The 71,254-nt window shown below is 46.0% G+C and overlaps 1 protein-coding gene across 4 annotated transcripts; it reads left to right on the top strand.

Moving 5' to 3' along the window:
• Positions 1–15,133: 15,133 nt before the first annotated feature.
• Positions 15,134–52,913, top strand: SFXN1 (sideroflexin 1). 4 transcript variants are annotated; one of them, XM_044229309.1, is made up of 12 exons: positions 15,134–15,223; positions 27,841–28,015; positions 33,596–33,766; positions 34,450–34,548; positions 35,899–35,974; positions 36,549–36,634; positions 37,743–37,870; positions 39,784–39,833; positions 40,415–40,519; positions 46,804–46,853; positions 47,248–47,295; positions 50,775–52,913. In XM_044229309.1, the coding sequence occupies exons 2-12, from the start codon at positions 27,852–27,854 to the stop codon at positions 50,869–50,871; spliced, it is 1,074 nt and encodes a 357-aa protein (XP_044085244.1). In that variant the 5' UTR covers positions 15,134–15,223; positions 27,841–27,851; the 3' UTR covers positions 50,872–52,913. The 4 variants fall into 4 exon arrangements, with proteins under 4 accessions (XP_044085244.1, XP_044085253.1, XP_044085226.1 ...); XM_044229318.1 differs by lacking the exon at positions 40,415–40,519; XM_044229291.1 differs by lacking the exons at positions 46,804–46,853; positions 47,248–47,295; positions 50,775–52,913 and adding an exon at positions 45,863–46,711 and having other exon boundaries at positions 15,140–15,223.
• Positions 52,914–71,254: the final 18,341 nt, after the last annotated feature.

Here is a 71,254-nt window from a genome sequence, read left to right as displayed (position 1 = left end):
GTCCACTGGATTCCACCTGTGTTCCCCTTCCCTGCACCATGGCCTGGAACTCCTCTTGAGTCAGCAAGCTAAGGTGGTCGTAAGGCTCGCCTCATTTGTGTCCCATCTCTCCAGGATCACTGTCCTTGGTTGCCTGATGTCTGGTATCTTGAAAACCGTTGTTTTGTGTGTTCTCTCCCTGTTACTAGTTGTTCCAGGTGGGAGGATCCATCTATGCCCTGTTACTCCCTCTCATGTGGAAATAGACATATTGACAGTTTAGATTTCAAACCTAAAAAAAACAAGGAATGTAAGAAGACAAGGGAAATTGAGATTGGAGGAGGAGATTTGTTAAACAATGCTGATTTTCTTCTGCTTTTTTCTTTGTTTTTTGCACCCCAAAACTGTTACTGACCCATGGCTCTGGGCTGCCATAAGCACTAAATCTAGCCCAGGCCACTTGTTAGTATGGCTCCAGAATTTTCCCTTCCTTTCTCCTGAATCCCTCAGTCTTGAGAGGTATATGGAATCAGTCTGGCCCAGCATGGCCTTCTGGGGCTATGGACAGAGTCAACTCTGAGAAAAGTTAGAGCGCTTAGAAACTCCATCACACATCCCATAAATATTTATTGAGTGCCTACTATTGGCCAAGTACTTTTCTAGATGCTGGGAAGACAGCAGCAAACAAAACAAATATCCCTGGCCCCACAGACTTTGTTGTTTTTACGGTAAATGATAGATCTATTTCACACAACACAGTATCAATTTGCTATGAGTTTCAATTTTGTTGAGAAAAAAATTAATGCTCCTACTAGCAAAATCATAAACTAAGCCAAGATGAAAGACAGGCTAATTCAAGAAAATTGTTTATACTGAGTAAATATAGAGTCTATTTAAGTCACCTTAAAGAGTCTTCTTTAGGCCATTTACAGAAAACCCAAAGCCCAGGGGAGATACTTTGCATAGAAAATGCCTCAGCAGGCTCTTGAGGCTTAAAACTAATGCTCTGTACAAAAATAAAAGCTGCTGATTTGTCCATTGGCCCATGAGACCATATATGAGTAGAGAGCCTCAGAGGATCCTTCACAACAAATTCATGAGCTGAGGCCCTTCTCCCAGCCTAACTCTACTTCTACAACTACTCTTCTAATCTGGTCTCAACATCTCTTACTCGGTTATCCCAGCCAGCCTCTCAGTCATCGTCCCAACAGATGTTAAGCCATGGGTTCTGTAGCCTTAATTATCAGAGATACCTCGTATAGTGGGATTAGCAGAGATGAGCAAAACCGTTCACTGATCCCCCCACGCTGCTACCTGAAGCTACCAGATATTGTAGCAAATACTATTCACCACTTGTCCCTTTGTGGGAAAAAAAAAAAAAAATCTGTTACTTCCTTACAAATTCTTTTATTAGGCCTTCTATTTCTTTAGGCGTCACCCTGTTGGATTTAATTCTAAGAAAAGAAATTTTATCTGCAGCCTTGCAAAGGAATCCCTCCTAATTAAAGGTAAAGGAACAATGACAACTAAAAGCCTGGCACAGCTGTACTCAGGGGAAAAAAAAAACTAAACAAGACAGCCTTTTGGGAAACAAGTTTAAATATAGGTAGAGGCGGGAAATATTTACAAGATTCTAACTCAGCTTTCTGTTTAATAACCATGCAAGGGACCCCCAAGTATCTGTAAAATCTCTTTGGAGGTGCCTGGGCTCTGGGTCTTCCCAGTGTAATGTGTCTTTAGTTACACAAGGCCTTTTGTAATGATTGGCCATCAAAGGGAACACTATTCAAATTGGCATCTATAATTCCTGGAAGGTTTATAAGCTGCATTTTTCTTTGCCAGATGTCCCTTTTTTAAAAAGCAGAGTTAGCAGGTTAACTACAGAATAGGAGACCCAGGGGTAGAGCTTAGATCTCTAAGATCCACTTGGGTCAAATTTTTGCAAAGCACAGCCAATGCCAAATCAGTGAGCTTTCTGAATCGAAGCAGTAGAAACATGTTATCTTGTATTTGCTGCAGTACAGTATGGGTTATGTTAATGCTTCTGGTGCTAAAATGAAACACATGGGAAGAATGACAGCTACTAAAGCAACAAAGTAGGAAAGAAACTGATGTCTTTAGCGCCATCTATGGGCCATCTCTGGTCGAAGTTTTATTGTCCTTATTTTATCTTATTTTAAAGATTTTATTTATTTTGACACAGAGAGAGAGAGAGAGAGATCACAAGTAGACAGGCAGGCAGAGAGAGAGGGGGGAAGCACGCTCCCCACTGAGCAGAGAGGCCGATAATGGGGCTCAATCCCAGGACCCTGATATCTTGACCTGAGCCAAAGGCAGAGGTTTAACCCACTGAGCCAACCAGGCGCCCCTGTCCTTATTTTAAGTAGGAAACAAGCTCAGTAATATTTGTCAATTTGTCTGACATTGCATACTAATAAGAGAGAGGTCTGAACTTCATGCCCAATTCTATCTGATTGAAAAGACTGGACTCTTTGCAGTTTCTTCACATTCATGTGTTTATTCATTCTGTAATGGTTTATCAAAAACCTACCCTGGGTCAGGCCTCCATCACATACGTGCACACACACACACACACACACAGAGAGTTTTAAAATAAGTGTGGATTTATTTATAATTTACAACTATATGGCGTATGGTTGGCTCAGTTGGTTAAGCATCTGCCTTTGTTTCAGGTCATGATCCCAGGGTCCTGGGATCAAGTCCCACATCTAGCTCCCCTTGCTCAATGGGGAGCCTGCTTCTCCCTCTCCCTTTGCCTGCTGCTCCCTTTGCTTGTGCTTGCTCTCTCTCTCTCTGCCAAATAAATAAATAAAATCTTTTTTTAAAATTTACAACTATAAGTTGTTATGAAAGAAAGAGAAAAGAGGAAATAATGTAGTATAGGGATGATATTTTTGGTAGATTATATTATCATTCAAAATATTTGCTGTCCTTCCCTGGGAAAATATTATACTTCCCCAGCTCATTGACTTCAGGTTTGGCCATAGGACTCATGGTGCCCTCCAATGGATGCATTAAGCATCCACACTCTGTTGCAGGAGTATCCGTGTGACTTATTTTGGCCAACAGAATGTAGCTGGAAGTGATATGCATTTTTGTCAGACAGATACCTTAAAACTAGCTCACAGTTTACCATCTCTCTTCTCTCTGCCCTAAGTCCACAATGTCCCGGTAGAGGCTGCCCATCAGCCTGTCCTAGAGTGAAGCAATTTTGGATCAGGCTGACCTTTGATGGACAAGCTGTTGCTATAAGCCATCGAGACCTGGTGGTCATTTGTTAGCGTGGCATAACACAACCTATCCTGACATGTGCACCTTCTTAACTGAGGGCTGGTCTGTGAAGAGTTATTTGTGGAAGTAACATAGGAGCTGAGACCTGAATGAAGGGTCCATCTAGTAAAGAGCAGGAGAGAACGTCCCAGAAAGGACAAAGCAGCCAGTGCACACAACTTAAGATGAGAAAGAACTTGGCACATTTGAGGAAACAAGATCTGGATGTCTGGAGTGGACAAGAGTAGTGAGAGATGAAGCTGGGGAGCTGTCTGGGCTTGAGCATAGGGAACTCCAGAGCTAAGCTGAAGGCTGGATTTCATTCTATGTAGGATAGGAAGCCACTGAAGGATTCCAAGCGGGGGGATAAAATGATCAGATTCAAGCATTCATAGATTTATATATATTTTTATATTTAATAAATATTTATATAGAGAGATTTATATATATTTATATATAATAAATATGTATAATAAATATTTATATAGAGATTTATATATAATAAATATTTATATATAGATAGATTTATATATAAATGTAAATGGAATATAATATATATGGATAGGTTTTTTATTTTTAAAGATTTTATTTATTTATTTGTCAGAGAGAGAGAGAGAGTATGTGTGCATAAGTAGGCAGAATGGCAGGCAGAAGCAGAGAGAGAAGCAAGCTCCCTGCCGAGCAAGGAGTGTCATGCGGGACTCATTCCCAGGACCCTGGGATTGTGACCTAAGCTGAAGGCAGCGGCTTAACCAACTGAGCCACCCAGGCATCCCTATATGGATAGGTTTATTGTAAATATACTGATACAAAGGATGTATAAAACAAAATTTATAAATGATAATAAATTACATAATATTTTTATAAGTTTTGTAGAGGCAACTGAGTTTTACATTGATTTCATTGATTTTTCATGATTCATTGCTTCATTGATTTTTGCCAAACTCTTGTATTCTTACCCAAATTATGATTATAATCAAACAAGTTTAGTTCTGAAATAGAAGTTGATATGATAAAATAAAAGAGAAATAATTAAGATATATGTTTGAACTTCACTCAGCCAAGAACATGAGCAACTTCCATAATTGAATTAAATCTCTATTTCAAGCTCCCATTTCAGTGAGGTGGTTGAACGTTTATCTTCATCAAAGTTTTACCTACCTTCCCATTTTCTTGGGGTTGCCTCTAAGTTCCAGGGCCCATTGAGGGGAAGCACCTGTTGAGCCTTTGTTATTTCAAAGAGGTCATTATTTACACATTTATATGCCCCAGAGAAAATGTCAACATTTACATATCCCTCATTCCTATCTCCAGGACTCTTCAGGTCTGCAAGAGCTCTTCCTACCACTCAGCCTTAAGAATCTGACAACCTCTACAAAGCTAAGATTCTGTCCCACTATATTCATTATAGAGTCAACCAGGGAAGCAGAAGACAAGGTTCCCTCTCCCTGGAACATATTAATATCTGGATTTTTCAATACTTTCCCTCTTCTTTCCTCCACTTTCATCCTGAGGAAATCATTCCCAGTCTTGGGGAGAAGTAAATCCCTACACTCCATAAATATTCCAACCCACAGTTTAGTACATAGTATAGTAAAAACTGGCTCACTCTTTGGAGAAAAATAAAGTTGAATCCCTACCTCACACCATATACAAAAGTAGATTCTGGATGGATTCAGGACCTGAAGGTAAAGCATAAAACTACACACTAAAGAATACGTGAGGAATATCTTTATGACTTAGTATCTGGGGAGACTTTCTAGATCAAGACCTCAAAAGCTGAGAACATCAGGCAACAAGTCGTTGGGTTTGATTACACTGATGTTACCACAAGTACTCCTCCAGCCAAGGGAACGAGCTAGACTCCAGCACAGGGTCTTCTTAGGAGCCAGATGACCTGGGGTGGCTTTAGTCACAGGTAGGAGTGGCTTTTTGTAACTCACTTGCCAGAGAGGGTGACCAGAAAGACACTGTATGTGTGTGCCAGCTGGAGTCCCAACCCCGTCTCATTGATATTCTTCTCAGAAACTCCCATATGACTCAAAGGTTTCTTTGCAGCCTCTGCTTTCGGTTTAGTCCTGAGGCTATTCCACTCGTCTTTTTGTTCTGCCTGGCATGCTCTTCCCCTGATCTCTGCATGGCTCCTTCCCTCCCTTCATTCGGGTGTCGTTGCTCAAACATCACCGCCAAAGACAGACCTTCCCTGAACGCCCGCTCTGAGTTATCACCCTCATCCTCTCCTTGCTCCATCTGTGCTCCGTCCTCTTAACCAGCTTTCTTCACTCCGCTTTTCACTCCCTGAAACCCCATATGTTTTGGTTCACTGTCATCTCCCCCATGGCAACGTAAGCTCCACAAAGGGAGGGACTCGACCTCGTTGGTGCCTGTCTAGTGTGGGCACAGAGTAGGTGCTCAGTAAATGTGTAGGGGTGAATGAAAGGATTGGATCTAAAGAGCAAGCAGGATATGGAATTCTTCTCAGAAGACGGAACAGCGAGTACTTGACCAGAGCAAAAAGAAATGTGAAGTATTCTTTCTCCCTCATTTCTGCCTTATTATGTTAAGATTAATTTGACTAAAGAACCAGTTCCTTAAAACTCATAATGGAATGAGTCAGTTTTCTCAGAATAATCAACATTGTGTTTAGCCTCCAGGACCTATTTAAAGACCTAATTGGCTTCCAAGTGATATTTAGTGTTGTTTTATTTTTAAACAAAGAGCCAATTCATGATGTGTTTTTCAGATGCATTGTGTGTGAGACACGCTGGGCTTTCCCTCCCAAACAGGAACGCTTTTAGGATTATGTCTGCATATTTGAGGAACAGAAGTCTAAGGCCTTTCTACCTGCTGACTGCAGTCCAGCCCCACCACCGGGCGGACAGCTGGTCAACTCTGCAGTTAGGGCTTCGATCCTGAGGCAAACCCCCTGTGTCTCAAGCATGGACAGGCCCCTTGGAATCAACTGGAAGATGATTTTGTAGCTTCTTTGGTGTTTGGTCCATCCTGTTACAGCGGCAGTTTCCATCCCTGGCCGCATATTGAAGCTTTACAAATCCAGATTTCATGTCCCACCTTTGAGGATTCTGATTTAACTTTTCTGGGGAATAGAGGAAAAATAAAATGGGAATTTTCAAAAGCTCCCAGGTGCTCCTAAGCCAGTACTAGTGTTGACTCATTGTTTTAAAAGATCCTTCATAGGACTTGAAATCTCGCTGCCGCCTATCCTCTGCCTGGATAAGTACCCTTATTTTCCCCTTCATTCACTCTGCTACTTGGGCCTCTCTGCTTTGTCGGCCCTTCCTGGTCCCTGACCTCTGATCCTGACCCCATTCTCTCCCTAACCTCTTCGGTGAAGGATCTCATGAGGATGCTCCCTCCAGCTTTGACATCAGCCCTGGGTCCCAGGCAGAATTCCTGCATGTCCCCCAGCTACACAGCCCCCATGTGGGTGGGAGAAGGTTACCCCTGCCCCTTCTTCACTCACCCCTGCCCTTCGCGATCTACCAGCAGGCTGACCCCACGTACCACATTCCCCACATGAGCCACAGCTCTCCCATCCACACCCAACTGGTTGGGCCTCTATCCTATGACACATACTATGTCTTCTGCAAAGAATGTCCTTTCAGTCCTCTTCAGATCCCTTTCTCTGACTTGTCCTTTGAGCCCTGGTTCATCTATCACCTTTGCCAGGAGCCATTTCCTGACATGCACGTAGAACGGACTGGTTGTTTCTCCCTCTGGACTCGGTGTCTGCTGCTTGGACCACCTGGCCCCAGCCTGGGTCATGCTTGCTGCCTCAATGGACCCTGAGCCTTGCCTCACCAGCAAGACCATGTCTGACTCACCTCGGTGCCCAGAGTGCCCCTCTGAGCACTAACCCAACACAGTAGCATCGGAGAGCCTGGGAGTGAGCCACTAAGTAAAAGGGGCATCAGGGAGCACGGGGAGGTCTGGCTTGGCTTACAGGTGAGTCTGTGTTGGAACTGCAAGCAGTAATCTATCAGTTTAATTTTTAACCTTCTAAAGGTTAGAATTATCAGGATGCAGACCTAATGCAATACAGCTTTGTGTGCAAGGAGCAAATTAGTGAACAGGGGCTTGATGCAGCCCACAGATGTCTTTTGATGATCTTACCTGGTGTTTAAAATCATAACTTAGTTGTCAACATTCAAAAATTAGGAAATTCTTCAGATTTTATAAATTGTAGGCTCCTCAGAAAAGGAGGCCCCGCAGAGCCCCTATTCCCAGGGTAATAATCTGCTGGGCGGGGCGGTCTCCGCCCCATCTGGCGGGTGTGCCCTGCTTGCTTGGCTCAGCGCTGTGCGCTGGGCTGCTCTCCTGACCATGACCCAGCTAACCCTGGAGGACCTTGGAGCTTGAGTCCCTGGTCTACATCAGCCTGGTGTATGGTTATTGGCGCGCCCTCCACTGTGCGCCGTGAAGTTAACAGCACCTAACCTAGAGTCACAGAAGCTGTGTGGCATAGGTAGATGAGTTCACAGCTCTGAGCCCCTTCTCTGCCTTCCAGCGGCTCACCGATGAGAAAAGGAGACAGACAATGATCACAAAAAGATACACGATGAAATAAGCACTTTAACAATATTAACACCAAAGCATGATTTATTTCCATTTACACCAACGGAAAGTACAATAAAACACCTGGCAAACTGAAGGGCAGCTTCCTGGAGGAGGTGTCTTTCGAGCTGGCCTTTGAAGGATGGGTATCGGTTTGTCCAAGAATCAAGACTCTCTGGGAGAAAGGCGTTCCAGGCAAAGTGTGTGTGGAAGCAGGAGGAGGACAACAGCCTGGCGCATTCTGGAAACAGTGAACCGGTAGATGTATCTGCTGCAGGTGTAAGGCAGGAAGTGAAACTTAATCAAGTTTGAGGTCAGTATCAAAAAGCCTTGAATGCCATACCAAGGAGGTTGGACTTTATCTGGAGGGCAAAAACAGGCTTCCAGTTGCAGAGTAACAAGAGCTTCATATCTTGGAAAAATCACTCTGGAGGCAGAGTTCATGGGTCAAAGCATATCCACCAAACATTGAGAACGAAATGCAGAAAAAAAAAAAAATCAAAATCTGCCCTCGTATCTGTAAGAAGTTTGTATATGAATGTTCTTGGCAGCTTTATTCATAACCCTAAACTAGAAACCTTGTAAATTCTAAAAACAGAGTTCTACACCATGAGAAAAAACAAGCTACCACTAAATCCAACAACAAAGATAAATCTCAAAAACACACCCAGTGAGGGACGCCTGGGGGGCTCAGTCCCTTAAGCATCTGCCTTCAGCTCAGGTCATGATCCTGACGTCCTAGGATTGAGTCCTGCATGAGGGGAAAAAAAAATCCCAGCTTCTCTCTCTGCCTGCCGCTCCCCCTGCTTGTGCTTTCTCCCTCTCTGTCAAATAAATAAATCAAATCTTTAAAAAAAAAAAAAATAGTGAGTAAAAGAAGCCAGACACACACACCCAAGCATATACTGTACAGTTCCATTTAGATGAAGTTTCAGAACAGACAACCCTAATTAGAAACAAGTGATAGATAGAAATCAGAAGAGAGTGGGTATCAGGATAGTGTTACATCTGGAGTGGGAGTGTAGGGTTAAGGTTAGGTTTAGGGAAATAGGACAAAACAGAGAAGGCGGGGCCATAGGCCATGGTGACGAGTTTTATTGTCAGTAAAACACACAAAACAGATTTTCTTGTCAGCAAAATTGGGAGATAGTGAGGATTTAAAAATAAGAGACAACATGATCTGATTCACCTTTTCAAACCATCAGGCAATGGATTTTTAGAATCAAGAGTGGAAGTGGAGATGGAAAATGGGGCGAAGAGGAGCATGATTTTTAGTTTTCTGTGTCAACCAGGCTAGGCTAGCAACCCAGCTGCTCGATGAAACACCAGCCTGGGTACCGCGGCGAGGATACTTTGTAGATGTGGCTCACACCTACGATCCGCTGACTTTACAGAGAGAAAACTAGCCTTCCTAAGTGAGGGTCTGCCGTGTCCAGTCAACTGGAAGGGCTTGGGAGCAAAACCTTATTTTCCCAGAGAAGTTCAACCTCTCAAGACCGCAGCATCAATTTCTGCCTGGGCTTCTAGCCTGCTGTCCTGTCCCACTAATGTCACCCTTGCCAGCCCCACCCCATCCACATCAAGTAAGCTAATTTCTTATCAGAAATTTCTCCATATAGGGCCCGGGTGGCTCAGTTGTTAAGTGTTTGCCTTTGGCTCAGGTCATGATCCCGGGGTTCTGGGATCGAGCCCTGCATCGGGCTCCCTGCTCAGCGGCAAGCCTGCTTCTCCCTCTCCCTCTGCCCCTGCTGGTGTTCCCTCTCTCGCTGTACCTCTGTCAAATAAATAAAATCTTTAAAAAAAAATCCTCCATAAATGGATATAAAGAACTAGAGATATATCCTATTGGTTCTAATTCTCTCAGGAACTGACTGATATAGGCAGTTCACCCCTCAGGGTTCTGGTGCCGACCAGAGAAGAGGATTGTGAAAAGGACTTCCCTGCACTCCACTCAAAGTGGGCACACAAATGCTGTTACTGCCAAAACCCCACAAAAGCAAATGCACCTGAGTGGGTAGTGTATAAGAGAGACCCCTCACTGGCTAGAGTGCATGATGATACACATCCGCTCCATTCCACGGTCATTCCAACAACTAAGGACCCTTTCCTCAGAGGTCTGTCTTGAGGACACTCCCTGCCACCTCTCCCTGCTAAATGTAGCCTTAGCATGTTCTACCACTCTATACTGGTACCCATTCACTGTGTTTATTGTCTGTCTCCTCCTTCTAGAATGCCAATGGCCTGAGGGCAGGGGGTTAAATTTATTCTTTTCAATGTAGACTCCTGAGCCCCTGGAACAATTACTAATAAATAATTGGTGTTCAATAAGCATCGATTGAATAAAAGCAGGAATGAATGAACAACAAAGATTATAATGCAATCTGAGAAAAATATTTATGAACTCTAACTTTATTTTATTTTATTTTTATTGAATGATAGTAAAGCAAAGTTTATGGAGCAATGGTACAAAGCTCCTAAAGAGGGAGAGGATTGGATTGCCCTGAACTCTGACTTTAAATGAAGACCATAGATCATAAAATAGGCACATCACGATCTAACCACATATTCAGCCAACACGTACTAAATCCACCACGTGCCCTGGACTGTGCTAGACACAGATGGAACTTGAGTGAGATCATGGGTTGTTGCTGTTTTTTGTTTTGTTTTAATTTTAAAGGGGTTTTTGGTCTAGAGAGAAGACAGGTCTCTAACACCATAGTGGAAGAGTATGAGGTAAGTGCCCACACAAAATTTATGAAGTGCTCACAGGGCCATGAAGCTGGGACTCTGGCGACAACAGTTCTCAAACATTGAGCCTCTAACATTGAGCTTCTGTGGCCAGGCACCCTGATACGGTCTGCATATATGTCTTCTCTGGTCATCTTCACAACAGCACCATAGAAACTTCAGAGACAGAGAAGCTAAGGCACAGAGGTGTTAAGGAGCTCGTCAGTTTAGGGTCTCAAAGTCAATCAGGGCAGAGATGGACTCCGAAGCCAAGCTGGCCTGCTTCCAGATCCTGTGTTCTTAGCCCTGGGCCGCGTGCTTCCATCATATGGATGGGAAGTGGGAACTCAAGCACAGAATGAACAGAAGTTTGATGGGTCAGAAAAGAAAAGAAAATGCTAGAAGAAAACTTAGCTTAAAAATAGAGCATGGAGTGTGTGCATGAACTTTTCCAACCTTTTCAAATTCATGTGACTGTGTATTTATGCTAGCATCATAAATGCCTAACATAATCTGGAACTTAAAGTTTTCACTAGAAGCCTAATATTAAAAAAAAAAAAAATGATCTCGCTAAATTCCCCATTCTATTTGTGAGGGAAAATTCATCTGGTGATATACTCAGCAAGATCTTTCTTCAGCTCACTGAACTTTTAGTATGCTCAGAAATGCATCCCCTTCTTTGCTGACTTAAGCACTGTTTTCTTTTCACCGTGCCCCAAATGGTTCAAAGTCCACATTAAAATACAAGCGTTTTGCAACCTTTGCCAGTTGCAAGCCTAGCATGAATTCCCCAGCACTCTGTCCCCTCATCAACAAAGCTGGAAAACACCATCTTAGCTTCCATACTATCTGAGTTTCCAAAAGGCTGTTTATTTGAAACAATGGTAGGAACACATGTGGACACTTACTTTTCATTCTCACATCCTCGGTTCTTTTCCACTTCTTCCCTCTGTCTCCTTTTCCAACTTTTTCCAATTTAGTGGCACACAGCTCAGATGTCACCCATTCTATGAACCCCACCCCAAGTCAATCAGGAATAAAAATCTAACTGGAAAGAGTTTTGTGATTTAAAAAAAAAAAAAGTGTACGTGGGTGGCTTTGTTGGCTCCCATAACTGGAGGCCCAGGAGCCCAGGTTGGCTGAGCCAGGGCCTGAAATGATGTCATCTGAACTTTGCCTCTTTCGTCTTTCAACTTAGTTTCTCTTCTGCAGAGTAGCAGAAGGTCTGCCCCAGCAGACAGGCCCTGATCTACATTCTCCCAGCTCAGTAACCCCCATAGGGGCAGGGGAGGGGCACGAGACCACCTATAAATTCAGGACAGCGTTCTGTTTGTTCCAGCTTGGGTCTTGTACCCGGGACCATGGTGGGCGTGAGAAGATAAATGATTGACAATCTGACCAGGATCAAATGAAGTGAAATGAGGGAGCTCCACCAAAATAAGTGGGGGTGCTGGGAAGGCAAAGAAACTCACATGATGACAGAATTTGCATTACAGGATACCCCCATTCTCCCCCTGCCTGTATATCTACACATAATTGTAATGTCACTTTACACCTCCTCCAATCCAGAGACAAAATCTATTTTCCCCTGAATCTGGGCTGGGCTTGTAATTTGGTTTGACCAGTGTGGGATGAAGTGAAAGTGAAGGCATTTCAGAGCCAAGGCTTGGCCCTAAGAAGCCTTGAGTTTCCTTCCTCTATCTCTCTCTCCCTCTCTCTCCCCCTCCTCTGCACTGTTGTTGTCAGCCCACTTGTCCCAGCTGAGGGTCCAAATACGTGAGAGAGCCCTGCTAAGACCCACAAAGCCACCGACAGCCCACAGCTGACCAGAAACATGAGTAAGCCTTGCTGAGCCCAGCTCCCATCAATACAACTGCCAGTCAAAACAGCCCCAGGAACAAAAATAAATGTTCCTTGTTGTGTATACTCCTGAGGTTTTGTGGTTCTGCTATAACATTACTGTAGCAACAGATAACTGATACACTGATGTGGGGCTCGATCCCAGAACCCTGCTCTCTGTCTCTTGCACAGCATTTTGCAGGTGGGTTAGGCAGTCCCCCTTCCCAGCCCTCACAGCCCTTAGTCAAACAGCCACATTATACTGTTGCAATTTTTTATACTGAATTATAATCATTTCTTGTTATTATTTGTTTCCACGTCTATCTCTTTGCCAACAAACTCTGTGAAGGAAGAACTTTTTTTTTTTTTTTAATCTTTTTGAACCAAACATTTGGCATACGTTATGGTAAAGAACAGAAACCGGTTCAACATTCATAGGAATTCTGAGGATAAGGAATGCCACCAAAAAACTATTTGTGGGGGCGCCTGGGTGGCTCAGTGGGTTAAGGCCTCTGCCTTTGGCTCAGGTCATGATCTCAGGGTTCTGGGATCGAGCCCCACATCAGGCTCTCTGCTTGGCAGGGAGCCTGCTTCTCTCTCTCTCTCTCTCTCTCTCTGCCTGCCTCTCTGCCTGCTTGTGATCTCTCTCTGTGTCAAATAAATAAAATCTTAAAAAAAAAAAAAAAACTATTTGTGAAACCTCTGCTAAGTGCCCAAATCACTAGCCTGTTGGAATATCTTTACTTATGTGTGGGGGCCATTTGTTTTTCCTTCTCTGTAAACTGTAAATTCATGATTTTGTCTTTCCATTGGATTATTTCTTCTTGCTAGTTTGCAAACGATTTTTGGTAATATTTTCTGGGTAGGTATTCTTTACCGTATCCGCACATTGAAAATATTTCCTCCCAGTCCATGAACTTTTCACTTCTCTTATGTTTTCATTGGTGAGCTATTTTCTGAGTTTTCCTGAGGTTTAACTTTTCAATCCTTCCTTTATATTTTGTACTTTTTGTGCTTATTTAAGAATGTCTCCTTGGGGCACCTCAGTGGCTCAGTGGGTTAAAGCCTCTGCCTTCGGCTCAGGTCATGATCCCAGTGTTCTGGGATTGAGCCCAGCATCAGGCTCTCTGCTCAGCAGGGAGCCTGCTTCCCCCTCTCTCTTTCTGCCTGCCTCTCTGCCTACTTGTGATCTTGTCTGTCAAATAAATAAAGTAAAAAAAAAAAAAAACAAAAAACAATGTCTCCTTATCCCAGGGTCATAAACATACCATCCTATATTGTCTGCTAAAAACTTGGGAGTTTTGTTTCTCATACTCTAGTCTTTAATGCATCTGGAGCTGAGTTTCATGTATGGTATAAGGTAGAGATTCAGTTGCCCCAGTATCATTGAGTGAGTATTTATCCTTGCCCCCTCACTTGGGATGCCAGCTCAGAGCACATTTCTGCATGAGCAGGGTCTGTGTCAGGTATCTCTCTCTGGCTGTCCTAAGCGATTTGTTGATCCCTCACAAACACACTACCTCCCCATATTTTTAAGATGAGTCACTCCACCTTACTTTTTTTTTTTTTTTTAAGATTTTTATTTATTTATCTGACAGAGTGAGAAAGAGATCACAGGTAGGCAAAGAGGCAGGCAGGGGTGTGGATGGGGAGCAGGCTCCCTGCTGAGCAGAGAGCCCAACGCAGGGCTCGATTCCAGGACCCTGAGACCATGACCTGAGCCAAAGGCAGAGGCTTAACTCACTGAGCCACCCAGGTGCCCCTCCACCTTACTTTTTCTTCAAAATTGTTTTGGTTATTTCTCACTATTTTTCCATATACGCTTTATAGTTATCAAGTTGTAGGGACACACTCTTACACACTGGATTTGTCAGAATTTTGTTTGGAATTGCATTGTATTTCTAGGTTATTTGAGGAAGAATTTATGACTTTAAAAATAGAATCTTCTCCATGAACATGATGTAATTCACCATATATTAGATTTCATCTGCCCCCAAGATATACCCAAGAACTCAATAATTCTCACCAACTCAGCTGTATCAGCCAGGTCCAAGCCAACCGGGTAGCCTCCCTCCTGGCCTCTTTCTGTCTCATGACCTTTCCATACTGTACCCAGAGCCATCCTTTCCTTTCCTTTCCTTTTTTCTTTCTTTCTTTCTCATTTATTTTGTGATTTTATTTATTTGACAGAGAGAGAGACAGTGAGAGAGAGAACACAAGCAGGAGGAGTTCCCACTAAGCAGGGAGCCCAATGCGGGGCTTGATCCCAGAACCATAATCCCGCGATCAGGACCGGAGCTGAAGGAGACGCCCAGAGCCATTCTTTCAAAGACCTAAGTCAGTTCGTGGCCCTTTAGCGCCTAAAATTTCCTTGTGGCACCAGCGGGCCACACTCCACAATTTGGGAAACACGGATTTAAGTGAGCAAATGAGTGAGTGAATGGGTGGCTACGGACTTTCTGCAAGATCCTGGCAATAAAGAAATGATCAAGTAGGGCGCAGTGCCCTCGGGGAAACCCAAACGGAAAGCAATGGCGCTGGCCTGAGCAGAGAGGGCCTCACAAGGCAGCGAAGATGAAGTTGGGAGCTGACCGCTGAGACCCAGAGCGGGGAGGAGCCAGCAGCGAAAGCGCGGGCACGGGGGAGAGCGCGGGGCTCCACGCGGCCGCGCTCCCTGTGCACGGGGACGCGCTCCGAGGGCGCGCACCAGGCGACGGCGGCGCGCAGGGCCGCTCTGGCTGGAGAAGCGCTTCCGGTGCCGGCTCAGGCGGCGCTTTTCGGGTGCTGCAAGCAGCGCGGGCGGCGGGGAGCGGTGAGTGGCTGGCGGCGGCTCGGGCAGGGCTGGGTGGCGAGTGCGCAGGGAGCCCCGCGGAGGGGCGAGAGCCGGGGAGCGGGCGCGCGATCGCGGGCCTGCAGCGCGGAGAGCCCCCCTACTTCCCCGGGCGGGAGGTCGGGAGCCCCTGGCTGTGCCGGCGATTCCGGGGCCGGGGGCCTGGGGGTGGTCCCTGCACCTTAGGGACCCCTGCCCTCCCGCTGCCTGGTACCTTCCCCGCCTGCAGCAGCCTGACCTACCCCTGAGGTCCCCCTGAGCGACGTGATGGAGTGCGTCTCTCCCCGGACGGGAAGGGGCTCGCCCATCCACGCCGGCACGCGCCCTGCCACTCTGTGCCCGGCTGCCGCGTGACGAAACTCCCTGCGGTGAGGCCACCCAAAATGGCTGCCGCGGGGACAGGCCACCGCGCTACAGGCTCGAGGGGTTGCCTGGTGACCGGGTGTTACCGACCCCGTGCCCCCACATTCCTAGCCCTTGGCTTCTCCTCCTGGCGCACAGCTGGGCTCCAGGGTCAGAGAGGAGACCACCTGGCCTCTGCCCTGGAACCCGCAATCTTTCAGGAAAGAGGTGAGAGAGTGGTCCTGGACCCGCCTTGCATCTCTCCATGCTCTCTTGATCTTTCCCACGAGTCACAGATCTCTAACCTTCCCAGAATGACAACCATGGCATCCACTAAGTGTATGTAGGTGACTTAGGTCCATTGACTTTTACATTCTTCCAATCCTGTGAGATTGTGGATTTTGCTTTTATGATCTCAATACAAAAGCTGGTGGTACTTAGAGAGGTTGAGTAACTTGCACAAGGTCACACAGTTGGCTGCCTGTAAGGCAAGGCCAAGTCTCAGCTTAAATGTTACTTGCTCAAAGATGCTTTTCCTTTACTGTGTTGTCTAAAACTGAGCCCTCAGGCAGGCATTTTTTGTTAGGCTACCCCTGTCTTCTTTTCTTAAATAGCATCTGTCATCAGTTGAAATTAACTGTTTCCTTGCTGGTTTTTTTTTCTCATCTTGTGACCAGGGCCTATTTTTGTCTTGCTCACCTTATCCCTCCCTGCATGAGCAACTGCTTGTACCCGGTAGACCCTCAATGAATATTTGTTGAGTATCTGAATGAAAATGCCTACTTCTGAGTGACTTCAGAGCTCAGGCGCTTAACCGCTTTATGGTGGTTAACTGCACTTTGTTCTGAACACCCACTGCATTTTGTTCATACTTTTCTCAAACTCATAATCCCTTCTTCTGCCTGGCCTTCTAGAGTTTGACTTGGGCGCCTCTTGATTTTCTCTTCCATTGTCTATCCCCAGTTTCCAGGCATTATAATAGGTAGGAACCGGGTATGTAAGTAAAGAAGGAGGCTTTGTGGCTCTTATGGTGCTGGACCCAGACTTGACATATAAGATATATAAGAAGAGCAGGGGAGGATGAGTGGAGGCTCGACCAAGAAGTTCTGGGACCTAAGTAGGTCCTTTCTCCCTTTAGGACTGCAGGTATCTAGCTTGCAAAACAACAATTTGGAAGGAAAGATCTATCTGTTCCTCTCTAGCCTAGGCCTATGTATCATCGCTCCAGGTATGCGTTCAAGGTGTTTTAAGACCATGGGCCTTCGGGACAAGAGGCCATATCTGTGGTTGTAGTTGTCAGAGAGGAACCCGTATGGCAAAGGCTGGTTGAACTTCAGGGTCAGTCAGATGTAGAATGCTCTTAATACTCTGTAGAAGTTTTATGAAATCTCATGTGGATGGGTAGAGAGGGGTGCCACCTGGGAGGAAGCATCCATCCCCCACCCCTTCTTTACTTCCTGGGGAGAAAGCTTAGAGGCTATCCAGAGCAGCAGTGACCCTAAGAGCCTGTCCATCATCCAAACTTTTTTCTGTCCAGTACCTTAGAATAAAATATGGCATCTATACCCGTCCTACGGTGCAAACAATGGTCAGATGTATTTAATTGGAGTATAGTCATGGTGGACCTTTTATATGAGGTTAAAGGTAAGAAATCAGTATCAATAAGTCATAAAAAGGCTGACTTAGCTACCATGTGAAAAGTTGTTAAGTTAGAATAAGTATTAGACCTATGCATAAATATACAAAGTTCAAAGTTACCAAGTTTTAGTTAGCTATTACTTTGTCCCATGTTTTCAGAGACATTATATGTAACCTGATTTGACTCTTTCAAGTGGGTAGTAAAATAAATACTCAACTGAATGCATCCAAAATATTACAGTTTGGTAGTATTTTAACATTTTTAGAGGCTGATGCCACCATCTCAAGTAAAAACCAATAGAATTTTTTTTTTAAATGGTTGAGAACTTTACCCATCCTAAGTAAGTGATTAAGAATCCCACACCCAGGGGCGCCTGGGTGGCTCAGTGGGTTAAGCCGCTGCCTTCGGCTCAGGTCATGATCTCAGGGTCCTGGGATCGAGTCCCGCATCGGGCTCTCTGCTCAGCGGGGAGCCTGCTTCCCTCTCTCTCTCTCTATCTCTCTCTACCAGCCTCTCCATCTACTTGTGATTTCTCTCTGTCAAATAAAAAAAAAAATAAAATCTTTAAAAAAAAAAAAAAAAGAATCCCACACCCAAAGTTGATTTAAGGCCCGGAGTATGGCTGATGATTGCACTGTCCCCGGGATGTTCTCAAGTTAATCCAAGAGTGGATCTGCATTGTGGGGTGGGAGACAGGGTGAGGAGGAAGCTGGCAGGGAGACAGGTAGAAGGCAATAATTTTCCATGTTTTCTTGATTCTAGAAAAGCCCCCTGGAATAGAGGAGAGTGTGCAACAGAAAGCCACTGATGAGTAGAAATTCATTTTGAAGGAGTCTTGTTCTTTACCCAGGATTCAGCCTTCTGGTCTATAATTTGATCTCCTGTGTGGCCACACCCATGAGAAAGGAATGGGGTGTGTGGACAACCAGCCCAAAGCCAAACAAATTAGTAAATGGGCTTTTTAGGCTCCTCTGGTTAGGGTGATTACCCTTGGCAGCCGCATCACCCCTGGCCTCCCACAGGTCAGAAGCGTGACAGAAAGACAGACAAGCAGCACTTCTGGGCTCTGCTATCTTGGGGGTGATGCTTGATTTTTCTGAGCAGCTCTACAAATAAGCGGCATTTTCTTGGAGGACTGAAATAAGGATTTCGCATCTCATAATGCCTTAAAAGCCTAGTGTCTGGCACATAATGAGTGCTCAGTCCTGTCCCCCAGACAGTGACTTTGGCAGGCTGTTTTGCACCTGCCCAGCCCCAAGTAAGCAGACCAGGGCGACCCGGCTTTCTTACCTCTTTCAAGCCTCTTTTAGAGTTGTGTTAGTCACCAGCAAGTTTCCAGTTTAATAATGTAATTTCCATTGTTAATTTTTAGCCAGGTTTAAAGGTCTTTGTTAGTAAGTCCCTGATGAAAAACACATTCTCTGTTAACTTGTTACCTGCAGAATTTTGAAAGAAAATTTTTTTGCCAATTTAAGTATTTTCTTGGCATGTAGCTGAAGGTCGGAAAATAAAGTTTATCTTGGAGAAAACTGATTTTTGTTGGACATTTCTGATCATCTTCTTCAGGCACCCAAGCTCCGGTCCTTTGCTCCCACAACCCCATCACCACCCCCCCCCCCCAACACACACACACCAGCAGCAACTGCATTTATGGGCAGGACTTCAGCCAGTGAGGACAGAGCTCCCACTCCTGGGAGACTGACTTATTAGACGTGTGCCCTGCCTTTGTTTAGCATTTGACAGTTAATAAAGGTTTAAAAGCCGTCTGGTACACTTCAGCTTACTAATCCTACCAACTCTGTGAGCCGACTCTTTCCTCCATCTTGTAGATAAAAATACTGAGGCTCAGAGATGGGAAGTGACTCACTCGGTGACATGGCTCGAAAGGAAGTGACAGATCAGGACTCCAGTCCACACTGCGCTTGGTCCAGTCCAGTTCTGATTCCAAAGTTTGTCCGGGTAAAGTGCTCAGAGGACCAGGCCACAGGGCAGGGAGCTAGCCTCAGCAGGAACCTGCCAGAAAGAACAGGCCAAGCCACCAGCCAGGAAGTCATTTAAATGTCCTTGCTAGTCCTGCAAGAGGCTCAGGGTCTTCTCTCAACTGGTCAGGCATTGGGTCATTTTTTTGTGTATTATTTTTATGTTCTTTCCAACATAGTTTTCCCAAATTTACCTAATCAGAGGATACCGCCGATGTACTTCTTAAAAATCTAACTCCTAAGCCTCACCACAGCTCTACTGAATCAGACTCTCCAGGGAAATACCTCCCTTCACACATTGGCACCCTTCCTCACTCGAGCAAGTTCGCTACCCACCCCTGGAAACTGAACTGTTATGAGGGTTGGATGAGATGATAATACAAGGAAAGCTCTCGTATTGTTATTAAATTAGTGGTTATTATGAAGTAGTATCCTGATTTTATTGGTAAAGATCCAGGAACTTGGAGCTGTGGGCTCAGGTGTACGAGGCCATGGCATCATCGCTGGAGCTGGGATGTGAGCTCAGGCCTGCTGTCAACACAGACATAGTCGCCTGACCAGTACACACCGCTTCCTGCCTTCTCTCCGCCCAGGGATCCCCAGTTACAGTCCAGCTTGGAGCCAGGAAGGCAAGCGCAGCTCACAAGCTCGTTCAGTGAACTTATCTAGAGACGAAACTGATCACCATTGCCTTGCTGGTGCAGACTTCACCAGCCATGAGGCTTATGTGCGGTGGGAGGGGGACCTGGGCCTAGGAGTGAGCGGGTAGTCCTCACCCTTGCAGAGCTGTGTGCTGTGTGCTGACGGTGTGACGTCTAACCGACCAGGGAGGCAGAAATGCCCTCCTAGAACTGTTCACAAAGATGGTGATGTAGTTTAAATAATGCCTTGGGGAAAGATGAAGTTCATTAACATTGCCAGCCGGCGTGTAATAGGTCATGCCTTATAAGTGGAAGGTATTTGTCATGGCACTCATTTGGGCTTTAAAAGTTTATTAACTTGGGGCACCTGGGTGGCTCAGTGGGTTAAGCCTCTGCCTTCGGCTCAGATTACCGTCCCAGGGTCCTGGGATCGAGCCCCACATCGGGCTCTCTGCTCGGCGGGGAGCCTGCTTCCTCCTCTCTCTCTGCCTGCCTCTCTGCCTACTTGTGATCTGTCTGTCAAATAAATAAAGGATTTTTCCTTTAAAAAGAAAAAAAAAGTTTATTAACTTGGAGTACATGGTGGTGCAGTTGGTTGAGAGGCCAACCATCGTTTCAACTCAGGTCATTATCTCCGGCTCATGAGACTGAGCCCCAAGTTCAGCTCTGCACTCAGTGTGGACTTCCTTGGGAGTATCTCTCCCTTTGCCCCTCCCCCCACACGCCCGCTATGTCTCTCTCTCTAAAAATAAATCTTTTTTTAAAAAGATTTTATTTATTTATCTGAAAGAGAGAGCGAGCGAACATGCAGGGGACAGCAGCGGGAAAGGGAGATGCTGCTCAGCAGGGAGCCTGACACGGGGCTCAATCCCAGGACCTCAGGATCTTGACCAGAGCAGAGAGCAGTTGCTCAACAAACTGAGCCATCCAAGTGCCCCTAAAAATAAAACCAAAAAAAAAAAAAAAAAAGCTTATAAACTCTGCAACTTGGCTATTAACAGATTTCAGAGCAGGCTTACTCCATTGAAATAATGGTTATTTTGAAAAGTGTATAGATTTGGATACAGGAGTCATTCAACAAGATTAGTGATCTGATAACTCAGTTGAAGCCTTTATCGGCGGAGTTAAGTGATGGCCATACCCAGTAAGCTCTATGTGTGAAGCATGTCTACAAGTTTTTCTGGGGAAACTTAGGTTGCATTCATTAAAATGTTTTGGTTTTTTTTTTTTCAACTTACGGTTTACTGTATGTGGGGTCTTTCCAAAACCAGGATCAAGTCAGTGCTGGGTACAAGAGAGGCCCTCAGTGAATACTGAATGCATAAAGTAATTTTGTGAATGAATGAATGAATGAACATAAAGACCTGGAGAAATTCGTTTTGATGAGGCTCCCTGATACTATATTTCTGTAAAACCTTAACCAGGAGATTGAGTTTTAAGCTATTTTCCTCCTAAGAGATTATTTCTGTCCCCTTTCTGGGGTCAATTAGTGAATCAACATGTATAATATATAAAATAATCTCTTTAGAAATGACTCATTTAAATGCAGTCTAATCTTCTAATGGTTAATGGTCCCAGATAACCACGTCCTGAGTTCATTGTAAGTGATTTTGTCTTTAAGTGATAAAGCCTTGACTATCTTCTGATAGCTAAGTGATGTCAGTCAACCACAGAAAACTTTTTCAAAGCTCACTTTTTTTTTTCTCCTAAAAGGATATTTTAATACCTTTAAAATACAATTTTTTCTTTAAAATTACTCATGGAAAAGATTCTTAAATCTGGATTAACAGCTCAACTGCTGAAACTTCAGGAGGCTTCTTACAGCTATGTAAGTATACAAGGAGGTCCTCTTCAGCAGCCATCTCCCTGTCAGGTCTCTGTTCTGGACTCTTAACAGCCTCTGTCTCCCTCAGCTCCCCTAGTCCACCTGTTCAGGTCGTGAAAGCTCCATCTGTTGAACGTCAGACATGTGCCAAGATGATGTGGTGTAAACCATCACATTTGGCTGTTGACCATCTGCAGTTATCAAACCCGCTGGTAACTGGCTCGTAAGTTCCTGCGGGGCAAGTTCTTCACTGAGTGCTCCCCCCCCACCGTGACTGTGACGTCCTGCCCCTCCTGTCTCTCTCTTCATGGCCTCTCCGAATTCCTGAAGACCGTTCCGCAGGTGCGCACAACCGTCGAAGCCTCAGGTAGACACCCAAAGGGAGAAGCCTCCCCACTGGTGTCTTCTGATTCTCGACGTGGCATCTTTCACTTGCTTCTGGTGTGATAAAGCCACTCAACTCACACATTCTTGAGCACATTCCTTGGTGTCCTGTGCAGTCCGTCCCTTTAAGGTATGGCATTTCCCTTACCCATGCTACTGCTGCAATCCAAAGGGATATATGTTCTTCTCTGAGACTTTTTGTTTGTTTGTTTGGGGTGGGGGGAGGGAGAGACCATGAGCGACGGGAGGGACAGAGGGAGTGGGAGAGAGAGAATCTTAAGCAGACTCCACACCTCGCATGGAGCCCAGCACAGGGGTTCCATCTCACCACCCTGAGATCATGACATGAGCCCAAATTAACCGACTGAGCCACCCAGGCACCCCTCTCTGAAACCTTCTTTTGAGCCATACTAGTTCTTGCTCATTCCTGCTGTCCCCAGTATCATCATAAAGTTGTACAACATAATGACTTCATCCAGTGTTCTCTGCAGAAATTCCTAGTTGCTGAGTACCTGTTATAAAGCTGCCAGAACCATGTGCTCAGCTGTGTTTGAGAACAACTCCCCACAAAGGTATCTGATCTTTGACCAGGTCCACCCTGGGTGGGGAGGGTGAAGGAGCAAAGCCCAGGAACTGTGAACCTCCAGATGGCGGTGCCCGGCTGAACCAGACTGCAAGGAAACCAAGCTGGTTCCTTTCTCTCCCACCCCGGGGGACTTGGCTTCCTCCCCACAGAGGTGCCTAAGGTGGCTTTAGCATCCCCAACCCTCTGACCCAAACAGCTGCCCCCAATATGCAGGGACCACCAGCAGCTGCTGCCCACCAGCCAGTGGGTGCCCAGGACACGGTGGTTTGACCAAGCAGTGACGCCCTTGGCCCAGCCAGCAGATGGAAAGGGGGCATGTCCACGGGACCCCCTGCCACGTGGTGGCAAAGTCCCAATGCAGACACATTCCCCCTGGAGGTGGTTGCGGTGTCAGAAGCCCAGGTACAAAATGCAGCACTTCTGGGGTGCTGATGAGAGGGGTCCCCAGCAGCATCTCAGTGCCCCCTGCCCCAGCACCCTGACTCAATGCACCAAGAGCTATTGCTTGGCCCTTAGAGTGCCCAGGCCTGGGGCGGGGGGGCCAGGGCGTAGATGACTGCCCCAGGGCCATGGGGGGACCACTCCTGGCCCCACAGTTTAATGTTGAATAGAACATAGATTTTTAAAAGGAAAAAAAAAATGAAAGTAGGACTCTTGATTACAGAAACTGGTTGATTTATTTAGAGTTGAGAAAGTGAATTGTGCTTGAAGGTTCATGCATGAAAAGGTTTGTCTAACTGAAACATGGGAGTTGCAGTTAATAATTAAAATTTTACCTGGATTGAGATCAGCTGTCCTTGTAAGAATGTTAATATGGAATCCCCTGATTAGGCTTTTTTATTTTTTTTTGCAATTCGTAGGGGCAGAGACAGGTTATCAAGGCTATCTAGTCTTCTTATGCCAATATATAGTGCTATTTGAAATCCTTTCTAAGTAGGGAAAATAGTGCTGTATTAGTTTCCTATTGCTGCTGTAACAAATAACCACAAAGTTAGTGGTTGTAAAATAACACATCGTCTTACAGTTCTGGAGGCTGGAAGTCGAAAATGAGCCTGTGTGACTTCTGGAGGCTCTTTGCCCTTTCCAGCTTCGAGAGTCTGCTCACATTCCTTGCCTTACCACCCCATATCACCCCAATCTCTGCTTGTTCACTGCTGTTCCTCCGACTCTGCCTCTCCTGCCCTCCTCTGGCAGGGGCTCTTGCGATCACATCAGGCTCACCTGAATAAGCCAGGCTAGTTGCCCAGTCTCAAGATCTGTAACTTAATCACACCAGCAAAGTCCCTTTACCACAGAAGATAACATATTCACAATGTGTGGGGCTAGGATGCGCACATCTCGGGGAAGGGGCATACAAGGCCCCTCGCCATAAGCTTTCAGTTTTGGGGTTTGGGTGGGCGTGGCCTGGAGTCCAAAGTTCAGCCTCCTTCCTCTCTTGCTGGGTAGGTAAGGGTTCCTTGGGAGCAAAATCTCGGATTCTGACCTACCTCTGCCAGAAATGTAGATAGTGTTCACAGGGCCCACTGTTGTTGAGAGCTGGGATGGAATGCTCTGCCACAGGCACGTAGTAAAGGCTTGCACTCTCAGACAAGCATCTAGCCCAGTTCCTCGCACGTAACACAAACTCCAAACATTCCCCACTTCTCCCTTTTTCCTTTGCCTGTTAAAGACTTCATGAGGCCTTCACAGCCCTCTTGCTCACGTGCTCCCGAGTCACCCCAAGCTCCCCCCGGTCGTGCAGAACTTCACGGCATCAGCACAGCATCAGTAGGAACGTTTGCCTTTAGAGGAATAAGGAGGGCCTCAAAGAGACCAGTTCTGTGCAGGTATTGATTGGTACACTTGGAGGGGAACATAGCTAACGGAGAGTGGTAGAGGAGAAGGAGGGAGCGGGCACACTCGTGCCCAGGAGTGCAGCCCCGCTCTGGACCTGCGGCTCTTCTAATGCCACTGGCACCACTCACGCAACCTGGACAGATTATCTCCCTCTCCCTGCACCCCTCCTCCAGGGCCTCTGTTTTCTCTTCTGTATGGTACAATTAAAAACCGTGGGTCTTTTTAAAGATCCTATCCAGCTCTTGTGCAATTAGGATGTTTTGATTTTATAAAGTAACCAGGTTTTAAACCCAGGTCATGTTTGTGGCAATGTGACCTAAATGTTGCTTTCTATTTCAGAAATTGGAGATGGTCTGTTATGGTTTGTTAGATGATGTATGTTAGGCATAAAGGACAGATAGTGATGGGGAGGGTTGTACTTGCAGGGGAGAAAGAGTACTGAGCCCTCGGTTTTATGAGAGCCGTCTGTATCAGATATCCACCAGGGAACGTAGTGACAGTTCGGGCCTGAGGGACGGCATAGGCAGCACAGAGAAACGCCGGGAAGGAAGCCGCCGCAGCTGCCTGTGTGGCCACAGCCTGGTGCCCAGACTGCTGGAGGGCCGGACCAGAGTGCCGGCACAGTCCCACGGCCCACCTCATGCTGGGCCTGCGGAATCTGCATCTCGAGGCAGGAGATAGTAATTGTCTTTGCAGGGATGAACAGTTCTCCAGGGAGGACGTTTGATGTGTGTGTGCAGTCTCTCCCTGCTTGCTGCACTCATGGCTCAGAATTCTTAGAACTTGCAAAGACGACCGTCTCTGCAGTGTCCCCCTCCCGTAGACTGGCCCCTCGGGGTTGTATGCTCCTCTCCTCACCATTCCACCAGGGGGTGTCGCCACCTACCAAGGTGTTCTTCCTTTGGGCCAGTTGGACTAGAGGAGACGGTCTTGCAGGACGCCGTGCTCTCCTTGCTTTTTCTCCCACTGGTCACTCGTCGTCAGCCTCCTTTGCTGTAACCCCATCCGCTGAATCCCCTCCATGCCTGGGGGGCACGGAGGCATCTCAGCAAGGTGCTGGGTCTCTGCAGACACCTCTAAAAACTTCCGCTGCTCTCCTGGATGTGAATTGGAGTTTTTGGTTTTGCTTTATTGCATGTTTTATAAGTAACACATGTGATATAGTGTAATACAAAGTTTAGACATTTCTTATACGATGGCATAGCTCTCTAAGGTCCATTATATTTCTTGCATCCTTGGGCTTCCTGCCCATGATGGGGATGTGTCCTAATTTGAGATTTAGATGTTTCTGTCACCACAGCTCAGTCAGCCAGAGCCCAGCGGGGGCAAACCTGTAGACCAACAGAGTCACGCTCAATGGCTTCCTACTTCGAGAGAGACCACACACCAGAGGAACAGAGTATGTCTCACCAGCAAGGGAGGAGCTAGAGCTTTTGGAGCATCTTGGAGAGTGGTGGACTTTCAGCGAGGCTTAGTGAAGTCCTATTCTGATTGGCTCAAACCAGGGCTGGGTGTTAAGGTCTAGACTGACGTGGCCCCACCTCCCTATTTCCTTGGAAATTACAAAGTTAAGAGAAACGTGGAATGCCGCGTCCAGAAACTCACTCATCTGAGACTCCACACCTATGCAGGAAATCCAGTCTCCTTTTCATTGTCCAGAGTGGGATGTTTCATTCTTTCTGTTTCCATTTCAAGTAGCAAAGTTCCTAACAGTGTGGGATTATAGAAGAAACAATGTCTCAGTGAGATCAGAAAGCCTTAGTCATTCAAAGAAGGGCAGTGTTAGGACACTTCATCGCTGTGACCTTGGGAGAAGTACGGCTTCCCGTTAACCTTGCACCTGACTTTGTGCTTATTGTTCCAGCTGGCTTTGCAAGTAGTGGGGCCGATTTTTACTTTCTCCGTCTCACTGACCAGCTGTCTCACGGGCACTGGATTCCTCCCACCCGTTGTCCTAACATGCTCGATTTTGACCCAGTGGGCTAGGATACATATTAGTTTGAGATTTTGATGAAGTATAAATGACCAAAGTACCTAGCATCTGCCCTTGGCATTGTAAGGTACCTAAGAACTTGAGAAGCACTAAAAAATAACTTAGTGGAAAATGACCTGGAAAAGAAAGCTGCTATTTGAACTGATATTAGAAATGTAGGGAAGGGAAGCAGGAATAACAAAAGAAAAGCAGTGGTTTGAAGCCTTCATAGGGACTTGGTCCTTCAGTCTCCTTAATGTCACACCGAGAGATCTGGTCTAAGGAGATCACCAGCTTTGAGGGAAAAGATAATAGACAAGGATACATTATTTATCATGGTGAAAAACTGAAAATAATTTAGACATCAAAGGTGTTGTTATATACCTAAAATGAATATTGAGTGCCATGGGAAATGATCATGAACATGAAGTAGGTGCCAAAGGAAAAAAAAAAAGGAAAAATCAGGAAATTAAAATACAAAGTATGATATCAGCTTTATTTTTTTATTTAGATGCTATGTATAAAAAGTGTCTGCAAGGAATCACCAAAACATAAAGGACAGTTATCTCAGTGTGGCTAACTTATCAAAGATTCTGTTTCTTTATTCTATATTTTCTACAATAAACTTCTATTATTCAGAGCATTACCATAAGCATGCATTACAATAATACAGTGCAGTTCTAAAAAGAAGTGTGTATCACTCAGAGAAAGAAATTAGTTACTTTTAGGAAAATAGTGATGGTTCTTAGCTGTAAAATAGGTATTATATGAGGGAGATGATAGGCTACAGTGTTACTCGTATTCATGGGCTTGTCGGAATGTGTCTTTCCCACCTTGTCCCTGTTAGATTGAGGGACATAACTTTGCATTTTTGATTGGTGGTTTATATGCTGAACAGGCTGACTGAATCTGAGTCTTTTTCTAATTGTAGTATTTTTAGCATGTAACCCTTTTTTGCATAATGAGTCACTTCTACCAGTAGAAGTAACAAATTTAGTAGACCAGAATGTAGTAGTAGCTTGGCATTGGTTGTTATGCCCAGAAAAGGGATTTCAAACTTTAAACCCTATTACTACTGATGTTATTTTTAACTTTTTCTATTTCTACTTTTTCTGGAGTATTTCTAGGCTCCCAAAAGTTAAAGAATGATTAAATACTATGTATCTATCAGGAGAAGTATGTGAGAAATTACTGAAATTTGGTTACGATCCATTGAGATATATGGACAAAGGAAGTTTAGGATTTAGATGGTCTTTCTGCCACTTATAGCAAAGTTATTTTTATAAAGAGGAATGTACATAAGTCTTTATCTGGAAATAAATGTGACTATAGAGTTTCTAAAATGTGTAGCAACACTGTTAAGTCTTCAGTAGACTTGTCTTTTTGACCCTCTAGAGTCCAGGACTATGTCTGGAGAACTTCCACCGAACATTAACATCAAGGAACCTCGATGGGATCAAAGCACCTTTGTTGGACGAGCCAATCATTTCTTCACTGTGACAGATCCCAGGAATATCCTGTTAACCAACGAACAACTAGAGAATGCAAGAAAAATAGTGCATGATTACAGGTAACCTTCATGATTATGCTTTTTTGATTAATACAGTAATAGGTCATGTTAGCCTGTTGTCTTTTAAACCTTCACTTAGTGATTTTGCAACTTTTCTTTTTTTTTTTTTTTTTTTTTTTTTGCAATGGAGTCATCTTTACCCACCCCCCCAAAAAAAAGAGGAAATAGGAAGGCGTGTTTTATCCCCAGAGGCTGAGCCTTAGTGCAGATATCCGGTGTTCACAGTGACCTGAAAATAAGACAGCCATCCCTCCAGCTCCTAGGTACCAATCCATGAGGTCCCCTTTCCCAGGACTCTGCCTCCTACTCTCTAGTTCATCCCTGTATCCATAGCCCACCCCCTCCGCGTGCATCTTTCTGTCCCCAGATGGCGAGAGCACCATGCAAAAAGCAGGTGGTCAGAATTAGAGTAGGTTGGTTGCTTCTGAAATTAAGCCTCAGTGAACGAACCTTGCCCGGAGGGACTCGGACGGAAAGATGCTGTAGCAGGTTTGTAGGTTTGGGCTGCGGTTCATGGATTCAAAGAGCCAGTTGTGACATCAGAGAAGAGCGGTGCTCTAACACGGCAGCGGTCACAACTGTCTCCATAAAAGACCACATGAGAAATATGTTAGGCTTTGTGGGCCACAGAGGGTTTCTGCCCCATAGTTTTCTCAGCTTTTTATTTTTGTTTTGGGTGTTTTTTAAAATTTTATATTTTTAAAAATACAATCTTTTAAAAAATTAAAAAGCCACTCTTAGCAGGTGAGGCAGACAGGCCACAGACAGTAATTTACAGACTCCTGCTCTAGGGGGAGTCAGCCAGAAGCTGAGATCTGGAGCAGCGGGCGCTACGCCACCCAAACATGCCGTGAGCGGCACCCACAGGCAGGTGTTTGATGGTCACATGGATGGTCAGGGAAGGAAGCAGGGCAGTCTTCAGAGTTCGTCATCAGACACTGAGGCTGGCCAGATCTTAGCCCATACCAGCGCATCAAGAGAAAAGAGCTGAGCGGCAGAACATCTTGGAACCTTATGCCAAAGTACCAAAGAACGGACAGAGGAAGAGCAGAAGCACACATCAGGAATTCGGGAAGGGAGGTGTTCTGTGAATCTGGAACAAAAGCCATAAAGCAGAGAGGTGCAGAAGAAAAGACAGAGGAGTTGAAAAGAAGACGTAAAAGCATTGCAAAGGAGCTAACACTGTGAGAGCAAAACAGGGGCAGTGGGAGGCATGAATTACAGCGCTGGCTTGGTGAAAAAGGAGCAACAAAGACTGGAGAGTAAACCCCGAGACACTCCTCCAGTGGGGGAGAGCAGAGGTTGGCATGCTTTCCCCGCAGAGGGCCAGGGGGCGCTGTTCTCAGCTTTGCAGGCCATACATTCTCTTGTGCATATCCTTGTTTTTGCTGTTTTTACAACCCCCTAAAAGTGTAAAAACCATTTTTAGCACACAAGCCATTCAGAAACAGTCCATGGGCTATATAGTTTGTCAGTTCCCGATAACAGATGGGAAGGTGGAAGCAGATTGGGGGTTTCCAAGAAAGGGGGGAAAGCCTCCAGAGGAGCCTGCTTTTGGGGAGATGAAAATATTCCATACCATGACTCTGGAGGTGGCTGCACCACTCTACCTTTTCCAGAACTCACCAAGTCATCCACTTAAAATGGGTGACTTTTACTGCAATTAAATTATACCTCGGTAAAACCGATTTAATTTTTTGAAAAAGGAGATGCTTCCCAATTAATTTGCCACACTGATACTGTAAATGACAGAAGTACACTGAAAAAGTACAGTGGCCCATCTTGCAAATTAATAATGTAAAAATCCAGAATAAAATACAAGCATATCAAATCCAGCCTTTCCTGAAAGTGTGAACAAGTAGGATTTATTCCAGGAATAAAAAGTTGTTTAATTTTAGGACATCTATCGGTGTAATTTCTCACATTGAAGCAAGAAAGTCACATCTTGTTAGATGCCTGAAAGAAGGTTAAATTATCCATATGTTTCTCAGAAAATAATTGATCAGCTAGGAGTAATGTACTGTATTTCTTTAATATGGTAAAGAATACACACCCACATTAGCAGCCAGCATCACACCAAATAATGCCAAATAATGAAAGAGTAGAGCTGAACGTCCCAGACAGTTCAGCAGAAAAGCAATCCTGTGGAATATTTCACCCCAACACCAGAGAGGGAGAGAGAGAAAGAAAGGCAGAAAGACAGAGAAAGATAGAAAGGAAGGAGAGCGGGGAAGAAGGAGGGGAGAAGGAAAGAAAGAAGAGAAAGTGGCTTCCATAGTCATATTTGGAAAAGTTTATAGCCCATTTTCTTTTTTTTTCTTAAGATTTTATTTTTACATAATCTCCATAGCCAACATGGGGCTTGAACTTAAAACTCAGATCAAGAGTTGCGTGCCTCACTGACTGAACCAGCCAGGCACCCCTATACCCCATTCTTAAGGATGTCACATCCCAATGACTGCAAAAAATTCCAAGAAGTATTAGAATAAATAAAGCCATTAGTCTGTTTTCCCAAACTTGAACATGGGCCTTTTTTCTTTCCCGTAACACCTTATAACAGTCCCCTAAAAGTCTTGCTCTACGAGGTACTCTCTTTAAAGTCAGGAGCAAGTCAGGGATACCTTTATCTTCACTGTTGTATAACATTGTTCTGGAGCTCTAACCAATTTGAAAGACCCAAAAAAGAAGTAAAAGGGGTGCCTGACTGATTTATCATTGGTCCATGGGATCCTGAATTTGAGCAGCATGTTGAGTGTAGACATTGCTTAAATAAATAAATTTTTAAAAAAACGAAGACAGATGAAAGAAGATGTACAAATCATAAAAACGAGATAATTTCTTTTGTCTTTTTTTTGCAAATGATGATTTTCTCACCAATCAACTAAAAAAAACCCAATGGAACAAGTAAGAGAATACAACAAGTAGGCTACACAAAAAGTCAACAGTTTCCTATACATCCGCAATAATTTATTAGACAATATTATGTTAATAGCATCCATAAGGCCAAAAATACACATAGAGCTATATATAAAATATCTGGGATTACATTTGCCCAGAAGTGTGAAGCAGTTCCAGGCCCACTTGGGGGTGGTCATTACAAGAAGCTTTTGATAACCGGAGAAACATGCAGTAAGTCTGGATGAAAAGTCTTAATACAGTACAGGTGTCAATTCTCTCCAAATCAGTACAGTTTCAGTCCAAATACAATTGTGCTCACCTATAAAACTGACAGAATAATTCTAAGCATTGTCCAAAAAAAAGAATGAGCATAACTTAGGTTAGTTTTTGTTTTTGTTTTTGTTTTATGACAGAGAGAGACAGAGCACTAGCAGGCAGAGGGAGAGGGAGAAGCAGGCTCCCTGCTGAGTAAGGAGCCTGACAAGGGCTCCTTCCCAGGACCTGACACCAAAGGCAGTTGCTTAACCAACTGAGCCACGCGGACGCCCCAAGAATGAACATAACTTAGGCACTTTTGAAAGAGGAGAGACTGCTGTTCTACCAGGCATAGAATAGATTGTCAGTGGGAGGGTGGGCCTGGGCCCCACAGGGTAGAGATAGTGAGAACTCTGTAGAAAGCCCCAACACCAACCAAACCCAGCATTCACAGGATCTCAACTGAGGATGACTCTAGCATTTCAATCTGGGTGTTAGGGTGGCAGAGCAGCCAATGGTCAAGTCAAGTTAAGCAAATTCAACATTTTCCTATCTTAAGATAAATTCCAAATAAATTAAAAACCTCCGTGACAATTAAAAACAAACAAACAAACAAAAATCTGAAACGAAAAATAACCCTGTTACGAAAGTGCAAGACGTAGAGGTGAGTATCTGTATAACCCTGAAGCAGGTCAGCCCTTTCTAGGCAAAGACTGCATTTATTCCTGCCTGACTACTTCAAGATAAAAATGTTCAGGGGAGCAGATAACACAGCTAACAAGATTGGCCTACAGCGGTTCAAGTTGGGTCAAGTTTACAGGAGAGCCGCTTTGGCAGTGAAGGTGCTGCCCCGCCCCCAGGATCAACGGACATACTCAAGTAGAGAAGAATGACAAAAAACATATTCGCCACCTCAAAATTTTACATAACTTTGGGCTCAGCATTTGTTTCTGATTAATCTTAGATGCAGGGGAGAGATTTATTAAGGAGATTGACTTCCTCATCCTTTACAAATGGAAAAGATTAGAAGCAATTAAAGTGCCCCACAGTAGGGATTGGGATAATCCACTATTAGAATCCTGCTGCGGAAGACTGAAGCATTTAAAAGGATGATGTGTTAGTTTCCTAAGGCGCCTGTAACCAATTACCACCGACGGAGTGACTTCAGACAGCGGAAATTTGTTCTGTTGCAGTTCTGGAGGCTAAAGTCGGAAACCACGGTCGTCGGGAGAGTCACTGCCCTCTGAGGGCTCGGCGGGAGAATCTTTCCTCTCCTCTTCCAGCTTCCGGTGGCCCAAGCGGTGCCTTGATGTTCCTTGATTTGGAGCCACATTATTCCAGTCTCTGCCTCTGAAATCACAGGACCTTCTTTGTCTGCACATTGCTGGCATTCAAGGTCACTGGTCATCAGATTTACGGCCCTCCCTTATCAGCATGACCTCATTTTAACTATTACATCCACAAAGACCCTGTTTCCATTTTTTTTTTAAAGATTTTATTTATTTGACAGAGAGAGAGAAATCACAAGTAGGCAGAGAGGCAGGCAGAGAGAGAGAGGGGAGGAAGCAGGCTCCCTGCGGAGCAGAGAGCCCGACATCGGGCTCGATCCCAAGATCCTGGGATCATGACTGGAGCCGAAGGCAGAGGCTTTAACCCACTGAGCCACCCAGGCGCCCCAAGACCCTGGTTCCAAATAAGGTCACATTCTGAGGTTCTGGGTGGATATGAATTTGGGGGGATGCTATTCAACCCAGTACAGGTGATAGAGAAGAAGCTCTAAAGATACAGAAAAGCATTTACAAAATAATACTCATTTTTAAAAGGTCGTCCTAAAGCAACAGGTATGGTGTTCATAGAGATCCTGAGGGGGCATAGACAGATCTGCAAGACCGTGGCTGTGTCTTCACAAAACAGTATCAGTGGACATGAGTAATCAAGGGCTTCAGTGTTTAATTGCACTAATGAATGTCTGTCTTTTCTAAGTTTTTAGCAATGAACATGTGTTTCTTTGATAATAGGATAAAACAATGAGTCCTTCTAATCTAGGGTTTCAGACTGTAGATATAAAAATTAATTGATGTTCTTGATTGCCACAGCTTTTGTCTAATTGGTTGAAAATATAGAATTTGCAAAGTCCAAAATACATTTTTAAATATGTCATTTAAAACAAGGGTATTTCAGAGATGAATACTTTAAGATACAAAATAAGTTTTTGTTTTTCAAAATTTCAGACGGTTTGAAATGTTCATTGTGTTTACTTTCTTTTGTGTTACTAAAATTTTACCACAGGTACAGTTGTTTTAGGTAAGGGTAAACTTAAAAACTTTCTAGTGGCATGTCTGTAGAGCACTGGTGAGCTATTGGAAATGAACAGGTTTTTTTATTCTTCTTATTATTTTCTGTACTTCTTGTTACTTGTGTCCCTAGGCAAGGAATTATTCCTCCAGGTCTTACAGAAAATGAATTATGGAGAGCAAAGTACATCTATGATTCAGCTTTTCATCCTGACACGGGTGAAAAGATGATTTTGATAGGAAGAATGTCAGCTCAGGTTCCAATGAACATGACCATCACAGGTTGTATGATGACATTTTATAGGTAAGTTATGGAAATGTAACAACTGTTCACTTTATACTCAGAAGCTTAAAGTACATTTTTGTATGTAAATAGTTTTATTGAAATAAATGTCATTCCACGCTGAGTTCCATTTTGTGTAAATGTCATAGCTTGAGGGGGTGGCCTTAACTTTTCCCGGTGCTAAATCAATAGTATTCTCTCTGTCATTCAAAAGGAGACTGAATTTTTCCCTTTTAACACCCGAAAGAAAATGAGATGGATAGCCGTAGCCATAGCCATAGCCCTAGCCGTAGATGCAGCCGTAGACGCAGACATTCAGGCTCTCACATGCTGTGAGGAGGGAGCAGGGCTCCTTCACCTACAAACAGCTGGCTTTTCTCCCCAAGAGAAGGGACATTGAGTGTCTGCTGTATGCCAGGCTGTCTGCAGATTTAAGATCAGGTTTAAGGAGGATGGCTTGATCCTTACTGTAGCCCTTTGAGCTTGGGGTTACCCAGAACCAAAGAAGGAGGCTGAGAATCAGAGGGCGCCCTTCTGCCCCACCACTCGGGTCCTAAGCCTTCAATGCAGGACGCACGGTCTCTGACCTAGCGTTCTCCTTCCGCAGTCCATCTCCTCTGTGGTTACTGGTGTTCACATTTTCTGTTCCGCCCAGAGGCTAGGTCACACGCGATGGCCGGTGTGTGATGGATGCTCTGTTTTAGGACCACACCGGCGGTGCTGTTCTGGCAGTGGATCAACCAGTCCTTCAACGCCGTGGTCAATTACACCAACAGAAGCGGAGACGCTCCCCTCACTGTAAAGTAAGACCCTGAGACTTAATCGTTCTCTGTACTGCCCCAGTGTGCGTTGGGGTCAGTGGTGTGTAGACTGTTCGCGTTGTTCAGAATATCATGGAGCATATTTTCCAGTAGCCTTTCTCTTCCTGCCTTCCCATCAAGATGACCGTCTTGTCCAGCCTGCCTTCTCAGACATCATTCGTGCTGTTAGGGATGCTGGTGGGCACACCGTCAGGCAGGACACCGGGCGGACAGTCGAGGGCCGGCCTGTGGCGGATGACAGGCTGTGCCCCCATCTACCCCGAGCCTGTGGCCAGTTAACCCATCAAAATTAGCGGCGTCCAGAGTGTGATCTCTGCAGAAACCAAGGGGACTTTTATTTAGGATTTGTCTTTAAATAAGCCATCTATAGAGCCAAACAGAAGGTAATAGGTTTTAAAATATTGCCTCCTGTTAAAAAAAAAAAAAAAGTGTTCAAGCAGGCTTAAGAGATTAGCGAATCAAAACTTTTAGCTCAACTTGGAGAACGCTTCAGAGTGTTTTCTTTTTTGTCACTTTAGATGGCTTCTGACAGTCCGTAGCCTTCTCTTGTCACCATATGCAACAAAGGCTGTGGAAATCTGTCACCAACAGATTTGAAGTGTTTAGCACACCTTCATTTCTTCCAACGCTTTGAATTAACACTTATTTTATTTATTTTTATTTATTTATTTCTTTATCTTTTGAGAGAGAGCACACGGGGGGGGGCGGGGGAGAGAGGGAGAGGGATACAGAACCTTAAGCAGACTCCACGCCCAGCACAGAACCCAATGTGGGCCTCGATCTCACCACCCTGAGATCATGACCTGAGCCGAAACCCAGAGCCAGATGCTTAACTGACTGAGCCACCCAGGCGCGCCTAAAATCGTATTTAAAATAAGAGAAAACAGCTGTGCTTAACTGCCTGTTGCAGATGGGACTTTCAGGATTTTGATACAGCGAGTTAGTTTTAAGAACCAGCAGCATGGACGTTTTATCCTAGTATGTGTATTTATATTTTGAGAAGTACTTTTAATTTAGGCAGATATGCTGCCGCACTTCCGCCAAGATGCCGTTCCCTAGACGCTCGCAGCGCCTCCGTGCCCCCCCAGGACCTACTCCCTACGGCCTCTGCTGAAGGTGCTGGTCGGCTTGTCCGCACGAAAGGCCACTCTTCCGGGGGCTGCTTGCTTCCAGTCTGCGTTTGCCCGTTTGTAGAGTGATAATGAGGCTGGTTTTGTGGGCTCTTCCTTCTTAATCATGCCCTTTCACATTGTCCCCTCATTTTCTCAGAAAGTGTCGAACCCGAGTTTCCTGATGTGCACTTGTTTTTCACGCTCTATCCTTTCTTTGCAGTGAGTTGGGAGCCGCTTACGTTTCCGCGACAACTGGTGCGGTGGCAACAGCTCTAGGACTTAACGCGTTAACCAAGGTACTTGGATTTTTATTACCCCAGTAAGGCTTCTTCCTTTGTTCTTACCCGACTGCCCCCAGGTCTCTCCATTATTTCTCAAAATAGTTCAAGTCCTGGGACTTCCTTGTTACCATCATTATCTTTGCCTGCCTGTCTCAGTGGGGTCTCAGAAGTGCTGTCACCAGCCAACCCTGCCAAGCCCCTGGTCTGTCCCTGGCACTGCGTCTTACGTGGCCAGTGCTCCCCAACCCTAACTGCCCACTAGAGGCTGTGTGCCGAGGAGTGTGCCCGCACCCACACCTCTGGAAAGGTGGAGACGCCAGCTCCTGAACTCAAGACCCCATGACTCCAAAGCCCACCTCGGTTCCTCAGCCAGGCTAATCTGGTAAATGTCTTGGAAGCCCACCTTGTCCCAGTGCACCCGTGCTGGAAATCCACAAACACCCCCGAAACAAGTTTTGAAAGTACTCCTGGCCTGAGTGGCCACACAAATAAGACTGTGTTTTTAGCAAGCTTTCAAGGAGAAGTAAGTATTTGCGTTCAGTCACAGGGGCAAAGTAAGATAATGCGTTTGGGATTTTTCTTTCCGCAGCATGTCTCACCGCTCATAGGACGTTTTGTTCCCTTTGCTGCTGTGGCTGCTGCTAATTGCATTAATATCCCATTAATGAGGCAAAGGTAAGATTCATATGCAGTCTTAGAAAGGACTGGTGCTTGACAGTTCAGTCTGGTAGTAATTCATTTTGTTGAAACTTTTAATAATTCATTTTCATATTTATGGATGGAATTACATGGGACCTCAGTTTTGTTTCCAAGTAATCTGTTGTGGGCACAAGGATAGCTCTGTTAATGAAACAAGCTTAGCCATGAGTTGCTAATTATTGAAGTAAGCTAATGAGTATGTGGGGATTAGAATACTCTCTCTACTTCTGTGTAATAAAAAGTTTAAAACACATATTTCCAATTAACATTTGGTTGTCTTAGAGCTAGGCAAAGAAGGCCCATGCACAGAAAGTCTGTTCTCTAAAATAGGCTGCCCCCCTACCCCAGAAATGTTTTAATGGGTTTAAAATAATATTAATCTATATTTTTGGAAGTATTTTATAGAACTGGCAGAAATTAAAAGGGAAGAAAGAATAAGAAAAAGCTTTTTGGAATGGATAATGAAGAACAGTGTGAAACAGGAGCTATAATTTTAGTGCTAGTGGCTACAGTTAACTATCCAGCGGTGCCACAGACTAGTGATTCCCGTGTCAGTGTGGTGAGTTTACTCACTAATGCCGCATTTTATAATTGTCTCTCATTTGGAAAGCTGCTGAGATTTGCCTGTGAGCATAGAAATTAGCCTTACCTTTAAGTTAACATGTTCACCCTTTGAATTACATTGTTATTAAAAATACAATACTTTTTTCCCAAGGAGTTTACTAGTGTTATTTTACTTTTCTTTTTTTAAGATTTTATTTGCTAATTTATTTGAGAAAGAGAGAATGACAGTGAGCAGGGGGAGGGGCAGAGGGAGCGGGTCCTGGGATCCAGTTCCGCGTTCAGCCCCCTGCTCAGCAGGGAGTCTGCTTCTCTTGCTCCCTCTGCCCCTCCCCACTGCTCGACCTCTCTTTCTCTCAAAGAAATAAAATCTTTAAAAAATAAATAGACCTGTTAGTGCCAAAAATGACACTCGAGTGGGCATTTGGGTTCAGTATGGACTTGACGTTCCGTAGCACAGTGCCATTTCCAGCCGTCTCCCAAGGGCCTCTGTGAACTTCTTTGCCTGCGTTTTGCTCGGCAGGGAGCTCAAAGTTGGCATTCCCGTCACCGATGAGAATGGGAACCGCTTGGGTGAGTCCGCCAACGCTGCAAAACAAGCCATCACGCAAGTCGTCGTCTCCAGGATTCTCATGGCAGCCCCGGGCATGGGTTAGTAGCTCTTTGTCCACGGGCCCTGGCTGTAGCCTGCGGGGTGGGAAGCAGCGTGGGCACAGGGGTGGTGTGATCCTGAGGCTTTAGGGGTGTGACATCCACGCTGTGTGCAGCGTGAAGAGGGCCAGCAGTGATGGTCCGGAGCCTGGCGAGGAGGCTGGCCCGCTACAGCAGGCCAGTGATGGGGCTGGTTTGGACCCGGGTGGGGACAGTACGGGTGATGAGAACTTGAAGGCAAAAATTTTGGTTTTCGTATACCTTGAAAAGAAACTTCTAAAAGCTCTTGAATCAGAATAATTTCTACTAAAGATTTACTTGTATCGATGAGAAATCCTTGGAATACAAAGCAAGTCGGGTCGGTTAGAGCAGCTATGAAGATGTATGCCAAGTTTCTGCCCAGTTTTGTCCATAGGGCTGGGAGTTGACATGACCCACAGCCAAAATCTGCATCGTTTATGACTCCTCTGAGACCCTTTCACCCACTCCTAGGACTTCCTGGAGCCACCCTCAGACCAAGGCTGAGAGAAGATTCTCAGACTCACTCAGGAAACAGAGGGCCTGGGAAGTCTAGTGCTCTTTACAAAAAAAAAAAAAAAAAGAAAGAAAGAAAGAAATTAGTGGGATTAATCTCATCATCTCAACTGAATGCAGAAAGCACTTGGCTATTAACCAAGCTGTCAAAAGAAGCACACTTAATCAGTTGTTGTCACCTTGTCCTGCTAGTATCTTTCGTTGTCTTTAAGTGCCTTTTGTCATCGTGAGTCTCATCAGCCCACGAGTAGGAGTAGGTAACCAAAGTTGAAGAAAAGGGCCTGAAGGAAGATTTTGCAGAACATTATAGTGGCATCAGTTATAATCCCAGATCATTCAGGTTATCCGATGTAGCCACTGTTAAATGATTGAATGAAGGATTCCCTTGGCGTCCTCAGGAGACAGAGGTGCTCACTGCGGGGGTGGGTGTGCTGTGGGAACCACAGTCGTGAAACAGACCAGGGTCCCCAGAGTCTGGACCCAGCACACGGTCACTAACCCGCGAGGGGCTGCGGCGCCTGTCCCAGAACGCCAGCAGTATCCGGATTTCCACATCTGCTGCCATCAGGCTTGCAACTCCGACCTCTCTGTCCTGCATCTGCTTTCGGTTTGCATTTTGTTCTTGCTCATTTTGAAAAACGAGGTAACCCTTTGGAGCTCAGCCAGCCCAACAGATCTATTTCTAGTGGCTTGGTTATTTTAAACATTAATGAGTCCCCAGAGAAGAAACACAACCTTTCTGTCCCAGTGGAAGCTATAGAGGTCATTGCCATATGGAACTGGTTGATTTGACAGTTCAGTCTGGTAGAAATTGTACTATAATTTATAATAATAAATGTCAATAATAAGTAATAATGTACTACCACTACCCAAGGTGTTACATGCATTATTGTCTCCAACGATCACAGCCAGTTTGATAGAATTCTCCCCATGTTATTGATGAGGAAAACAGAACACTGAGGCCCAGAGAAGTTAGGTGACTTTTCTTCCTCAAGGCAGGAATTTTTTTCTTAAGGCAGAATCTTTTTACTGGACTCCACGTGGGAGGGATGCCTAGGGGAGGTTGCATTTGTTTAATTAGCACAGAAGGGGAAAATTCCTGAGGTTTGTACTGTTTCAAGGTAAATGTAAAGTTCTCTTCAAGATTATAAAATTTTCTGGCTGGTAAAGAGCATTATTACACTGTTTTAAACTTTTTTAAATGCTAAAGCATTCTAAAGAATTACTGCAAATAATTTCGCTCTACCAGTATGAAAATAGCCTAAAAGTGACATAAACCTTTTTTGTGAAATATTTCACTTTTGTGAAATAGTTGAAAAGGCGTGAACTGAAAATAAATATTAAAGAAAGATTGAAATGGATCTGTCTTTTCCTTGCAGCCATCCCTCCATTTATCATGAACACTTTGGAGAAGAAAGCCTTCCTAAAGGTAAGCCCCAGTTCTAGTCTCCGTCTCATTCCTTTCTATTCCTTTTCAGACTTCAAACAATACAGAATATTTCCTACCCAGTGCGTAAAGAATTTGAAGGCCACTGGCACTTGGGCACTTGTGCAAATATAAAGATGTTTCCAGGAACGTTTCACTTCTGATCTCAGATCTTCGAAAAAACTTTCATAACTGAAGGTGGCTACCCATTCCTCCTGAGAGGCTGGACTCAGTTACGGCTTATCTTGGTCATCCCTCGGATGCCAGCCAGGTGATCATGAAGAGACACTGTGAATTTGGGATGACGTGTGTGTAAGTCACTACACATACTACCAGAAATGAAAAAAGAGTTTGGAGTCGTAGCTTTAGAGGACCCTGAATATAGTGCCCAGTGCATTTTCCTTTGGTGATCATATCTAGTAAGCAATTCATTAATCTGTCAGCCACCTCCCTTCAGGGTCTGAAAATATTACAGATGACACTGTGAGCAAGGACTCTCGATGGTTCCCCGCTGCTTTTTCTAGCTTCCCGATTTAAGGCAGTAGTGTTCGTACTTCACCCTCATTTTCCCTTTCTTTCACAAGCGGGATACGGTAGAACAGGATGACTCACTTGGCTCATGCGGTTTGGAAAGTGGCCCTGGTAGATCTGCCAAGAAAAAGGAGCCCGGTTTCTCGCTGGAGGAGCAGGTGTGTTGTGGGGAAGACCACAGCTCTCCTGGGGTGAATTGTTTTGGCGCTGGGAAACAGAACCGTAACATCGGGGGGATGATATATAAAGCTTTAAACGAGGACATAGTTCACAAGCTAAAGACTTCCTGAATGACGTCATTGATTAGGAGTATGTTCACTGACCCGTATATCTCCCATGCGCCCCAGAAGGAAAGCTACGGTCAACACTAAGTGAGCATTTCATAAACACTTTTAGTATAGGGGTGTTCTTAGAGAAGTAAGCCAGAAAGTCTGCTGTGAGGAAACAGTAACATAGCCAGGTTGTCACCTGTCAGTGCCCCAGCCCCATGTTAGGGAAAGGGGACCCTCTCTCCGGCACCTTTTCTCCTATTCTTGTTTGCATGCTTTGGGCACATGGAAGAAGTTTCTGTTCCAGGAGTATCCTCCTCTAGCAATGTTACACGTCGGTATGAATTGTGCAGTGTGTTGTTGTGGCTCTGTAGCGACGGGACTGTCCCAAAGAACAAAACAGTTACATACATGGAAGCAAGAAAGCTATTGGTACGGACCAAAATGTCTTTGTGGATTCATCTGGCATTTTACCTACCCGATGTAGCCACTGAGCTCTTCTTCTGAGAATTAATGATGAAGTTTTGCCCAAATCTCTTTCTGGTGCAAAGCTCAGAAAAGGATGAACCCTTAAAAGCTGCTAATGGATTAGTTTATGTACTAGAACAGTGACTATATCCTGAAACTACCAAATTACGTGCACATTTGGAATTCATCAGCTTTGACATCTCCATGATTTTCAAATAATCTGAAAGAAATTAGTGCTCCTTTCTCTATCCATCCCTGCTTTACTTATGGGAAGTGATCTGGGCTTTGAAAGAAGAAACCTATCAAATTAATTAAAGTGGAGTTTGCAGCATCCCTCGGGGACACTGGCAGTGAGTGGCCCCTCCAGGACACCCGTAATTTTGCAGACATCGACTTGATGCCCTGCGTTCTTCTCTCCTGGCTCTTGATGGGGGAAGGCCTTAGGATTAGGATTATAGTGGTTCAGCCAGGGCATGTGTCGACCCAGGCAACCTTTCAGACTTACGTGGTTGTTAGCGCCTGAGGTAGTGACATGCCAACTTCAGGAAAAGTGGAGCATCGAGATAACCCTGTCCCCCGCCCCCAATTGAATGCGAGCAAGACTCAGAGTTTTAAAGCTAGACCGGATGTCTAGGTCCATTACAAGTCTTGGAAATTGTCCTCCGATGTGAGTTTGACATAAAAGTGACAGCTCTTGCAAGAGAGGAGTAATAAGTGTGGCTCGTTGTCCAATAGCACAGTGAGGTTAAGATTGTTCGGAATCTACAGGCAGCCATGAAAGCAGGTGGGAGGCCGCTCTCGGTGGCAGCACCCGCACTGCTGAGGCTGACCTGATCTGCCTGACCTGCCTCTCACATGCCGCCCACCGCCTCTAGCAGAGGGGTCTGTGCAGCCTGCCTCTAGAGCAGAGGCTTGGAGCCTCGCCACCTGTCCCTGCGGGTGGTGCTTTCTTCTGCAGTCTGGCTCCCGCCTGCGGGTGTTGGGCACACTCTGCCATGAACCTGTGTCCGGATCGTGGCTGGGGATTCCAGAAATGCTGGGATAAAGTCTGCATTTGAAGCTTCAGCAATGCTGAGAAGTTAGGGCACTGGGGAAAACAGGAAACGAGGTTGGTACATTCTTCTCCAAGTGCAGGTGTGCTTTGGCGCTCCTGGGGTCTCAGCATTGTTGGAAAAGTTGCCAGAGTGTCTCTCATCTCTGAGTGACAAACACTGGACAGAGACCCAGTTGGGTATCTCACATCATTATCTTGCTCTGATGGATGGAAATTGCTGCAGATACAGCCTAATGGCATTTTCTGTGTGAAAGAGCCAGCAAATGCACAAGAAGTTAGCTCCCCATTGCCACTGTGCTATGGGCTTTCTCACGTTAATAAATGAGTGTATACTTTGTTTTCCTCCCTCTCCTCAGTGTGCACCTTTTAGCTTTACTTGATACTGGATTCACCTGTAATAACTTGGAGATGTGCCAGCTCGCCCGTCCTTCACAAAGCAGCCCTCTGTCTGTCCCACTCTCCAGCGCTGAAGGGCCCCACCGGGAACTGAGAGAGGCCACCAGCCTCAGAACCACTGTGGCAAGGTCTGGAGCGGTGGTCAGAGTAGCCGACGCTCAGTCCCAGCATCCCGCTGGCTACAGGGGGTCTGGTTGTGGCTGTCCTGCCCCAGCCCTCTGAGGAGGATGTTGCTTTGGGAAGGGAATGGCGGAATGTTGTTGAGCTGTTCATACACACGTACCACTCCCCAAGTGCAGCGTGGCCTTACCCTGAAATACTGCATTTTGCCCACGTAGAGAGTCCCAGAGGACTTAATTGAGAGTCTAGCTCTTGCTAAAACATAGGCCAGGGTGGCTTGTCTTACTGTCCCTACATTTCCACCTCCAGAGCACTTGCCCGTGCCTCGGGAGGGGCCGGCTTCACCGTGCCCCTTCTACAGAGGGTGCAGAGTCCACTTGTCCTACGGCTTATTATGTCCATGTGGGTAGTGTCTGCCTCCCTTTGTGCCCTGACTGTTCCCTGAGCCCCGGTGGCTGCGTGTGCCCCTCTGCAGGGAGGTGGTTAACTGGGCTTCTACTTTGGCCGTGGCCAAACCTACCTGCAAACATGAAACAAATGGCACATTCTTGGCATTTTTTAGCAGTGAGCTTGGGGAGCAGTCAGTGTGACTTATCCCTCCCCCTGCACTGTACCTTTTTCCCAGTGGAACGCTGGAAAAAAACATCCGCAGTGGACAGGAGACTCACAGACATCTTTGTGATAAACCAGAAAGCTCACTGCCGACACCCCGGCCCTTCGAAGAACCGCATTCTCGAAGAATAACTCCTGTGGTCCCTTTACCTTGAGGCACTTTCACTGGGAGTAAGTCCAGTTAACGTGGTTTGGGTCAGATTGTGGTTCCTCATTCCTTAAGTTCTACTCCTTCCATATGTTCTTTAATAAAAGGTGGCTGCTCTGTCTACTCTGGAGATTATCAGGACTTTCTGTTAGTTAAATGCGGATGTAGCATTTATTTACCTACTCACTCATTTATTTACTCGGCTACGCTTTGCTGAGTGCCCGTTACATGCCACACAACATGCAAGGAGCTGAGTCATAGAAACCGAGCTAGAGTCCTGCTCATGGGGACCGTACAGCTCAGGGACAGAAAGAGGTGCATGGCAGGGTTTCTGATCCTTGCTGGTTACAGCACAGGGAATAGAGGAGTTGACATCCTCAATGACAGGCAGTGGCAAAGACTAGAAGAGGATGGGTCAAGGCTCCACACTTTGCAGCAGCTCACAAAGAGGACACAGCATGGCTTCTTGGGAGACTTGTGGATGCCGGGGTGCCTGGCATTGGGGCCCTGTATAGGGGGTTGACCGTACCATATATAAAAAGTAATAATATATAAAAATTAATTCCCCGTGGTTCATATACTTCAAACGTAAAAATCAACAACTGTAAAACTCCTAGCAAAAAATATAATAGACTACCTTTGAGATCGAGAGTTTGGCCAAGTTTTCTTAGACAAAACAGCAAAGGCAGTTCATAAGAGAAAAAGTGATAAATTGGGCTTCATCAGAAGGGTAACATTCTGGTGTTTGAAAACTGTAAGAGATGAAAAGAGAAATAGACTGGGAGAAAAATCTATACAAAGATTGTATCTGGTCAAGGATTTCTATCCGGAAGATATAAGTCGCTCAGTACTCGTTTAAGAAAACAATCCAGTTTTAAAAATGGGCAGCAGGTTTGAATGGGTGTTTCACCAAATACATATCCTGTATCAAATAAGCACGTGGAAGACACTCAGTATCTTTATTTACTGGGGAAATCTACATTCGAACTACATGAGCTGTGACCAAACACCTACAGGAATGGCTAAAATCAGAAGGACCGACCACAGCATGTGTTGGTGAGGATGTGGAGGAACTAGAACTCCCATATCCTGCTGGTGAGAATGAAGAATGATACAGCCACTTTGGACAATAGTTTGGTAGTTTCTTAAAAAGCAAAGTAGATGCTTCAGCCATTTCACTCCTAGCTGTTTACCTAGGAGAAATGAAAGCCTGTGTCCATAAAAGATGAATGCTTCACAACAGCTTTATTTGCAATAGCCCCCAAACCAGCAACAACCCAGATGTTCGTCAGCAGGAGAATAGATGATCAGATGGTGCCTTTTCCATATAATGGAACTCCTCACTCAGCGAGGAAGGGTGATGAACTAGTGATCCGTGCAGCCACCCGAATGAATCCCAAAATGATTTCCTAAAAGATATACTTAAAATGCTAGAGAATATAAACATATGTAGTGGCAAAAAGGAGATCAGAGGTTGCCAGGGAATGGGGTGCAGGGTTCAGGAATAAGAAAGGAACTGCCAAGGGCACAAGGAACAGGGAAAGCATTAGGGGTGACGGATACATTCACGACCTTGATCATGGCGGTGGCTTCACAGCTACTCGAGTATATGTATAAAAACTTGGGTTGTACACGGCAAATACAAATACTTGTCAGCAAAGCTATGAGAAAAAAGACACTGGCAGAGAGGCATACTAACTTTTTGTTAGTAGTAACTTTTTAGTTAGTAGTACCTAGTAGTTAGTTAGTAGTAACTTTTTGTTAGAGCCATACTAACTTTTTGAACTTTTTCCTCATTGAATATATGTCTTTTACACTTATGATTACTCTTTAATAAGAGTTTACAGTATCCTCTGTTTGCATGATTCTAAGTATGTGAGTATGTAGGGGAAGACCAGACCTCCACAGCTCACTCACGGAGTCTCAGGCTAAGTGCTGTTTAAGAGGTAGGGGTGAGTCTAGTGGTTAGGGTGCTGGAGAGGAGTTGGGAGACTCGGGGATGACATCCAGGTTGGGTTAAGTCAGAATTGTCCAGGACTATTGTCATTGGTCAGAGCCTTTCCATCGAAACCTTCAGCACGAGCCACAGTCCACCTTCTGCTCATATACACCTTCTTTGAGACTGCTCACAGCTGGCCCCTGGGATAACACGTTAGCCCCATTGGCTTCAGACTGGAGCCCACTTTAAATCAGAAGGCCATTCTCAGGTTCAAGTTCATCCTCCACACAGTCTCCTTCAGCACTTAGTCTGCCTTCTCTCACCCAGCACGGACTTCACGTCTGGCAAGTGCCTGGGCGAGGACATACGTCTCCTTATGAAGATCCGTCATCATCACACAGAGCTAGTTACCCAAGATACAATATGTCCTTTTCTTGCTGTCCTTTGAGGGGTGGGTCTGTTCCCTCTTGATGACATCTCTCCCTTCCTCTCTAGTACATGCCTCTCTCCCCTCACGTTAACCTGCGTGACATACTTTTGTGCCAGAGGAGTCTTCTCGGGGACCAGGGTATGCCTCTCATGCAAGCCTCTTGGGAATCATGATCTTTTAACAAGTTGTGTTGACTCTGCGCTAAGTTGGCTGATTTCATAACAACCAGTGCACGACTCGGCTGCCGCTGTTTCAGGGGCCTTGTTTCTAGAAACATCTATCCCATTGTTCTCTATCTTGCATGTTTTGGTACCACTCCTTTTTGAAAACTAAAAGTCTAACAGTGCCTATTCTTCAAAAGACCAACCAATTCGTTCATTTCCATTAAAAAAAAAAAAAAAAGCTACAGGCAAAAATTTTCTGTGGCAGCAGTAGTCTTAACCATATTGACAGCAACTAAAAGCAAGAGAGGGAAGCTGTGGGGGAGGAGGGAAGTGTCTGTTGGGTTCCTGCTATGCTCCAGGCTCTGTCCTGGGTACTTGTCGAATGTCAACCTGGCGCAGCTCCCACGCACTTGGAGGCAACTGTTGCCATCCTCATTCTGCCGATAAGGAAACCAAAGCTTAGAGAGGGCGGGCTCTGGCTGCCCTGTCCCCACAGTCGGGAACCAGGCAGCAGGGCAGACGGTTGCATGTAGGTCTGTCTGTCTGCCAGCCTGGACACTGGGCTGCGCCGCCTCCCCGGTAGGAGGTAACGATTCCTCTACCTGTTCAGAGCCGAGCATCTCGCAGATGACACGTGCAAGAGAAAAACCTGAGAGGCCACTTGATCTTCGCATGTCAATCAAGGAGGCTGCAGGAAGTCAGGACTAACATGCTTCTTGCAGTGTCACCCCCAGATTCCACTAACCCAGGCCTTGGAACGTGGAGCATTTCCTCCCTGTTAATCAGCGGAAGAAATTTTCTCTGTATGAAAAGTCTCCAAAATAATTTCTCTCTCAATACAGAGGTTCCCGTGGATGAGCGCACCTATTCAAGTTGGATTAGTTGGCTTTTGGTGAGTGGAATTAATTTCTTTCTTAAAGGTAGATACACAGCATGTGAAAGGTGAAGGAACAGGTTCATAACGTGGGATAAAAGTCTTGAAAGTGAGGCCATCCCAGAACATCTGGAACTTACGGTCCCAAAAATTAGATGGAAGTAGAGAGAAACCTACAATGTTTGGGACTATTTGCATGATTCTCTTTTAAACTTCTGCTAGGTCTCTTGATGTTTTTTAAAATTATCTTGATAGTCCTTGTAATAAAATTAGACAAATAAGATGTATTTTTTGTAAGGAAATATGGTGCTCAGAAGAAAGGGGATTGTTATAAAAGTAAAAGAGAGGAAGAATCTGGAAGTCATCCACTTGAAAATGCTTTCATTTGTCTTTTTCTTCTTTCTTTTTTAAGTTTGGTATTTGCTACACCTCTGTGCTGTGCTCTGTTTCCTCAGAAAAGGTATGTAAAAAAAAAAAAAAAAAAGGAAAGGCATGTATTTGCTATTCCTCGGAACCATCATGAGTTTTAATCCTGGAAACCAGTTGAAGACACGGGGTGCTGTTACCCTATTCCACTTGAAGGGAAGTTGAGAGTCGAAAAGATGAATGAAGCCGGGTCTCTAAGAGGAAGAGATAGAGGCAGAAGTGCAAGACACACCTGTTGAATCTCCAAACTCTCTTTATCCAGCTCCACCATTACATTTGGGAATGCTTTATTCTTTTCATAAGAGTCGGGTTAACTCTGGTACAAATTGGCGTTCATAAAAAATTTTAAATATGGCTTCTCGTCATCCAGTCCATTGGCCAGGGCAGCCACAACACAGGCGTGTTCAAACTTAAAGACCGCCCCAGGGACAGCGGTTATATGCATGTAGCCTCCGTGGTTGGTTTATTTGCTGCCCTTCTTCCTGCTTAGTTTCTTGCCTTAAAATCCTTACTGTGCACTTTCATCACAAGCTACCCTTAAATCCCGCTCTTGATGGGAGAACTGGGTGGATGGGCATTAAATCAGCACGGGATACATTGAGGTCTTCCGCCTCTTGCTGATCTGATGTGAAGGCACAGAGAGCAGCAGTTTGTTGTTTTGCTTTCGTCTGAGGGTTACGAGGCTCCTGCCTTGGTAATACCCCCAGCGGGGCCCGGACCTGGTATAGCCTTTCATGCCCGAGTCTTTCCAAGGCCAACAAGGTGTGCTGGAACTAACTTTCTCAGGTCCACTCCACCTGATAAAGAACTCCACCTTTTATCTGCTCTCTCACTTCTGTCTTCAACTCCTACTGGTCTTAAATAAGGCATTAAATGTCAAGGAGAGGGAGCCTCGAAACCACCTTGATGCCTAGAGCCATACCCCGTGGGAGGGGGCCACACCTTCAGAATTTATCCTCTGAGCCCATTACAGATGCATTTCTTCAAATCCAAAGAGGGGTAATTACACCTATTTACTTTCCAAACCCCAAAAGCTCAGGACTTAACATAGGAAAAGTTTATTTCTCTAATATATACCAACGTCGGACAGTTGACCTTGTAGTGATGTAGAGATAGTATATATGAAATGCTGAGAACACCCAACACAAGGTCAGCCCTTAATATATAAAGCTGTCACAGTTTAGAGATTGAAGGATTTGAAAATCCATTAAGGAGTTTCCTACATAGGCCTTGGTTTAAATGAAGTTTATTCCCGGTTTTTGCTTATACGTTTGTTTCTTTTTCTTTTTGTTTCTTACACACCAGTTGGATAGCACAGGATTACTCATATTCCTTGGTTTGTTACGCACTATCCTTCTTGGTCCAAACATGACCCTATTTTGTTTGATGATATCATGAATATCCATGAGTCCGCTGCCCACTCGTGAATACAAATATGACCAAGAAGTTATATGTTTTTGTAGGTTCTTCCCAGCCCATACTCCTCCCTCCTATAGATTGAACCATTATGCTGCATTTCATATTTATCAGACAGTTGAATTTAAAAAATTTTATTATATATATTTTCCTAATGTTTCATTTTGCCTCTTTGGGAACTTTTTAGGGAAGGGTGTCATGCTACATATAGTCTTCTGCTGCTCATTCTTTTTTATTTAATACCATGTAGCTAAGACCCATCCACATTCCTGCGTGTAGCGAAGTTCATTCACGGTTTACGGCAGTGAAATAGTCAATTGCATAAATGTGCTATAGGGGCGCCTGGGTGGCTCAGTGAGTTAAAGCCTCTGCCTTCGGCTCGGGTCATGATCTCAGGGCCCTGGGATCAAGCCCCACATTGGACTCTCTGCTCAGCCGGGAGCCTGCTTCCTCCTCTCTCTCTCTCTGCCTGCCTCTCTGCCTACTTGTGATCTCTCTCTGTCAAATAAATAAATAAAATCTTTAAATATGCTGCAGTCCTCCATTCTCCTGCACACGTGAGAAATAATCCTTACCAGCATTTGTGGGAAGCAGCGAGAAAGTGTTGCTTTGAGAGGAAATCATAGTTTTAAATGTATTTATTAGAAAGGAAGAATGGGCTGAAAATCCAGCACTAAATGTCCAACTTAAGGTCAAAAGGAACAGAAAGAATATACCGCGGGAAAAGAAAAAGGAAGGAAATAAGAAATAGGAGGATCCAGGACGTCCAAATTTGGTTTTCTGAAAATAGTAACAAAATGGTAATAAATAGTAGTAAAATCATCTTGTGATGTCAATCACGACAAAAGGAACAGATGATACGAATGAAGAAAACTACAGATACTAAAGCGTGAGTCTCCCCACCACCCAGGAGGGTTTAAATAACTTTAATTCCAAAATCAGGGTTTGCCTTTATAATATAGTAATAGTAATTACGAGTACTTCTAGATCAATGGAAAAACAGAACCAAGAGGCCGTATAGGGTGCTGGTTGGGAGCACAGTTTTGGGTTCAAGAAAGGCCTGACTTTGAGTCTCAGGTGTCACTCCAGTTTCCTTATCTGTAAAACTAGGATAATATCAGACTTTCAGGGTTTTTATAAGGATTAAAATGCATAATATCTGGTCCAAGAAATAGATCATCAACAGCGTCATTATAAGACTATCCCATGTCCACTGTGTAGAACATAATCATGATGGTACTTTTCCCTCCTATGTTCACAGTATTTCTCTTATTTTTTTACATTTGTTTATATATCTATATTCTGTCTTTAACTTCATATTTTTCCACATCTCAACTATATTATAGACCAAATCTTTTTAAAAGACAAATTATGTATCCAAAAAAAAAGATTAATTACATATCAAAATATTACCAGGTTTTCTGGTAATAAGCACTCTGGACAATTTTTCTTCATACTTTTATATAATAAGTATGCATTTATAACCCAAAAAACAAGCTTTAAGACATATACACATATAATGCATTCAGTACTTTTAAATGCGTAAAGCAAAGACTGACAGAGGTCATCGCTCAGTGGTGTGTGACAATGAGTGATGTTTTTTTCTTGTACAGCTTAGTATTTTCTAAAAGGTTTGCAATAAGCATGTATTAATATACAATGAAGAAAAGAATATTCGTGCAAGTGAATTTTTAGTGTTAAAAATTCCACTAAGTACTTTTGACTTTCCTACTAATGGTGAACATTATTTTGTTTCCTTGGAGAAGCAGCGTCACCACGCATGGCCTCCCAGTGCCAGGGGGGCTGAGAGTGTCCTTCCGTGCTTGCCTTCCTCCCAGCCATGAACAGTTTTTAAGCTTTTAATAATTGCTGGGCTCTTAAGCTGCATTTCTTTGATTATTAGCAACCATTAATTTTCCAGAAGGAACCAGGCATTCATTTTTAAGGCACGGGAAGCATTTTTAAAACAGGACTGTCTTACAATGCCAGTCGTGATTCGGGGAGCGGCATGGGGGGGGAGGTCCCTTCTCCACCGTGTCGAGAGACTCATTCCCTGCTCTGCCCCTGTAATAATCCTGTCATTTCTCCCTTACCCAGTTCCATGTCTGTGACAAGCTTGGAGCCTGATTTGCAAGCCAAGATCCAAGAGACCTATCCTGAATTACGACGTGTATACTTTAATAAGGGGTTGTAAAGTAGCAGAAGAAACTCTACAGCTTATACCGCCCACTGCAAACCTGGTGAGGAAAAGCCTGTTCAACCTGGGTTCTCCCAGTTACAGAAACCTTTTAAAGACCCACATTAGCCTTTTAGAGTCAAGCTGCTACTTTGAGCACAGCACCTGGTATGGGCCAGGCGCCCAACAACCTGTTGGCTCCCTTACATTTGAATCACGATGTAATTTACAGAAATACCCTTCCTCTAGCTTTTATAGTAATTGTTTTCCAAAGACGATATACCAGCCCTCACCCAGAGTTTTAAAAAGCACTGCTAGACATAGAGTAGATGTTTAGCATACCCTCAATAAATATGTATGGACTGTCAGTGAGTGGAAAGGAAATCTGTTTGAAATACTGAGTTTTTTTACCCCATTTTTGTTTCAAATCACTCAGCAGTGATTGGAGAAAACACAAAAGCTCTGAGCCTAAGCTATAAAAAGTGACTCGTAAATATTAAGGACATTTGCTTCCACTTTGGGCAGTGCATAACCCAAAGTAGATGTGGAGCCTTTTGGATTTATAGGGTAAAAGCTCTTCCATCTACTTCCCGAAAGTCACAGTAACAGACAAATGTGATGAGCCATCCCAGCTGTCAGCAGCTACATGCGTTCATATCGCTGGTAGATTTCTTTGGTTGACTCTGAAATTTATTCTGTTTTACATTCCTGTGAAGTTAATCTTACTTTGCACTTGTTGACTTTATATTCAATTATTTACGTCAAATCAAATAACTGAAATGTACAAATATCTAATTTTGGAAGTATGTTCAATACTGTATGACTGGGTTGGATCTGCTTTATTTGATCTTTTTAGCAGTGAGAGCACAGGTCCAGCTAGCTACATATCTTTTCTTCTCATAGACCCCTTTGGCTCTCAGAAAGATAGGGAAATGATGTGTGTGTGAATCAGTGATGAATGAATTGTACTTGGATATCGTGTGTTACATTACACCCTGTTTGAAAACAAGGAGTCCATGGACCACTGTTTACATCATCTGTAGTAGCTTCACATATGTTTAATGTAACATTATGTTTCAAGTCTGAAGATGTTCAAGGCCTGTGCCGGGTGGTGGCTGTGTGGAGTGAGGCCACTCAGTTCGATTGTAATTCAGAGACTTGTAAGTGGGGGGGCGAGGGATGTAGAAACTAGTTTTGACAGATTTTTCCAGACAATGTGACCAGACTGAATTTCCTCATAAAGAAAAAATGGTGTGCCTTGTGTCTGTGTTTCTCTTTTCTCTGAAAGGATTAAAGGATCTGAAGCTTGGGGCCACTCTGAACCTTCCTTTGTGCCACCAGAATTTTCTCATTTAGTTTTTCTGTCTGAAACCATTTGAGGCAAACTAGCTTCCCCATGCCATGCTGGCCTTGGATGTGTTTTGCTGCCATCGATGCTTCTCTTTAAAAAGTAGGAAGAGCCTGATTCAAGGCAGATCTCCATGAGGTGATGAAAGGGTGCTTTTTAAGAAGAATCTGAAGCCCCCCCCCCCAACAACCTGCCCTGGTTAATCTCAGAATTCTTATTCCCCAACCCCCTTACCTGTTGTCTCCATCTCAGTATCTTAACCTTCCCTGAGAAATTCATCAACATCTGGCTCGAAGGTTGATGATCTAACTGAAACAGTATACACACCAGGAAGGGATCATGAACACGGAGACGTGTCTTTTTAAACATTATTAACCGAAGCTTCCAACTCTTGATGCTTTTATATAGAAATATGAACTGTATTGTTTAATTGTGGTTTATAAAAAGGAACAAATGAACCAAGATTGGCAATTTTGCTGATCTCTTAGACATACCTTTTCTGGAGAAAAATCCTACATGAAGTGCAATGAGCTTATAAAGGTAAATGGATACCCGTATTTCTATCAACGTCATTAGGAATTACAATCGTGCGTATTTTACTGACTGCTAGTTTTTATTTCAGTATTAGCACAGCGTCTCGCCAGTGTTGGAATCAATGTATTATTTCAGTTCAACTGGATGAAATGTTAAATAAACTCAGAATGAAAATAAATTCTCTCTTTTATTTGTATGTAAAGGGTAATACAGTTTTATGGTGCAGCTGATGGTCCCTTTCGTTCAGACTTAACATCTGGGTACCGGCAATAACTCCCGATGAATGAGATTTTGTATTATGCGTTCAGCAGGAAATACTTTCCTGTCCTAGGCTCCCAGCCTTCACCTTCAGGAACACCGGAATACCGTATGCGCCAAGCACACGCCCCCTCCCAGCCCCACACAGTGTAATTCCAGGAATATTTGTTATTATGAGCACAGGGGGGACGTGTGATTCTGCTGTAGGTCCAGATTATGAACACCACTGCACCCAGTGGGGAGGTAAATTTGTTCTCGGGTTGTTTGTCAGATTCTAAGGTGGAAGTAGCCTAGGACATAGTTCACAAAGAAAAATCTAAATGAGTCCAACTGGGGAATGCGTGCTTTATGACCAGACTAATAAAGGATTGAGCGTTTTAACCTTGTTCCAGTCTCTGCATCTGTTTTGCTATTGTAACTGTTCATCGCTTCAGTGAGTTAAGTATAGACAAGAGCTTGTTTCTGGAGGTCAGAGCTGATGTAATCTTGGTTGTACCCACTCTTAAAATACATGTGTTTGGGTGACTGACCTTCAGTTTTGTCCTTGTGCTCTGGTTTTGGAGAAAATCACTGAATGTACCTGAGAGAGTCGTTGTGAATGGACAAGAGCGTCCCTGTACAGCAGCAGTTAGCATGTTGCCTGGCACATAGTGAACTCAACGAATGCTTGCCCGGCGCGAATTTATTTGTCCTAGGGATACTGCTTGTCCATTCAGCATACCAGCTTATTGGTGTTCTTAGTAAGGTTTCAGAACCCCAGCCACTTCCCCAGAGTTAACCCACAACCTCGCTAGAAATACACCAGGTTAAAATGGTGAAATGGAGACACTTGAATCCATCCCGTTAAAAGGTCCAACAACTAAGTGTTGGGCTGGCAGGAAGGGCTACTAAAGATGGCCAAAAGTTCCCGCCACAGGACCTGAACTCGGACTGAAGAACAAAGGTCCAAGGTGGCAAAAGTTCCCGCCACAGGACCTGAGCTCAGACAGGAGAACAAAGGCCCAAGCAGGAATCTGAGACCCCCGCCCCGGGCTCCTGTGGACCAATGGGATCCCGACGAGCAGGCGAGATATCCAAATCAGGGAAACTTCCAAAAGACCCCTGAGCTTCCTTCAAGACCCCTTAAAAGCCCCCTCCTCCCTGCCTTGGGCGAGACTTCCGCCACTCTGCTTTCCTGAGTCGCGGAACCTCGCCCGAGGGTGCCCACCTCCTCCCAGTGCAACTTTCTCGGCTCCCCTTCTCCTGAGCCCTGAAACTTCGCTGGAGAGCGTTTTTAATAAATCTTGCACCCACTTTGCCTGGTGTTGTGTTTATCTCGCCGGAAAAAACTTTACACTAAGGTTTTGCCCAGATGCAACAAAGGTAGGAAAAGTTTCTGCTCGCAGATGAGTAAACCGGGGCTTCCAGTGGTGAAGTGCAAGCTCAAGACCACTGCCGGCCGCTTGAAAACTACAGCGGGAGCCAACATCTGACCCCCAGACCTTCGGCCCTCTCCAAAAATGTAAGCGACTGGAACACTCAAATAAAATTAATTTTTCCTTCATGTATGCAGAATTTCATGGAAAGCTGGGGAATAAGCTTATGTTTGGTAGTGATGACTATATGGTGTCCCTTCAAACATAGATACTCCAAGTGTGGTCCATAGACCAGAACAGCCAAGTCTGTTAGAATGCGAGTTCTGGGGCCTCACCCCCAGACCTCTACTGAACCAGAACCCGCAGGAGCCCCAGGAGCCCTGTTGCCGTCACAGTGTGAGAAGTCCTGGCTGTAGCCACATCTCAGGTGTTCCCAGAGATCTGAGTGTCTTTGGGCTCATCTCAAGATCCACTTAGAATTTTCTAGGAATTTGCATATTTTGCCCCTCACAGGATTCTAAGGAAGTATCAAGGCTCAGTGTTGACACACTTAGGGACACAGTATCAATAAGCTTACTAGGGCAGGCATGTCTGTTTTGTCCACTGAACTATCTCCAGCACCTAGAGCAGTTGGTGCCAGCCATGGGTCCACGTGATACGGGGTTCACACTGGACCCTTTCCAGGAGTCTAAAAAAGCGTCCTCTCGTTTCCTTGCAGAAAAGAATCCATTTTGTGTCACGAAGAGGAGGTCATCACCAGGATGTGGAAAGAACAGGGAAGGTGAGCTTTTCTGGGAACAGAGGCCGAAACAAACACTGTCCCTGGAAAGTGAGAAGGGAAATGGCAACAAGGAAGCTGCAACCATTGTTACGGGGGCGCCCCTCCGTCCCTGGGGGCGCCCCTGCCCCTAAAGCCTCTGGAGCAGACAGGGCACTTGGGATGATACACGTTTAATCCTCAAGAAACCTGTTGTATCCCCATCTCTGAAGAGAGAAGGAATTTGAGGCTCAGGGAAGTGCACTAACTTGTCTCTTGCTGCACAGCAGCTCAACCACCATCTCAGTCCTGGCCTGTCAGACTCCAGCTATTTCCCACTGCGTTTCAAGGATCCAAAGTGGCCTTCTTCTCCTTCCTCCTTCCTTCCTCCTCCTCCTTCCTCCTTCATCTTCTTCCATAGGTCGCTCCTTATAATTCCCCCAAGGGTTTTCTCTCCATTCAAAAGTCAGGAAACAGACTTGAAGAAGTGGAATCACTTGCCACAAACCTAACTTGGTTTATTCAAAAGGACTACGGGAGACGACTCACATTCCCACATACACACCCACATATACACAAGGTGTGTGGAACCTATAGGTCAGCAAGATCATTTCCGGGTGGAGCCCCGAATTAAAGTAAGAGTGGGGAGCCGTGGTTCTCAAAACGTGGTCCCTGGACCAGCAGCAGCTTGAAAACTAGAAATGCATATTCTCAGGCCCTTCCCATAAGTACTGAATCCAAAGCTCTGAAGTTGGTGGCCGGGGGGAAGGGGACCGGCCAACATTTAGCAAGCCCTCTCTGAGTGATTCTGATCCATCCAAGGTTGGGCTGCTAGGTGGATGCTTGGATGCTCGCTGCAGCTGAATTTCACTCAGCTCCACGCACGGAGGCAGCAATCTCAACTTCCCCATCTGCACAATGGAAATAACCCTCCTTCCCTCACTGGGTACTTGCGAGGATTCGGGGAGTATTAATAAATAGGCAGCAGCCAGGCTGGTGCCTGGCACAGTGCACACTCGCCCAGCACATTGTAACTAAAATTCAAATGTGTGATCCCTGGGGCTGAAAGTTTGGCAACACTCTGGGGGTGATCTTGCTGGGAAACAGGCACTCTCATGGCTGCGGGGTGGGTGTGTGAGTTGCTAGGATTTCTCTGCAAGACAGTTTGGCAGTATCTATCAAAACTTACAAAAGCACATGCCCTCTTTTAAGCAATTCCACTGCTAAGAATTAATCCCACAGATAAACACAGTCGGGTTCATGGAAGGCCTGGCTACTCGCATGGGAGCCATATGGATGCAATGTGTCAGGCAGAAGTTGGAGGAAGGGGGAGGTTGGAGGGTGTTTCCAGAGAAATTGCTAGGCAGAAAAAAAAAAAAAAAAAGGACGCTCAACTGTGGGATAATCTAAAATACAAGAACACATTTTCCCTTGGGAACTTTTAAAAATGTTTCTGATTTGGATTCTTCCAAGATGGACAGATAAATGGATTAGTAAGAGCTGATTGTCACAAATAGAAACAAACTAAGTTGAGAAGAAAGACTATCTTACTATTTTCTGGGTGGTGGGATTATAAGTGATTTTTGAATTCTTTTAGGTTTTACGGATTTTTCAGACTTTCTTCTGCTTCAGAACTCAGGACATAATGAAAGTATTTTTAAAGCTTCTGTGTATGACAATCCCAATTGTCTAATAAATGCACGGATATGTATAAAAGACAGAAGGGTATAGACCAAAATGGTTAACCGTTGTCTCTGGGTTTACAGGTAATCTGTATTTTCTTTACGGTTTCCTGTGTTTTAGATTTTTCTGGGATACATCTGTATTCATTTTATCATCAGATAAACGTCAAGTTCAGGCTGAAGAGTAATGCCATGGCTTGACGCCTCCTGGGATCCTCTCCAGCTCCAAGCAGGTGCTCCCTGGTTTCCCAGCTCGCATTGGGGAGGGAGCTGCAGCTCTGGAGAGACGCCGCTAGGGTGCAGCATTGCCCGCAAGGTAGCGCGGCTGAGCCCCGTGCCCCCCCCCCCCACCAACCGGCAGCTGACCACAGGTGTCCCGAGGCAACCGACCACAACTGGAGTGGATCTCTGAATTTCCGAGGTCACCCTCAGGTAGAGGGTAGAGGAAGCTAGGGAAAGACGAAGCGATGGCCGAGTTTGGCATGCGACAGGCAGTAATGGATTTAACCAGGGAACCCCCTGATCTGGGCGGGAGGGGGTGGAGCGGGACACGGAACAAGGGGAGGCCAAAGCAGTCCGCATCCTCAGGCTCCTGAGTGCTCTGATCCAGGACAGTGACACCAGGGAGATGAACCCCGAACCCGGCTCGGAGAGGGGAGCTGGGAATCAGGGAGGGCTTTGGGAGTGGCATATTAGCAAGATGAGTAGGAATGACTGAAAGGGAGGAGAGAGGGGGCCCAAGATCGCCAGGGCTTCTGGTTAGAAAAACAGTCCTTGGGAAGATCTGGAAACCAGAGAAAGTGTGGCTAAGTATTGAGTGTGCGAGGGAAGGAGCTTTCAGAAAGATGTCGCCAGCTCCCAGAGCGGGTGGGGGTTGGGGTGCAGGTAGCGAGAGCCTTTCAGTGCTCAGAGAAAAAGCAAGAGTTTTGTGCAGGGAGGAAGGGCAGTCAAATCCTATTTGCCACTTATTTTCAGGATCTGGGAAAAGCCACTTCCCCTCTCTGAGCCTCAGTTTTCTCCTCTGTAAAATGGAGACAGTAATGCTCACTTTGGGGTCTTGTGAAGCTTAAAACGGGTAAGCGGAGAAGCCTAAGTCACGACTTTACTTCCATTGTCTTTTTATTTGACTGCTATTTCTGCAGTAGCGTCCAAATGGAAAAGCCAGACAAGCAGGCCATTTCTAGATTGCTCACGGTGTCAGCTTTGCAAACATTAGTAGTCCGGAGGAGTCATCCCTGCTAGCTTCCAGGGGCAGGAAATCATTTCATCATGTGTGATTGCAATCAAGAACCCGTTCTGCCCTCTTATTCCCGTTTATAATGAGAATGTATTTTAATCATCTGCAGTCTCCAGGAAAGAGGGTAACACAGGGAAGAGTTTTGTTTTTTTTTTTTAACATAATAAAAAGCTAAAAATAGAGATAAAACCATCCACTCTATTGAAATGCTAAAGGCCGCCACCTCCTGGCACAGACTCATTAATAATGCTGGTTCAAAATGCAGGGGCAGGATGGGCTTGCCCACCCCCATCCCCTCCCTGCAGAGCTAGAGTCTGCCAGGTGAACTTTCCAGGGCAGATGCGGGCTTGGACAGGTGCAGGAAACACAGGAGCCCAGCGGACCACGTCTTCTTCTAGCCAGGGCTCCTCACCAGAAGAATGAATCCCATCGGAAAGTCCAGGCATGACCGCCCGTAAAGGAGAAAGAGAAACTGGAACCGGGCCCCACTGCCCCCGCTACCGGGGAATTTTCAGCTTTGCGAGGGCAAAATCTGGACAGTGGAGGAAAAAAAACAAAGCCGTCACAAGCTGCTAGGTAAAGCCTGACAATAAAAAGTGGTGGGAAGAAGAGGAGGCAGAGGACAGAAAAATATGGATGGCCCCTCGAAGTCCGAGAGTGGAGAGTCGGGGAGAGAGGGTTTGGGGCACAGGGCACAGAGAGGGGTCGCTAGGCGGAAATGCATCCTTACAAGTCCACTGGGTATTAAGAGGGCATCCCACTTGAGCTGGGTTTCTCACGCTGGGTTTCTCACGCTGGGTTTCACTCCAGAATCAGCTGAGGAGCATTTCCCGATTCTTATCACTCGGGCATCATCCAAACCAATTACATCAGTACCTTGGGGTGACCTGGGGACTGGCATTTTAAGCTCCCTCTGTCATTGCGAGGTGCAGCCAGGATTGAGAACTACTGTTCTGAAGATCGATGAGTACTTTCATATAACTCAGTGACTCTAGGGGTGCTGGGTGGGTTTCTCAGTGCACTACAGGGCATGAATACCCCGCCCTGAGCTTCACACTATGGACATGTGCAGTCATCGGAATTCAATTAACTGCAAGCCAGCTCCCATTTTCGGAGATGGCTACCATTCATTGAGCAGGTATTTTGCCTTTCACTTCAATCTCACAACACCCGGTGAAGTGAATCAATCACTTCACGGATGAAACTGTGACATTTCAGGCACCGGCCGGAAGAAGCAGCAGGCCAAGACACAAGGCAGGGGCAGACTGAGCTCCGGCATCTGGCTCTAGCCCCTCCTGGCTGGTATAGCAGCTGCCCCTCACGTTCTCCCAGGCCCACCCTCCCTTAAGCCTCTGGCCCCCCACCCCCACTCCCAACACCACGACCAAGACTCCCTGCGGGGGGCTCTGGGCTCAGGAACCTGGGACAGCGCTGAACCTGGACAGAGCTGAACCTGAATGCCAACAGTAGATGGCCCCAAGACCGCAGCTTACCGGTTCTAGAGAGCAAGGCTCTGCATAGACTCCAGCAGAAATGGAAGCTTAACTGAAACTAAAGGGAGATAAATATCCATGGTTGATTTTTTTGAGGGGAAAGAATGAGGTTACAGACAAAGCCAAGCCATATCCATTTACAGGGGGACATGGGGGTTCGCATAAACACTTAGAAGGTCTGGATAAACGCAGACCAAATCATTCCACAGTTGTCCCCAGCAGGGCACTGGTGTTGGGCGCCTCCCAGTTCTGGGCATGGACCTGTTTCTCTGTTCATTCACCTCCCAGCAGCTGCCCTGCCTCCAACTTGCTCTCCCCTCCTCACCCTGCTTTCTTTCAAGCCTCAGTGTCTCTGGCTTAACAAGCTCTTCACTTCTACTAAAAAAAATTCTACATGCTTAGAAGAAGAAACCAAGAGAACAGATAAACCAGTAAAGTGATAGCTCCCTTCTTCTTGTTTCCTAATCCCAGCCCCAAGACCAGCACCTCCCGGGGACAACTGCGGAATAATTTGGTCTGCATTTATCCAGACCTTCTAAGTGTTTATGCGAACACCCATGTTCCCCTGTAAATGGATATGGGTTGGCTTTGTCTGTGACCTCATTCTTTCCCCTCAAAAAATCGACTATGGATATTTATCTCCCTTTAGTTTCAGTTAGTATTTATTTAAGTAATCTCTACACCCAATGTGGGTTTCAAACTCACAACCCCGAGATCAAGAGTCACAGGCTCTCCCGACTGAGCCAGGCAGGTACCCCTACTGTGGATATTTTTCAAGGCACCATAGATCTTCCTCATTTTTGTTGAGAGCTGTACAGAATTTCAAAACATTAATTCCCATCATTCCCCTATCAGTGGACATTTCCATTATTTCCACGGTTTTGCTATTACAAAAAAAAAAAAAAAAAAACTGTTGGGAATAAAAGAAGTTCCTAGAAGTGAGATCAGCTAGATCATCAGATGTGACCTTTTCAAAGTTTGATAACGATGGTGATGATGGTGACAATGAAAGCTGACTATATTTAACATTGATTTTAAGGCATTATAAATGCATTTTACTATTTCATTTAAGACTTTCATCAATTCTATAAGATAAATTCTATCTTACCTTCATTTTTCATGCAATGACTTTGCAAACCACAGAGATTGACTCCCTTGCCCCAAATTATACAGCTAGTAATCAGACTGTCCTCCAAAAAGGGAGTGCCAGTTTCCACTGTAGCAACGGGGCCCATTTCCTTGACTCTTCCCCAACAGAGGATATAATGGTCTTTATAAGAACTAACAATCGATCGATCGAGAGATCCTTCTCCAGACTTGCTTCTAGCGCCTTCACTGGTACCACCCTGTTTCAGGCCATTGTGTCCTCCACTTCACTGGCTCCTGATGCCAAGCTTCCCCCTTCCAGTTCATCCTTCACACTATTGGAACAGGCATACCTTCTCCTGGAGCCCCCTGATGAAGTTCTGATTCCTCAATCTAACAATTGAGACCTCATCAGCCTGTTCACATCGATATTCCTTCTCTGGCCCTCCTGTTCCTATCCCATCAGCTTTCACAAACCATGTCCACATACTGCCACATCTCTGGGCCTGTGTATGAGCCATTCCCTCTTTCTGGAAGGTTTTTTCCATCTTTGATATGCCTGGAAAACTCCTATTCATCCTTCAAAGCCCAGTAAAAAATGGCCCCCTCTTAAAACCAGGTGAAACCAAGAAAAAGAATACCAAAAAGTTAATAATGACAGTGGAGATGGCAAATGATATTTCTTTCTCTTTTACTCTGTTTTCTAAATGCTTTGCAATGAGTAACTACTACTTTCAAAATTAGAAAAAACAATTTTAAATTTTTGAATATTTCACAGTTGAAATGTCTTTAGTCTGTGCTTTATAAAGTAGTGTTTGGGGGCCCAGACCCAAATCATTCTAAATTATTCCCTGAGATAAAGAGAGGAATTTTGACCTTGACTCTCGTTATATTTGGGTCAAAGTCAGTCCTTTTCCTCTGAAAAAACCTCCAGCATGGCTATCATATAGTTAAACCCCAGGAAGTGGTTACTCAATGCATTAATGAAGCAACAAAGTCAGGCACATACACCTCTGCTGACTTCTAAAGTGTCCGCTCCTCAGGCATCCAGAACTCCTCCCTCATCTCCCCTTCCACAGAGAGCAGGAGTGCGCCTGACCTGCACCAGCCCTGACATGTGATCCTTTCAGGGCTCCTCAGAGGCTCGGCTGGCAGCGAGAGCAGACGTCACACATATGGCTCAGCAATGGGCTGATGTCCTGCTCCCAAGTATGGGAGGCACAGTTCGAGAGCAAAGAGACAGAAGAGAGGCATCAACTCCGTTCTGCGCTGTGGCTGAAATTCTGATGCCTCCGGTCCCTGGTGGGACTCCTGGTGAAACCCCTGGTGGAACCGCTGGTGTGAGGGGCAGACTTATAAACTACGCAGCAGCTCAACCCTATCTGGTCCTCCTTGGGAGGAATGTTAGGATTCCAGAGAATTCGCTTTTCTCCTTGGGAGGTGTTTGTACGGGTCCGTGGGTATCAACTCTTTATTGTTGCATAGTAAACCACTCTGAGCAGTGTCTTTAAACAATGAGGATTTGTGACTTTGCCTGATTCTGTGGCCTGGCAGGTGATTTTCTGCGGGTTCACCTGGCCTCACTCCGGTAGCCGCGTTGGTTGCCGGAAGGTCTGAGATGGCCTCTGTCACTGCCTGGTAGTTCATGCTGGCCATTGACTGGGACACCTTATGGCCTCTCGTCTTCCAGCAGGCTAGACTGGCTTCCTTGCACAGCCTCCAAATGGTGTTCCCGGAGAGAAAAGCCCCAGGGCACAAGCACTCATGAAGCCTCTGTTTACACCGTGTCTGCTTGGTGTCCCACCGGCCAAAGCAAGTCACCTGGCCAAGACCAGCATCAGCTGCGAGAAGGCTTAGCACCTGTCTCTCGACGGGAGCGGGGCAGAACTAGACCCTCACTTGGCTGCTGGACCCGTGCGGTGAGAGAACTCACATAGCTGGGGGATGTCCGACAGTGCGGATGTGGATGGTACCCATGCCTGCTCCAGAAGCTGGAGAGAGACCAGGAGAAAGACCAACCACCTACCTCAGGAAGCTGCAGACCAGAGCGCTGTTAGGGCCAGGGTGTGCTTGGGAGGAGATTGCCAGTGGCAGCCACAGACATGCATGCTCCTGGCGTTCCCTCCAAAAACTTGCCTTTCAGTCACAAGGAGGGCGTCCTGCTGCTGGTGTCTTGCCGCGACAGCTCTAGGAACCCAGCTCTATCTGAGGCCGCGCTCTTCCTGGGCAGTCCCTGCCAGGAACGGCACATGGCAGGGCACTCGGGCCTGTCCGGCATGAATCTTCTAAAAAATGATCTCGGCTCTACAACTCCCCAGTGCTCTGGCCACACGTCAGGTCCGTACCAGCGGCTGAGGGTTTCCTGACTCCTCCCCATCTCCATTTTTCATGGGTGCTATCCCCCAGGGGCCCTTGGTCCTGCTACAATTATTGGAGCATTTCCCACGCCTCAGACACTGTGCTAAGTGATCTCTGTGTGTTGCCAGTCACGAGGCAGGAGCCGGGAGCTTCTGTGGCTGGCCTGGAGGCTATCCGCCAGCAAGAGGCAGAGCCCGGCTGGGACCCGGACTTTGGGTCCGGGTCTCTGGGGGGCAGGTTCATTAAGCAGTGAATCTTCATTCTCCCTTCTCTGGCCTCTCACCGAGAGGGTTTTCCAGACTTTCATTCCTTCCATATTAAAAACAAACAAACAAACAAACAAACAGAAAAACCCCTACACATTTCTTCTTGGAATTTGTCTAATTTTGGAATGAAGTTTCCTGGTAATCTAGTCACACATTTGTTAGCAAGAGCTAAAATTAAAGGCTTCTCCCCAGTCCCCTTGCCTCAGAAGTGCCATGGCGGGACGTGGGTCTGATCAGAAGGTAAGCATTCCAGGCACAGGGAGGACAGGGCTCCGCTTCCCCAAGCTCAGCAGGTCCTCAGAGACCAAAGACCTGAGTTTGGTGGATGCCATAGCAGGGAGAAAGAGGAGGGTTTGGGACCCCTCGCCCTAGAAATGTGTCCCCGACCCACAAATGACCATTTCCCCCGCATCGTACCTGCCTCACCGCAGAGACACGGGGTGACCTGCCCCTCTCACCTGGGGGAGGGCCCCTGTTGCCATGAGAATGGCTCTGTTAAAGACCGGAGCCTTTATGTCTCCAGGAATAACATCACAGCACATTGGCCCCCTCCCCCTGAGGCCCCTCTAGACTCTTCTATGCAACAGAACCCTAATTTCCTCTGTAACTCCTTTCCCATCTATCTCTCTGATCTAGATAGCCGCCAACCCACTACCACCCCCAAGGAGTCAGTCTTCAAAATCCCCCAGAGATTTCCCACATCAAATGAATGAAATAGACGTATCAGAACAGGATTAAAAGGGAGCAGACTGTGCCATCCCTCCAAGGTGCCACTTGGACGTGTGGATGACTTTTGAGCTGAAGGCAATCAAGACCCAGCAGACTCGGAGAAACCTTCACTTCTCCCTTAAATGCCTGCAAGAATGTAGATAGGGGTCCTATGCCAGAAAGAAAGTGGGTGCCAGAGGAACATTCAGCTGAAAGACTTCTCTGCATGGAGGGCAAACATCTGATCTCACACACCCGCTCTTCTCATCTGCCTGTGAATTGCTCTTCTCTGCTCTGAAGCCCCAGTCCCCTAAGTCACCTGAGTGTCCCCGCCCCGCGCCACCTCCGCTTGCCAGCCCACCCAGCCCTCGACCTAGGTCCCGCCACGAGACCCCGCACCCACAGCCAACATGGATATCGAGCTGAGATGCCAGACTTTGCTGTGGAAGTGAAGCCCCAGCCAAAGACGCGGATTCTAAGGCCCCACCCAGAGCTAGGACCCTTCTCCCGGAAGGAAGTGCCTGCACCGGGGCGGTCCGAGTGAGATCCCTGCTACTCCCTGCCCCATGCACGTTGGGGCCCCCCTCCATGCCCTCTGCCCATAGAACCATGTGCTGTGCTGTGGACGCCACTGACTCTTGACCCTCACCACTGCCCACCCTGGTCAGACAAATACCTAGATCTGTGGACCCGCAGCTGCTGCCTGCTGGCCTTTCCATTGGAGGCCACCACTGCTTTTGTGGACCACCAGAAGTTGGACTGCCAGCTTTTCAGAAGTCCCAGATCCTGTGTGGGTGCAGAATGCAAAAACCCCAAGGCCTTGAGCTGCCTCCCTGGCGGGAGACAGTCTGCAGGGGCCTGGAAACCCATGTGCCATGCCCAGTGGGACCGTGAACTGTCCATCTCCCAGACAGAACCTGAGGCCCCGGCGGACCCACTGGCAGAGGTGGCTGCCACTGTGTCGGCAGTGGTGGGGTTGGAAACTGAGACCAAGGGCCCCTGGGTGACCATCGGCCGGAAGCAGAGCACCCTGTGCCCAGTCCATAGAAAATCCTTGGTTCCTTCAGTAATCTCGAAGTGCACATGGGCCGGCTTCCAGGATGGCAGCCTTCTGCCAGCGACCAGCGTCCCTATACCTGGACCCGGAGCAGCAAGGAGGACCACAGGAAGACCCACCAGCAGAGGTACCCTTGGAGCCCCCGCAGGGCCAAAGCCAGCAAAGCCCCTGCCACCAACTCTGACTCTCTGGAACCAGCTGCCCAGGCCACTGCCCCATCAGCAGCCTCCCTCCCGTGCAGCCGTGGGCGGGTGCTGGAGCTGCCGCCGAAGAGAGTGTGGGGCTCCGGCAACAGAGAAATGAACCTGCAAAGAGCCAGATGTCCACCAAGAGGATGCCAGAGCCCGTGGGCAAGAGCCGTGGGCCTGGGGGCATCTGTGAGTTCTGTGGGAAGCATTTCACCAGCAGCAGCGACCAGATGACGGGCCAGCAGCCTTACACCTGCCGAGCTCTGCTCCTACACCTGTGCCCAGAGCAGCGAGCTCGACCCCCACCACTGCCTGCATGGACTGGAGCCCATCAGCGCCTGCTTCGAAGGGCCCCATTGCTGTTTGTCCTTCCGCCCATGGCCCGCCCAGGACAAACACCCACAGCAGAAACACCCCGAGGTGGGCAGGGACACCTGAGCTGCAGGAATGCCCTCTCTTCTGCCCTTGGTACCACTATTACCACTTCTATCGACCTCCTTGTCCTCCCTCTGCTGTGAGTAAATCGGTCATGCCTGGTTACAAAACAAAACAAAACATAAAAACCAACAACAAAAAAAGTGGCCTATAAGCCTCAGTTGCCTGATTGCCTTTGGGTCTCCTATTTCTATGAGGCAGGCTCCTGTATGTACAAATTAAATTTGTTTTTCTCCTGTTAATCTGTCTATGTCAATTTAATTATTAGATCAGCCAAAGAACCTAGAAGGGAAGAGGGGAAAAATTTTCCACCCCTATAAATCAACCAGTGCTGACTTGGCTTCTGGCCCAGGTACTGTGTCTTGGAAAATTCCTAAGCCACTGTGTGAACCTGGGGAAATCACTTACCTCTTTGAGCCTCGGTTTTCTCATCTGTAGAAGGAGCATAATAATAATACCCATCTCCTAACATTTTGATGAGGATTTATTTTGCACAAAGTGGTGCTTGTACAGTGCTCGGCACAGCACCGGGCACACAGCCAGCACTTACATGTCAGTTACTGACTTAGTCTGTTGGGGCCGCTCTAACGATACTATAGACTGTGCAGCTTGTAAACAATAGAAATTGATTTTTTATAGCTTTGGAGGCTAGGATCAAGGTACCTGTAGCTTTGGTGTCTGGAGACAGTGTGCTTCAGCACTGGTGGCCATCCTCACAGGGGCTTTCAGAAGTCTCCTTTATAAGGGAGATTATCCCAATCAAGAGGGCTAAACCCTGGGCGCCTGGGTGGCTCAGTGGGTTAAGCTGCTGCCTTTGGCTCAGGTCATGATCTCAGGGTCCTGGGATCGAGTCCTACATCGGGCTCTCTGCTCGGCGGGGAGCCTGCTTCCTCCTCTCTCTCTCTGTCTGCCTCTCTGCCTGCCTGTGATCTCTGTCAAATAAAAAAAAAAAAAAGAGGGCTAAACCCTCAAGACAGGATCCGCATCCCAAAGGTCTCCCCTCCTACCACCATCACCTTGGGAGTTAGGGTTTCAGCATATGAATCTGGAGGGCGCACAAACACCCAGACTAACAGTCACCAGTTACCCTCTCACTTTCGGTTCTTCAAAGAATAAGACTTGGGTTCCTGGTTTATTTATAAGTGACCCCAGGAAGTACAGTGGGGAACTGGGACAATGAAGGGAGAAAGACCAGTACAAGGTATTGCCCGAGTGGGCTCCTGCTGTTAGCACCTGGAGATGAGGCCCTCAGGAGACCCTCTGAGAAATACTGTAGAAACACCAGGATCTTTCCCCCAGAGGCTGGGAGGCTGGGCCTTTATCCAGACTCTCCTCCCTGGCCCTCTAAGTGTTGCCCTGGGAGGCAGTGACCAGCCCCCCCTGTACATCTGAGCACATCTGCCCGAGGAGAGAATCCTCAGCAGAGAAGAGAGAGGTGGGTGCTTGAGGAAGAGGTGAGCCCAGGGGCCGACTCTGGAGGGCCACAGGGCTGCAGAGCGCACCATGCCTCGTGTCTGCTCTGGTTCTGTGTTTTCACAGGACCGTGCAATCTAATTTCACTGTTCTCTACGCTGCTCAAATTTCAATACTCAAGCTGGCCCCATGGTTCACTCAAAGGGAAGAACGGAAACTCTAGCTATCAAGGGCTTCTGTGTGCTAGGGACTGAGCTCAACACCCAATCCTCGAAGGACTCAAAAGCTTGGAGATTAATGTCCCCATTTTGCAGGGAACAAAACTGAAGCAAAGAGAGATTTTGTAACTTATCCAAGATTATACAGCCTGTAAGAGGCATAAATGGGGCTCTGATACACAAAATAAGACCTAACGTCAATCATCTAGACTTCTGCTGAATTAAATTGAAACAGCATTAAAAAAAGAAAAAAATAAAAAACTGAAACAGCATGATTCTGTGAAGTGGCCCTGAGCCTGGTGAGTGGCTAGGACAGAGCCAGGTACTCAAAGTCAGATGCCAAGAAGGCTAAGTTAATGACTTCACCGAACACTTCCCAAATCTCCTCCTCCTGAGACATCGCTCTTCTTAGGGAAGCCCAAGTCACAATTTGCACATTTAGAAGGAGAATGGCTCTGGATTCATATGGACTAGATGTCATTTTTCATAACACCCTCTCTGGTTCCCAGAATCCCAGGTGTTTTGTTCAAAACGTGCTCAGAGACTGAGATTGTCTTTGCCAATATTTTATTTAACACGGGTTCATTGTGGGAATTATAGCTTATCATATTAACATTTCACAACCAGTAGCACGTGGGAAAACATCTCTTAATAAGCCAGGGGGAAATAATACACCGCCACGGTAGATTCATTACACTATTGTTCCAGGCAAAGGGGAGATGAAAGAAATAAAGTCCAAGTTGAGCTAGGTATAGCTTTCTAAGAGGTAGTTCTTGGAAGAGCAGGCTTAGCCAGCCAAGAGCTGATGTCCAGATACCAACACGAATTGGGAGCCCCTTGTGGCTAGAGCACGGTGCTTTCATGAAACCCAAGCTCAGGTGTTGGCAGGCATGGTGATCTACTTCATGGGGCCACTGAATAGTCTTCATCACTGCCAGGAGAGTGTCTTTGCTGTGGCGGCATCTAACATCCCAAGGTCTTCGGAGAGCTATGTAGATCAGCAGACTGAACACTCTCGGCACGTCCTCATAAATTCTCGGTATTTAAAGTTTAAATGTCTGTGATGTCCTAGTAGTTCCCCCATACTTTCATATGGTTAAGCACTCAGTAGGACAACGGTTGTGGTGATGTCGTCCTGCCACAGCTTCCCCAGTGTAACATACAAGTCCCACCTTCAGAACCAAACAGCTCCAATGAAGCCGTAAACAAGTAGATCTGAAATCACAGCCAGCCAATACACACCTGGTTTGAATATTAAATTGTACGTCTCCCTCTACAAACTGCTATTAGTAACACAGACCTTCCCTGCGGATTTTTAAATTTGATCCTCCCCACAACCTCAAGATAGGGCTGTTTCTGGCCCCATTTGACGGGTGAGCAGATTGAGACCCAAGGAGACTAGATAACTGTACAAAATCCCAGTGCAAGCCTAGGGCATGGCTGGGACTGGCACCTGTAGAGGCGGTGCTCCAAAGATCCTGCCCTTTCCGCTCTCCTGCCCGGCGCCTGCGCGGTTCTCAGATGGGTTCCCATTCATGCGCTCATTTACCCATTCCTTCGTTCTTCCCCTTCCTTTTGACTACATGATGCCAGTCCTCCTGTTTGGTTCTGTTTCTGCCAACTCAGGGTCCAGAATGACACCAAAACCCAAGCTGGGGCTCCCGTCCCTGTGCCTGTTGTGTAGTGATGCCAAGTCTCTGAACTTCAATCCCAGGGTGACTCCACCTGAGTAAGTCTTGGGCTGTGTGTGCATACCACGAGCTCATCAGGGGACGTGCCCACCTCACGCAGCTGTGGGGCGTGAACGGAGACAGGGGCTGGAGAAAGTGCTTGGCGCCGTGCCTAGCACCGAGTGCTCAGAAAGCACTGGGTAGAAATGTAAACCTGATGTCCTCTGTCAGGCAGGAAGCACCACCCAGATCTGCACCTGGATGGTAGAGTCAGCTCTGGGCCACAGGAGGATGGGGGTTGGGGGCTTGTGGTTAGCTCTGAGCCAGGAACAATAATTCAACATTTATGTCCCCACCGGGAACAGGGGCCCTGACTAGGACTGTGGGAGGAGACTCCTTCTTGAAAGGGGACTTGAGAAATGGGGAACCTTCATTTCTGCATCTGGGCCCCATTTATCCTGAGAGTCTCCACTGAATCCCACACGGAAGGCAGAATCCAAGGGGGCCGTATTTGCATCATAAAAGAGGTGATTGAATTCAAATGCAGAGTCTACCTTTCAGAGTCCCCAGTCCCTTTGTTCTCCTTTCTAATCATTTCTGGCAGTTTGTTAAAAGGCTAAAAAAATGTGGCATGGGGAGATATCAATTCAGAAGGAAAAAAATATGGTCCGAAGAAGGGTTAATTTGAATTGTGGGCAGAAAGCCTTTTTCTTTTTCTCTTCCTGTGAGCAGCCCTGACGGGTGGCGGGCGGAGGGGGAAGCAGAGACTGACTGACAGGGCAGAAGAAAAAGGATATGAATTCCTGGTTCCCTTCTTTTTCTTTTTCTTTTTTTTTTTTTTTTTTGTCTTCCCAGCGGGGATCTTTCTTCAAAGAGAAATTTTAAAACATTCTGTATACACATCTGTTTTTAAAAACAAAACAAACTGTACAACTATTTGATACATGCAAGCAGGACACTTGGCAATGTACTTGACCGGCTGCATTCTGTCCTGTCTGAGACACAGACAAGCACGGGCCGACAAGGACCCACTTAACACATGGGCTTACCCTCCTCGAGATCTCTGATGTGCATATATTGTTTCCATTTCACAGATGAGGAAGCAGATTCTGGAGAGTTCAAGAAAGTGCCTGGAAAGGGCCTGAGAGAGAGACTGAATCTCATCCTTTTTAATACAAAGCAAACAGTGTAGAAAAAGACAAAAGATGAAAGAAAGGGAAGAAAAAAAAAAGAAGGGAAGAAAGAAGGAAAAAAGGCACAGAGAAAAGAACGACTCCTTCGATATTATAAAGAAAAAAATGTAAAATATTTTTTAAAATGTATAAAGAGCTAGGTTCTGGGACAATGCACTGAGCCAGATGCTTGGTATGGGAAGTAGGCCCAGAGCAGATACAAACTCTGTGGAAACAGACCTCTGGGGCCACGGTGGGGCTGTATATCCTGAGTAAGAAAGTGAAGCCACCTGCTAGGGACCCTCCCTGGCACTGGGGACAGTACCTGTCCTGTCTAGAAGGTGCGACCATAGCCGGTGGTCGAGACAGTGACAGTGTCATGTCTTAGCATCCCCATGTCCTCCTACAGCCATGGACAGAATCAGTAGGGGAGCAAGAGGAAAAAAGCTGCAGAGGACACTTTCATACACCCTGGTGACCACATACCCCAGGAGATGGGAGGCTGGAGCCAAGCCACTGATGGTGACAGAGGAGCCTGGGTCCCAGCTGTGTGGGAGTGGACGGAGGAAGATGGGACTTCTAGAAGTCCCAAGAGCTTCAACTGCAGCGATTGTCTATAGTCAGTCACCTGGAGAAGGTGGTCTGGAGGACCTGGGAGTAAATACGAATGCAGGACTGGTGGGGGCCTAGATGGACTGCGATTGGAGAGTGAGTGCAAGGGGACAGAGGGGGGCTGGGCCCTTGGGGTTCTCCAGAATGCAGGGGTGGGGAGGGGGGATGGGGAATAGACGGAGCTGCAGTGGGGAAACCTGCATGTAGAACGACCTAGTCACCACACAGGAAGGCTGTGGCAAAGGTGGGAAAAGGTCTAGCTGCTTGGTGAGGAGGGGCCCGGCCACACTGAGAGATTACCGTTTTCAGTGCTTTGTGGGAACAGCAGAAGAGAGACCTGGAACAGTACTGGACCCATGTCGGAGGCAGCAAGACAGAGTTTACTGAGACCAGGGCCGTGGGGCAGGTCGTTTGGGGCAGAAATGGAGCCCAGCTTTGATAGGGAACCAAGGTGACTTAGGATCCTGAAGGAAGAACAAAGGGGGAATTAAAAGGAGCCAGGAGGAAAGGGGAGGAAGGTGGTAAAAAGAGAGTGAAATGGTTTGGCAGTGTGG

Source organism: Neovison vison, chromosome 1 (genome assembly GCF_020171115.1).
Source record: "Neovison vison isolate M4711 chromosome 1, ASM_NN_V1, whole genome shotgun sequence".
Classification (NCBI taxonomy): domain Eukaryota; kingdom Metazoa; phylum Chordata; class Mammalia; order Carnivora; family Mustelidae; genus Neogale; species Neogale vison.
This window is presented reverse-complemented; position numbering and strand designations above follow the sequence as displayed.

What these genes read in the sequence shown, in the direction of transcription:
- SFXN1 (XM_044229309.1), top strand. Translation starts at nt 27,852, where the DNA reads ATGTCTGGAGAACTTCCACCGAACATTAACATCAAGGAACCTCGATGG. An exon ending in TGTATGATGACATTTTATAG is followed by an intron (nt 33,767 to 34,449) that starts GTAAGTTATGGA and finishes GCTCTGTTTTAG; the next exon opens with GACCACACCGGCGGTGCTGT. An exon ending in GACGCTCCCCTCACTGTAAA is followed by an intron (nt 34,549 to 35,898) that starts GTAAGACCCTGA and finishes CTTTCTTTGCAG; the next exon opens with TGAGTTGGGAGCCGCTTACG.